The sequence below is a fragment of the Saccopteryx leptura genome, chromosome 3 (genome assembly GCF_036850995.1).
Source record: "Saccopteryx leptura isolate mSacLep1 chromosome 3, mSacLep1_pri_phased_curated, whole genome shotgun sequence".
NCBI lineage: Eukaryota > Metazoa > Chordata > Mammalia > Chiroptera > Emballonuridae > Saccopteryx > Saccopteryx leptura.
The window spans coordinates 362,065,086-362,137,174 of NC_089505.1; the positions used below are offsets into that span (position 1 = coordinate 362,065,086).

Here is a 72,089-nt window from a genome sequence, read left to right on the forward strand (position 1 = left end):
CGAGCCACATGCGGCTCCTTGGCCCCGTGAGTGTGGCTCTTCCCCAAAATACCACGTGCGGGCGCTACCTCGATAGGGAATGTACCTACCTATATAGTTTAAGTTTAAAAAATTTGGCTCTCCAAAGAAATTTCAATCATTGTACTGTTGATATTTGGCTCTGTTGACTAATGAGTTTGCCGGCCACTGTGAGTTTAGTGGACTGTCTTAAGGCTCTGCTCAGTCTCAGCCTTGAGCACTGAAGTTTTCTTTATTTGAGGAACTTATTTTTTTCTTCTTATTTTCTTTATTTAGAGATTACATTTAATGGGGTGACAAGAGCCCCCGGTAAGTCCCTCTGGGGACAACAGCACTGAGTTGTTCTTGCTGCTGGTCCCTCCAGACCTCTGTCTTCAGTCCCGGGGACCAGCCCCTGCCTGGCCTGAGATCACGTCTCATTTATATCCTACCCAGGTTTTAGGTACGCAGCTCTCTTCTTTTCCCTGCGTATGAATTCCTGTGTCTTTGAAGACTAGGTCCTGGAAGACTCCAGGTCGAGGCTACCTGTGGATATTTCTTCCAGTTAACAACAATGTATTGAACATTTAATATTGATATATGCTAAGGTGCTAAAAACACAATGACGAGCAAGCTAGGGACAGTTCCTGCTGTCCTGGAGCTTAGGATGTAGAGGAAGGAGACCGAAATAAACGTAAATTGCATTAGCAAGATAAACATGAAGGCTGAGTTGGACCTTTTGGAGGACGTGGCAGATGAGCAGACACTCAGTGAGCTCAGGAACCCATTGTGCAAGCCAGTGGGAGAAAGTACCCAAGGAGACGGGCCGTTAAAATGAATGAGGAAGCCTGTGTTTAGAGTGTTTGAGGAAACCTCTTGAGTTCGGTGTGGCATAAAAAGGGTCCGAGTGGGAACGAATGAGGCTGGGGACATAGCCCGGGGCTTTGACTTGATGCAGTACGTCTTAGGTGGATCCCAGCATTGGCTCCCCGTGGGGACTGGAAGACAACTGACGGAGAAGCTTGTAGCCTGCAGCACAGATGTTTGATGAACTCCATCAGTGGCAAAAAGCCGCTTGTGGGTTTGAGCAGAAAAGATCGCCCTGGTCTGAATGGCACGTTCAATGGCTCGCTCTCCCTGTCGTGTGTCCTGCCTCAGTCTCCTGAAATGCTGTCATAATCTCCAGCGTGCCTTTGTGTGTGTTCTTCCTCTACCTGGGTTTTTTTTTTCCCCCCACCTCACCTGGCTGCGCCGACTCAGGCTGCAGATCTTGGATTAAGTAGAGTGATCTCCATGCGCCTCCCTGACTTTGCCCAGACTGCTAGCTCCCCCATTTTTTCTTTCCCATTGCCTCCTGTCTCTCTCATTTGTACATACCATCAGGTGCTATTTTATATAATTCTGCATTTCCCCCTGCATGGTGATTTCCACATCTGTTTTACTCACACCAGTACCCCTTGTACTTGTGCTTGGTTCATGGTCTCGGCCATGATGGGTACTTAACAAGAGCTAACATTTTTTGAGCTCTTACGAGGTGCCCACATACCATGCTGTGAATGTTAACTCACTGCTCCTAGATCTGTGCCTTGCCCAACCCATTCTGCTATGCATCATAGAGAAGTAGCGGTAGCCAATGGGAACCCTAGTGGGGGAAGTCACTGTGTCTGCCCACCCTCGGGTGACACTGGCTGCCGCTGGTACTGCTCTACAGCTCTCCCCTCCACACGTCAGCCCCTTCCTCTAAGCTCCCATTCATTACTGTCCAGCCCCGGTCATCCTGCTGAGTTTCAGAGTCCCTCCACTCAGAGCAGGGGTCAGAGCAGGTGCTCACTCCCTGCTGCTGTGCTTTGCTGAGTTGCCTCACTGCCCCATATTTCACATAGTTTTTTCATCATCCAAGTAGCTAATCCCAAGTGTTAAATTCTCTTTATTGAGAGATCTAAGGCAGTGTGCCTGTGTTTAGAGGTCCGTGGGCCATTTGGTACCGGTCCGCAGAGAAAGAATAAATAACTTACATTATTCCCGTTTTATTTACATTTAAGTCTGAACGATGTTTTATTTTTTAAAAATGACCAGATTCCCTCTGTTACATCCGTCTAAGACTCACTCTTGACACCTGTCTCGGTCACGTGAGACATTTATCCGTCCCACCCTTAAAGGCCGGTCCGTGAAAATATTTTCTGACATTAAACCGGTCCATGGCCCAAAAAAGGTTGGGGACCACTGACCTAAGGGATTCCTGTTTCTTGGCTAGACACTGCTAGATTCATGTGTAAAGCACCTTCCATAAATTACCCTGTTCAATGCTCAACCTCAAATGAGATGGTTGGGTAAGACCTAGCATCATTACTACTGCCTTCCAGCTGAGAAAATGTGACATTACATAACTTAGTAGGTTAATGGAGTCCCGATTGGGATCCATCAGTTTGACTCCCGAACCACGCCACCCGACTTTTGTGTCGTCCTCTCTCATTTGAATAAATGGCTAGATTTTCGGTCCTCCAATGGTTTGATCTATAGTTTGCCTTTCTGGAGTTAACTCCCCTTACTTTTTTCCTACCTTCTAAAAATTACCTTGATGGTAAGAGTTGCTCTCTCTGGGTCTGGCATCTAATGGATGTTTTTCCTCCTCCTGCCTCCCGTAGTCTGCTCTCAACATCGCGTCCGTTTTATTCAAGGCCGAGTTGATCAGACTCCCCGAGTCCTGTGCAAGGTCACACAATGGGGAAACAGAAAAGGCCGCTTTCCAACGCAGGTTCATCGGAGTTTCAGTTCCAGCGGCGGCATTTTCAAATAGCATTTCCTCGAGTAACTTCTTTGCCTATTTAAGTATGAAACGGAGCTACATCAATAAGTAAGTCAACATGCGCCGATTTTAATAGTTCCTTACACAAGGGGTACTTGGCTGTTAGCTGCAATGAATAATAATAGACCAGATTTACCCGTTTGTTCCGCTGCTTTTTCACATTTTCATTGGATCACGTATTTTAAACTCTCTTCTCGCTCCTGCCATACCTGTTCTTTATTCAATATCTTCTGCTTCAATATGTGCCCCGCCATCCATTCAATTATCCAGAGTGACTCAATCCTCTTCCTGAATTCCTATGCATAGTCAGTCATGAAGCTCGTATGTGCCAATATAGGGTGAACGATTCATCCTGATTTGTCGGGAACGTCCCAGTTGTAACGCCGACAGGTCCCTATTCAGGGAAGACTGGGAATGTTGATCATTCTACCTCTTGAACATTTCTCAAATAATTTTACCTCTTATTCCTAGTCTTGTCTATTGTTTTACAGTGACTACCCAGGGCAGTACCAAAGGGAATAAATAAGATTTCACCAGGTAGCGGGTGGCTAGAGGGTGTTTGTAGGAGGAGGCAGGTCTGGGGCATTTCTATGGAAGTTAAGGCATGGCACATCTGGTCAAAAGGTTTCTGGATTTGATATCATTTGAACAAGGACCCAATATTTAACTCCACGGACTGACTATGGGGTCTCAGTTGCTTAATATCGCTGAGTCCACTTTCACATCTGTACAAAAGGGGTTACACCTGTCTTCTTTCACGGGCTTATTGGGAAGTCCTGTGAGTGGAAGCGTTTTCCATAAAATGTAGACTCTTGGCGATAGTAAGTTGAATACACACGGAAGTACTACGTAAGCTCTAACTCGCTATATAAAAATATAATATGGCATTATTATTACAATAACTATCTGGGAAGATTCAACGGTAGCAGAGTGGATGGGAGGAGCACAGTGATCCCCTTCTGTGCATTCACCGGAGTGTCGCTCCAGTTTGTATTCCTGGAAGGGGCAGCGGTGAAGGCCTCCATGCTGAGACACATGGACTCACCTCCACATTTGCATATTATAGATTGCCGCAAGCATGATCTGAATGAAAATCTTTATTAGAAAAATGGTGCTGTTGCAACAGGCTGAGCTAGACCACTTTTATTCTCCCTTTCCTGAGTATTTTAGCCTTTCAGCCTTGAGTTAGGGTGGAAAAAAAAGTAAATATTTCAAGTCAACTGCCTAAAATTGCCATATTGAAACAGACAAGCACATGCAGTGTGTGATTGTGCTTTGTCCCGATGCACATAAACCAACTGCATCAAGACATCTTTCTAGATAATTAGAGACATTTGACTGTAGACCATGCATAGGATGAAGGGAGTGCTGATGGTTTACTAGGTGCACGGCTGTCGTGGTGTTAGGGAAACCACACAAACAAAACATGACCTGATTGTTCAGAAATTCATACCGAAGCATTTACACATGAAATGATGTAGCATCTGGGAGTTGCTTTAAGCCAATCCAGCAGGCAGAGAAATAAACAAGCACATCGAGGGAGGGCACAGATGGGCGAGAGGGGATATTGGCAAAATGCTGATGATTGTTGAAGCTGCGTGATCTAAAGGGGGTTCACTCAAGGATTCTTTTTATGTTAAAAAATTTCTATAATAAAAAAAGATCAAGAATTTTTATGTAAGTGGATGAAGTCATTCCTGGGGCAGTGGAGGAGCTTCTAGAAAGCTCTGGTGAACAAGGAGTACTTTTGGAAACAGGGTAAGCAGCTTGTGCCAAGAGGGAATGTCTGTACCTCACTCTGGAGCCCCGTCCTTTTCTGAGTGTGACTGAGAGATGCATCCAAACGTGTGATTACAACCGAAGTGTGATGGATTAGGAAAATATAATCGCTTCTAATTCATGGAAGGGGAAGTGGGAGAAAGTGATGAGAAACGGACAGCTGGCCCTCAATCACTAAAACTAATTTGATGTCAAGCCTTTCTCTGATCAACCCTCTCTCTCCTATGCTAGCCCCTCCCCCCATGACTCTTGAATGCTCTGATCTTGTATGCCTATTTATTTAAATATATGCAAGTACATTCACGTGTACGCTTAACCCACAAATATCCTTTGTCAGGGGCATGCAGGCAAATGGTTTATCCAAAGCTGGTGAAAATCTAAAGGTTCTAAAAATGGCAAAGAGAGTTGAAAGGATATTAGTGATAATTAATGACAATGACTCATGCATTTATTGATTCAACCAAATCTGAGTGCCTATATGTGCTTATGTGCTGGGCATGGGAACTCACATGGTGAATCACTCATGGAATTTACAAGTTCTTGACACTGGGACCCCACATCTTGTTATAAATAAAGAAATGGAGGACCAAAGAAAGAAAGTGATGACCTTGGTGTGTGTGCTTGTGTATCTGAAATCACACACTGGGGTAAAACTGATATTCACAACTACCACAAAACAAACAAAAGAGCCCAGTCCTGATCCACACATGTGGACAACGTAACACGCAGACTCAGCTGTTTCTCCTGTGAGTCAGCCAGTGTGATGTCTCTGCATCCACCTGCTTGCCTCCGTTGGCTTCTCTTCTCCCTTCACAAAAAGGCCAACTCCTCTTCATTCTCCAAAGCCTAGAGTCTGTGTCACCACCTGTCAGTTCTGCTGTGACTTTCCCTTTCCTGTTGCCCAGAGGAATTGTGTTCTTCCTCACCTGTATTCTCATAGCACTCTGTCCAGACATGCACTGTAGCACTGAAGACCTATGTGGACGTTTTTTATGTTTATACGTCTGGCTTTTTTGCTGAATTCTGAAACTCTCAAAGGCAGACTCTATATCTCATGCATCACTAAAACATCAATGCCTAAGAAAATGCCTGACTCAAAGTAGGTGATCAATAGGTGTACATTGAATAAATGAATAGATTAATGAATGAATCATATCAAATAAGCCTCTTGGGTAAGGTTTATTCCCCTGAGAGCAGTATAAACATTTTTTTTTTTTACCAAAATCATGGGATTCCAAAGTTGGAAGAGATCTCAGAGATCATCTCTTCCAAACCCATAATTGAGCTTTGGAATACATCTTGTGATGGACTGGGCTTTCCTGGTTGGCAAAGGATACATTGCCTTGTTATGTTTAGATTATTTCAATGATTCTGTGTAAATAGCTTCAGGGAAAAATAGGAGAACCAGGATATATGAGAGGGAGTGACAGGGGGAAGTCAAGGCAAACTAAACAGATAAGTGGCCTATCTGCCCAGGGAAAAGGGTCACACACTCTCCTAATGACCTCTGTGTAATCCTGTAGGCCCCTCCCCAACTGTGGGTAACTTACTTTGCTCTACTCTTTAAATTTTTTCCATGGCACTTAGCAACTCTGAACATGCAATATCCCTTAATTATTGCTCATGCCCATTGTTTATCATATTCTGGCTCCTGATTTGCTGTTCCCTTCTCTACATACATTTATATATCATGAGTGTATTATAGTCATAGCAAGCACTGAGTTTTTAGAGCATTCCTTATCACCCCATGTATGGTGAAGAACTAGTGTTTTAACTTCCAGTCGCCGGTGGATCGACATGTGGCCCTACTGTGTGTAACTGTCACGTACCCCATACCATGTGAACTTTGCTGTGTGGGTTCAACAAAAAACAAAACTGCTCATACTCTTGGATGCCAAGCGATCAGCAAATTGCTAGAAAATTTCCTAGTGCTTATCCTCATTTTCTATACTTATCAACAACTGGTAATAGGTCATGCCTTGGAGCCAGTCTCTAGATCACACTTTGAGGAGCAGTGGACACAAGAGTTCGTTGGCCTGGGTTTAAATTCTAGCTCTAGTCTTTTCCAGTGAGATTGTCTGAGTCTCAGTTTGCTCCTCTGTGAAATGGTGATATTTATAGCAGTCCCAAAGAAGGGCTGTTGTCATAATGACACGAGTTGATGCATGTGACTGGCTGAGGACAGTGCCTGGCACTGAATCAGCACTCAGTAAATGTCAGCTCTTGTGGTTACCACTTGACCTTTTCTCCTGGTCACTGAGTCTCACAACCAAGAGCTGGACTGGGAGGTCAAGAGAAGGAGGCTGTCAGGATGGGCTGGGGGAAGGGAGCAGGGCTGGTCAAGGGACGAGTGGGTCTCTCTCTCCCCTTCCTCTTTCCCTCTAAGCAGGGGGAGTCATTTTGCATGCCCAGCAGGGGAAGGAAAAAGGACCCATTGTCTTAGGTTTGAGTGGCTAGAGTTGGAAAGTGATATTTTTTTCTTGGCTTAGAGAGTCCTGGTGATGCTCTCTATTTTGCAACGAAGTTTTCACATCTGGGTGAAACTCAGCATACCCCAGAAGAGGTAAGAATGCCAGTAAGATGAGAGCTTGTGTCGTTTTCTGGACAGTTCCAACCCCGGCCTTCACCCTCACTTCACGGCCATTGCCTGTTTTGCATCAGAAAATTTGTGACAGAAAAGAAAAATCTCTTTGGAGAGGCATTTGTTCAGGCCGTTAGTAGTGTCCTGACAGGTGTTTATGCAAAAGTATCCGAGGTGGTTCTTCTCCAGCCCTGATAAGCATCTATTTTTAGTGGATTTGCATATAAATCCCAACCCATTTCCTAAAAACATTTAATAGACATATGACTTTGTCACATTGAACATTATTGAACATTTAGAAGAAATAAAAGAGAACAGGCAAGTAATAAATGAAGAAAAAATGCATTCTCTCTACTAATCTGGTTTGCTTAACTTAACTAATATTTATGAGATGTCTAGACTAAACTCTATACACATCATGTTCATGTTATAAACTCTTACAGAGCACATACTGTATTCTAAGGCACTGCCCTACGGTTCTTAAAAATTTTAACTAATTTAACCCCCTTTAAAATCAGATAGGTACCAAAGTTATCTCTGTTTAGAGATGAAGAAACTGAGATGCAAATCGTTTCAGTGATTTCCTCAAAGTCGTGCAGGTCATAATTGGCCGAGCTATATATAGCTATGTAGAGTTTAACATCTACGATCTCATATATTTGCTGTGATCTCCCTTAATCATGCTTACTTCCTAGTTTTTTTTTTTTGTTTGTTTGTTTTGTATTTTTCTGAAGCTGAAAACGGGGAGAGACAGTCAGACAGACTCCCACATGCACCCAACCGGGATCCACTCGGCACGCCCACCAGGGGTGACGCTCTGCCCACCAGGGGGCGATGCTCTGCCCCTCCGGGGCATTGCTCTGCCGCGACCAGAGCCACTCTAGCACCTGGGGCAGAGGCCAAGGAGCCATCCCCAGCGCCCGGGCCATCTTTGCTCCAATGGAGCCTTGGCTGCGGGAGGGGAAGAGAGAGACAGAGAGGAAGGGGGGGGGTGGAGAAGCAAATGGGCGCTTCTCCTATGTGCCCTGGCCAGGAATCAAACCCGGGTCCCCCGCACGCCAGGCCGACGCTCTACTGCTGAGCCAACCGGCCAGGGCCTACTTCCTAGTTTTTAAGAGGACTTCTTTCGGCAAATGTGAGAACCTTCTCCCCCAACCCTTCCTCTCCCTCCCTCCTGAGGCAGGTCGAGGATTCGATTTAGCTAACTTCTTTCTGAGTGCCTAGTGGCTACCAGGCACTCCAGCTGGACACTAAAAAGCAAAGGAGAACCGAAAAGCCAATGACTTCCGCCGGCAGCAGCGACTCGGAGGGCAGGGAAAGGAAGAGACCGCGCGATTTCCTCCTTTTCCTTAGTTAGCACAGCACTCGGGGCGTTTGCAGCAACAGATGGGACTCACGTGGGACTGGCCACCCAGCTGAGTCCCAAGGTGGCCTGCCTTGGTATTAGCGGTAGGAGAGAAGGAACTCTGGACACTTCCTATGGCCTGGGTCAGAAATAAACAGTGTGGTTTCTTTAGGAAACTATTAGGCTTGTCCTTCTTTCTGCTAACAATGGCGGACAGTGGAAATGACAAATGTTGAACGTGAGTACAGAGATGTCTTTTTAATTATTTTATGTAATTAGCTTTGCTTTAGAGTGAGTTGCCTGCCCTTTCATATTTGAAGCTCTGGTTTATTAGAAACGTGAGTTTAATAATCTCTAATAATCGGAGACTCCTTCCTTAAGCCAGAGATTTGGATTGGCGACTGTGGTAGGCATCTTTGGGCCTAATTCAGTCTGTGCCCTCTTGGAAAATGGAGAGTGGATATCATGGTATTTTGTGGTGCAGTAACTCATATAGACACTCACTCATGCTAGATTAAATCCCTAAAAAGACAGAAGGTTAGGATGAGAGTTATTTTCTTTTTTTTTTAAAGAATCATCCTAGTGTTCCATGGCTTGCTCAACTTGACTGAGGATATACATTTATTTCTCCAAGTAAATTGTTCTGCTGTATGGACATTCAACTATGAGAAAGTAATCTATGGTCCTCTGAGTTCAGTCTTACAAGGGATATTCTCTTGGAGGGGGGGTGTTGATAAAGAAAAGAAGAACAAGCATTTTCTCATGCCTACAATGAGTCAGAAGCTGTATGGATATAAGCTCAATGCTTAAAATTCTTTTGCAAACGATGAAACAGATGTTCCAAGAGATTGTGTAGCTTACCCCAGGTTCAAGCAGCTAACGCTCTGTGTCATGGGATCGAGTCAGCATTTCAACCCCTGGATTATAGCCAGTTTCATTATACTACACTGCACCCCAGGACCTTCATGTGACCAAGCTGTCATCTCAATTCATCTTATCAGGATACTCAGCCAAGTAAAGGTGTCAGATACTAGGGAGAGCAGAGCTGAAATAGGGAAGCAGAAGATCTTCCATTCCTCTGCCTTCCCACCCAGCAAAGCACCAGCTTTGGAACCAAGTTACAATCTCTCTTCTTAGCGCCTAAACCCAGGAAATGAGCCCCACCAGCCCCACCCCTTTCCCTCCACACACCTTGTCAACCTTTCCCAGCACAAAGCCTTACCGCCGGGACCATAGAAATGAAAACCTGCAGTGCTCTTCCATGAAGAACTATTCAGCGACCCTCAACCTTTCCATTCCTTGTTTCTTTTCTCCCATCTCAGAATGGGAGGTGTTCCTCCACGTGATCGGATGAGTTCTTCCCTAAGTGCCCTTGCTCCTACCCCTTCGACTTGCAGCTCTGGCACCGGCTTGGTCCATCATTCTTTCTTCTCAGGTTCCCAACTTTTCTTTCCCATGGCTTCCTCCCTCCCCACCTGCTGCCTTTCTCAATTCTCCCTCTTCAAAGAGCGGATACTACTGACCTGTGCTCTCCTGGGAGGGGTGTGGTGGGCGGGGCTACCTCTCAGAAAGTAAACTGCTGCTCCCCCCCCCCCCGCCCCCGTGGCCAATATAAAACCGCCTTCCTCATAATTTTCCTTGTCCTTGACACTGCCTAGATCTTAAATTGCCCTCAAGTTCAGGGGAGATAGCAAATCTCAGGGTACGATTAAGAACCTTTTAAAGAAGCAAAGTTCAGAGTGAACACAAATGCTCTGCACAGACTCCATAAACAGTTATGGTCCTTTCGGCCTTTTTTTTATTATTATTATTATTATTATTATTATTATTATTCAGGGTTGTTAATCAGCTTCCTACCCAGAGATGGGAGGTGTGATGTTTGTGCACATGCTAATCAAACTGTGCCAAAAGTTAAGCTCACACGAGACTTATCCTTCTGCAAACTCAACCCAGGCCATTACTGGTTATCACCTCAACTACAAAGAGTTCTAAGCCGGGTACTATCGATCTCGGCAGAGGAGATAAAAGCTGACGGACTTAGTGTTCATGTTCCTTGGCTTGGGACAACTTCCGGGTCTCCGGCTTCACATTTCACAGCATCAGAAAATGCACCTTGCAACGACCCACGTGAACAGGGCTGCCCCTGCCGTTGCCAGTAATTACAGCGTCTGCAAGGCCGAGGAGCAGGCACAGGATTGGCACTGTGAGCGGACCCCAGGCTGCAGTGACAGACAGATCCATTTCTGCAGATCCTGTGACCGTGTGACCGCCTCTTCCCCCAACCTGGCGCCTGTCCACTGTCATGCTCTTTGTGTATTTTGAAACTATCTTGTGAAGTGTATTTGAATTTGGGATTGTTAGGTCTTGTTCAACTGGATTTTTATTATTAAAAAAAAAAACTCTATTATTCTTTTGAATCTCTAAAGCCACGTCTGGCCTTAAAGTCAGTTCTGTCTCTGTCTGAAACAGATGTGGCCGCTAGGCTTTCTTTTGGTGTTCTTGTGCTATAGGCTGTCCTATCGTTTCACTTCCAGCTTCTGACTTCCTTTTAATTTTAAGTATGTTCCACAAACAACTTGTCAGTGCATCTTCTTTTAAATCTTGGCTGACAGATTTTGTCATTGAATTGGAATGAGTCTTCCTTTTACATGTAATGTGATAATAGTACTGTTGGGCTTATACGGACATTCCGATATTTGTTCGCTACTTGTCCTATCTCTTTGCTCTTGGCTTCTCTTTTTCTGTCTGCTCCTAGATTAATCATGTATTTTTAAAAACTATTCCATTGTATCCCTACCACCTTTTGGAGGAATTGCCTTTGTCCCTCAGATATTTATCTCCCGTAGCCCCCAACCCGGACAGCATAGAAGTACAGCAGAGGTCTTGAGTGGAAACCTGCCGGATGGTTGCTGTCGGCTTCTTTTCCGGTGGGGACTCTGTGCCCTCACTATCTCAGAGCTACAGGAAACTTCACTCTGCCTTGTCCAGCCAGCCCTCGGCCTCCATACCTCCCCACCTTTCAGCTCGGGTTCCCAAGGCTCCTCTAGTGACCAGCACCTTCCACCGGCCCCTGTGGCTGACACACCTCTTCTGGTTTCTCTTTTTCCTCGTTGGAGACCATTGATTCATGGCAAACCAATCCTTAGTCTGGGTCCAGAACTGGCAAACCATCTCGAGTGAGAAAAGGGCATTCTCAGCTAACCTAAGAAGGACTCTTTTCCCTGGTCAGAACAATGGTCTACCACTACCTTAGGTAACGGAAGGCCCGGTATCATTGACATAACACATCTCAAGTGCAGAGAAACATCTCAGAGGTTAAGCAGGAAAAGTTGGGGTTAGATTGCTCAGTTTGAATTCGTGTTCTGCCACGTAATTGTTGCTGGGTCCTGGGCAAGTCATTTCAACACTGGGCCTCTATATCTTCTCTTGTAAAGTGGGAGTAATGATGGGACTCACCTCACAGGGTTATTGTGAGACTTGATATTATAATATACATCAGATATTTCACACGATGCCTTGTACCTAATAAATGATCAAAATGTCATCTATTATTAGGTAGTATTGATTATGTTAGTTAGGAGCCCAGGAATCATTGGTTTTGAATCAGAAACCACATAGGAACACTGTGACTTTGAATGACTTATTTAATCTCTTATGGCTCCATTGCCTCATTGTGAGTTAGTAATAATATCTTAGAAGGGTTTAATTTCTAATTTGGTAGAGGCTCAGGTCTGATTCATTGGGGTTGTGAGCCAGGAAGATTAAATCACTGAGATCACAGTGGTTCTCAAATGCTGGTCCATACGGCAGTGTTTGCTGTTCATGAGCAAGACCTAGGCCTTGGGTCTGGCACCAAACTGAGGTCTCATAAATTTCTAACTTAATTGAATGGATAGCACGCAGGTACTGTTCTCATTCTCATTATGTGAAAGTAGATTTCTAAGAACGGTGTTCCAGATCGAGGTGCATACTTCAGCTCAACTTTATGTGTGAGTGTTGCAGATCGATGCCCAACTTCAAACAAGTGTAAGAAAAGTGCATCCTCTCTAATACTCTTGTCTCTCCATGCATGCGTATGGGGACTTTTCTGTATGTTCATATGTTTGTGTCAGGGACCAGCTGCATTTCTTTGGGAAAGACAGCCTTTTATATTATAATCTTCCAACTTTCCTAAAAAAATTAAAAGTGTTATTGCTTTTATGAAATGATGCTAGATAGTAGTTGTGTTTTCTTTTAAATGAGTTTATTTAGCTAAAATAAAAACATGAGAAACTTACAACCGTCTCCTAGTTAAAGAAACAAACCAACAGACACAACTTTGTACCCAGCCATAAAGCCTGAAAGTCTGAGAACCATTCCTTTGGGGAGGTCGTGATTCAGACCCTGCCCAAGCTCTGGTCGTCCCTTGCCAAGTATCTACAAGTCATAAATTTCAATTTTGCATTTGTTATTTTATAGAAAGTATACCTTCCTTATTGCATTTTTTATAACAGACATGATATGAGCGGCATCAAAGTTTTAGGAATCCTCGAAGATCGTCCAAGTATTCAACTTGAGTACCAAGTACTCCCTTGTGTATGTCTATCAGACACCATATTGTTGACATTTTAAATCCCTTGGTTACAAATGAGACAAACTGAGGCACTGAGAGTTTGAATGGCTTACTTGAAATCTCATGATTGATGTTGGAATACGGAAAAAAAAACACACACCCAATTCCATAAATTCCTAATGCTTTCCAGGCAAATATATGGTCACATTTCTGGTCTGAAGGCAGGGCAGATGTGAAAGAGAGTCATAAATCTCTTCCCCTCCCCAGCACATTTCTTTCCTGTCCAGAAGCCATGTCACAGAATTGCCCTGTTCCTCTTTGACTCCTGACCCCAAATCCTGCCCCTGCTCCGTCTGTTGGCCTGGAGGGGACCAGCCGTCCATTCTTTCTCCTCTCCGGAGGCCACCAATCAGAGGTCCAGATTCGAGCACCTAGCTCTTACCAATGTTTCCAGTAGGTACACAGAAGACATTCTGTCAAGCTTGCCCTCCACCTCAATGGCCTTCTATTTTTCCTGTCATCAGCCCAGACTGTTCATCGGGTTCGTGCATAGTTTGTGGTTTTTCCCCTGCAGGACTTGGAGCCGTGGTATTACAGTCCGTTTTCAAGGAAGCGGTGGATTGAATGTGACTCTTTCAATGAAGCTCAGAATCACAGCACTTACTTGTGTCTTGATGTTGACAGCTGCATTTTTCTGGAAGGACTTTCTGGCTGGCGAGCGTTTTATTTATGTGGGCCTCCCACGATGACAAAGTTCTGATCATGGAAAGTCAACTACCACACACCGGGTCCTCGAAGGTCCTCTTCCCAGCACTGTATGAACTCAGAGTGCTTGATATTCAAACAGGAATGTCAGTATATATTTGGGTCAATTCCTTGTCTGGGAGGCAGGAAGCTCTCATTCACCTTATTGGTCGGTGAGCCAACTGACCTAAATCAAGATCAAGTTTCCCCTAAAGATCCAAAAAAAGTAGAGGGGGAGGGGGAAGGAAGTAAGATTCCCTTGTTTTTAAAATAGTGTTAGCAATTAACCCTTTTCTCAAAGGTAATCCCACATGGGAACCCAATTTTTAAACCCATAGAAGCAACTGGCATACCATTATTTGAGAAGTTCTCATTAATCACTTTTCATTTTCTACCATTAAATGGAGAAAATCCTGAGTCTGTTTTCATGAACTAAATACATGGCTTTGCAAAGCTGAGATGATAATTATGTCATCCTGGTATCCGCGCCCAATCTTCTTTTGCTTTTGTTTTGATTTTGCCTGTACCAAGAAGCCTCGGCTCACATGGGAATGCAAATGTAAAAGTTAAAGCAAGGCAGGGACTTGTCTGGCAGACGCTGTTATGTTCTTTAGGAACATTGGCTAGGAAGCTTCAGAGAGCATCGGGTCTTTTCTGCTCCACGTTGAATCACCAACAGGCTTTCACTGCTGCTCACGTTTCTCATTATAAACACAACAGTTAGGGGATCCAAAACCTATGAATAAAAACAAAATAAAAATGCTAAGGGGAGAACGCGATGCTCTGCTGTTTGATGCGTGCCCTTTTCATTGGTCCACTTACACTACATTGTGTTAAAAAGTGCTCTGGGGACATAGGTTCTTGTCCAACATTGAGGTGGATGTAACATATGTGTGTTCATTTGTGCCATTTTAGGCAAGCAGATATGTACAGACCTGAATTCCAAGAGAAGGCATTTCAAGTAAAAAAAACAAAAAAACAACAACAACAAAAACATTGTAAATAATGATGTAATCCCACGAAGTTTAGCCATATGCACAGAAATGGGGAGAGAATCTTGATTCTGTGTTCTGCACCGAAGCTAGTTAACTTTGCCCAAGATAACATTCTAGCGCGTCTCTAAGATTTTAACATTTAAGTACCGTGTTTGAGCGTCTGATGGTTATAGTTTTAAAAAATACCGTGAGTGCTATGGATGTTTGAGTTGAGTCTCGTGAAGGTGATTCTTTCCTGCGGTCTGTACCTCTGTGCAAGTCCTGGCTCTTGGCTGCAGCCCCATCTACACCTTCTGCGTTTTCAGCATAGGAAGCCCTTTCCCATCTGAGTGCCTTTGCATTAGTTATTGTTTTTTCTATTTGAAATTCTCTTTGACGTCTGTGAGTGCTTCTTTCTTCATCTTTGGTTCCCCACTCTAATATCACTTCCTCAGGAGAAGAAGCCTGCCCACTAAGGTAGCCCTCCTTCCGAAGTAGCCCTTTCTCCATCAGCCAGTCCCATCCCATCACCCTGTTATATTCTGAGACTCACTCCATATCTTGACTATTTTCTTAGCTTGAACCCTCTTTGAGGACAAGGGCGCAACATACCTCAGTGTATCGGGATGGTCCTGTGCCGGGCCTGGTGTTCTGAGTGATTCTCATTGTCACACACACCTTTCATTCTCTAAAGTGAGTTATTTCAGACACTAAGTGACATGATCACTTTGACCATGCCTGTCTTCTGTGAAGCCTCATCCTCTCATTCTGACATAGTACCTGATACATAATAATGCTCAGTAAGCTTTTGCTGAAATGAGTGTGTCCTGGATTGGAAATCACGATTCCTGGGTTCTGGTCCCAGGTTCAAAATATATTGGGTCTGACACCCCTATATGTTCAGCAAAGCAGGTGCAAGCTCTAGCAGGCAATGTCCCAAGTAATTTCCATGAGGACATTAGGCAACATGGTCTGTCTCTAGAGATTTTCAGAGAAGTTCAAAGTTAATTAATGATCCGAAGCTTTCATTGACGGAGGGGCAGAGCCTGACTTCTAATAAGGAAGAATCATCGGAGTCAGGCGATCTGAAAGAGGCGGCGAGGGAGGCAGCGATGGCCTGTCGCAGGAATGCTCAGCCGACTCCCCAGGGCGGTGGGTTCCCGTGGAAAGAATGCTGGGTTGGATAGTCTAATCCTGGCCTGTCAATTAATAGCTGTGCCACTAAATCTCTCTGAGCCCCAGACTTCTCATATGTAACATGTAGAATACAATTTGATCTTCCCTATCAGCCCTTCAGATGTTTTCTCTCTCCTGTGTGCTGGTAAGTATGCAAGAGCTAATATTATTTTATTGTTAAGTGTTAGTGACAGAAATGTCTGCTGCTACATCGATAGGAAGGCAGCCCAACATAATATAATTCATCCTGATGGCTGGCCGGATTTCAGGTCCAGGGATTGTGGGGGTAATTGAACCATACGATGAACCCTTCAAGAGCCCCTTAGGCAGGGACGTGTCTGTGTCTGTCTCAGTTTGGGGCTTTGTGAATAGCAGTTGTTTTGCTTCCATCCCCAGATCAAAAGAGGATTCCAGATGAGAATGTTGCCTGTGGGTGAGGGAGTGTATAAATACGAGAGCTTGAGGTGTTGCACGAAACTAGGCGGGGCCCGTATGTGTCTGGGTGGGAGCCCTGCAACAGACACTCAGAGGTCAATGAATTTCTCTTTCTTCAGTGTGACAAGGTTGGAGGCATGATTCCAACTGTATCTGGCACTGGGATCTGTCAGTGTCCTGCGTTTCGGGCGCCCCCACCACCGTAAGCAGCGCGGTTCTTGGGGTCTGAGTGGGGTACGCGTGTACCTGCCACTTTTACCAGTTGGGTGGCTGAACATTGTAACACTGTCAGGAGTCCTGGTTCCAGTGATCCACCTGTGTTACTGTGGCCTAGCCGGTCACCCTGTCTGTGCCTCAGTTCCCTCCTCTATAAAACTAATGGCTCCGTTTTAGTAACCTCTAAGTTCCTTACGAGGCTTGCCCGCTCTATGTCACAAGTCCCCCGTATTTTCTCTCCTACCCAACGAGAGTGCCAGGCCTACAAAGCCCATCTTTTCCCACTGCTCACTTGTCAGTTGTCTCTGGCCATCAAAGAGGTGACTTTTGTGTTTGAGTGAACCCGGAACCAACCAAGCTATACTGGTTAACGGGAATTCCTTTTCTCCATGGTCCTGGGTTTGGGCAGGTGTTTTGGAACTGTTTCCAGAGTCCCTGATCCCTCAACTCAGGACCTGAAGTAGGGACCAAGCCTTCTTGCAATGAGTAACCTCCGAGCGACCCGTCCCAGTGACATCAGCCCCATTCCTTTTGATACTATGATGTAGCTATCTTTAAATGGTTCACACCTGTTGTTACTATATGCGTGGCTGAGGCTCAGATGCTTTGACATCAAAACAAGAATGGTTGCTGGGAGACAGAACAAAGATATAGCATTCATGGACAGTTGTGTCAGCATTGCAGAATGTTCAGCATCATGTCAATTCAAATAGCCTGCAGGCGCATCAGGGAGACAATCTAATGAAATACAGATATCAAAATACTTCTGCGGAGAAAATCTTAGACTCTTAGAGTCAAAGGAATCTGCAATAGTGATCAGCCCCTTCAACTGGACTGCCATATGCAGAGCTTGAATCCCCTTCACCATATTCTAGCCAATGATGTGTCAGCCCCTGTTAAAATATATCCCCTGGGGTGGGAACCTCACTTTCTCATGAGAGTCTTCTAAAGTTAAGACAATTCTTTTAGCTAGAATGTGTCCCTATAATGACTGGAAGTCTTTATGACCTTTGTATGACAATTCTAGATGTATCTCCACTAACCCAGAGCCCAGATCCGATCATCCTTCCCCGGGTAAACTCGCCATTCTCTCCCACAGCATCCTTGCTCTCTGACGCTTCCCCTGGACTTAAGCATATCCTGCCATCATTTCTCACGAGACGTGACTTCAAATCCCGTCCTACATACGACAGAGACCACAGTCAGCTAGGAAGGCTGAATCCCATTGCTTATGAGTTCAGCCAGCCATTCAACATTAGTATATTCTGAGCACAGGAAGGCAAGGTGTTCGCTGGGACACAGAGAGGAACCATGGCTCATCTCTGCAGGTTGTCTCAACTTTGTTCACTTTTATGATTTGAGGTATGACTTTGGGTGAGTTGCTTCACTTTTCTGAATTTCAGTTTTTTTCATTTCTAAAATGTGGTTTACTCAAGCAGCCTCACAAGTGTCATTGTCAGGATCAAATACAACAAAGTGTGGGGCGCTGTTCGAAAACTCTGGGACACCGTGTGAACAGCGAGCATCCCGGTTAGAGGGGAGAAGAAGGTTTCAGACTGCCATGTTATAAAGAGAGCAATGTGGTAAGAGGGTGCCCAACAATGTGCTGAGATTGCTGTACTGAGTGATCAGCGTGCACTTCAAGCCTAGGAGGACTTCCTAAGCCACATCCAGATTCGGGCTGTGTTAGGTGAACTTCCAAGCAGACAGAATTAATGCACAGCAGGAGGAGTGATGACTCTAGGAAGGAAAGCCAGAAACTTTTCTCATATAAGATTCCAACTGGAGCCTGACCGGTTAGTGGCTCAGTAGAGAGAGCATAGGACTGGGATGCAGAAGACTCAGGTTCGAGACCCTGAGGTCACCGGCTTGAGCACCGGGTTGTTAGCTTGAACATGGGATCAGAGACATGACCCTGTAGTCACTGGTTTGAGCCCATAGGTTGTGACTTGAAGCCCAAGGTTACTGGCTTGAGCCCAAAGTCACTGGCTTGAACAAGGGGTCACTCACTCTGCTGTAGCCCCCTGGTCAAGGCACATATGAGAGAGCAATCAATGAACAACTATCGCAATGAAGAATTGATGCTTCTCATCTCCCTCCCTTCCTGTCTGTCTGTCCCTCTCTCTGACTCTGTCACAAAAAAAAAAAGAAAAGATTCCAACTGCAGAAAGGACTGCATTCAAAATTCTTTCCATAAGACAAATGGAAGCAAATACTTTGGAAAGTGGCTTAAAAATAAATGCATATGTGTGTGCCTGTCCTGTGTGTGCCTATCTCCGTCCACATGCACCTGTGCACAGCCTTTTTGATGGCATTCATGCTCCAGGCTCCCCTCCCACACCAGGCACCACACAGAAGCCAGTGTTCTGACAAAGCTCCGCTGACTATTTCGGGCAGTTAGTGGTCCCCTCCCTGGAATGCCCCCGCGTGTGAGGTCAAATCCCAAACACGGCCTCTGATTGGATTTGTGTCCACAGCAGGAGCCAGAGCTATCCCCAGGGAGACAGAGGGTGGTGGACAGATGATTAGATAATACTCTTTCTAAAATGGGTCACTTTGGAGAGAACACATGATGATTTTAATTGTGGTACCAGGACAACAGGCAGACAGTGCGGCTGTCCAGGCACATCGAGATGGGTAGTTTAGAGAAGGAGCTTTCGAATCAGTCCAGACCAGGCTTCCCCTTCACCTCCGTGTCGCTTTGGGCAAGACGTAGAACCTCTCTGCGACTCATTTGCAAAATGGAGTTAGTGATATCCACTTTCAAGTGGTGTCCTAAGCATTGGGTGACGTACTGCATATAGAATTGCCTTGTTCCGTCGGGATGTTCTGTGGGCTTGTGAAATACGTTGTTATTCTCCTGTCCTCAGCCCTCTCTTTTCTCTTCCTCCTTCCTGCTAGCTTGCCCTTCCCAAGCTTTTTAGCTGTGGAAGCTAAGGCCAAGAGTGAGCAGAGACCCACTGGGCCCATCTGGGGCCATCATTACAGTCACTCGGAGCTGAAGTCTCAGGTGTGACGGAGGGCAGGAGAGGGGGTGTGTGCCGCGGGAGAGAGGTCAGCTGTAGGTCAGGACACTTAATGTATCGGAATGTGGACATTTGGGGAAGTACAACATTGATCATGAAAAAGGAGAAGGGGAATGTGAACATGGAATGTTCAGATTTAGTTAATCACCAATGTATTCATTGGAATGGATTGTGTGCTTACTGGGTCTCTGACCTTGTGCGAGGCATGGGAAACGGGGTGGCAGGTGCGCAGGACAGATGAAGATCCTACCCTCGTGAAATTAACAACCTAGGTTTCCAAGGCTCCTGAAGCCCTAAAGTACTCCATGAATCTGAACGAGGAAGAAAACAAGAATTATCCAGCAGGTGTGCTTAAAAGCATTTTCCTGTCGCTGCTGTTTTTGCTTTTATTGACAAAATCATGGAGATGTCAATGGCCACATTTCACTCTATTCTGTGGGAGGGGGATTTCATGGCAAAAAGTTATCATCACATGCTATCAGCTAAAGTCACATTTGCTCATCCAAGGGGTTGGCAGAGAGAGTATAGCGTTTTTTTTGTAAATAAACCTTTACTGAAACAGAGCCACCTGATCTCTATGTGTGGTCCGTGGCTGCTTTTGGGCAGCAGAATTGAATAGTTGGGAAAGAAACTCTCAGACCCCCCAACCAAAAAAATATTGACCCTCTGGCTCTCTAAGACAAAGTTTCCTGACCCCTGCTCAGAGATCCTTTAGGAGAGGCTCAGAACATGCCTGTGTACTGAAAGCTCTGAGAAATGTGGGACTGGAGAAATCTGATTTCATTTAACCGTGCTCGTCTCTGCTGGCTGTCTTTACAGTGGGCGTAGGAGACCCACCTCCTGCTAGTCATGCCTGTGTGGAGTCCTCTCCCTTTGAACGTAAGCTGGATTTTGATTTGTTTTTAACAAATAGAATGTGGCAGAGTGATGAGAGGTCACTTTTGAGATTAGGTTACAAAAGGCCATGGTTGCTGTTTGGGGCACTCTGATTCTCTCTTGCTCTGTGACCACCAGCTGCCGTGTCGCAAGTGCGCTCAGGAAGCCTCCGGTGAAACCCACGTGGTAAGGACCCGAGACCTACAAACAGCCACACGAGGACGCTTGGAAATGGACCTCCGGAGGCTGCCGACAGCCGTGTGAATGAGCTTGGAAATAGATTGTTCCAGCCCCAGCTGAGCCTTGAAATTACTGTAACCATGGCTAATGGCCTCACTGCCACATCATGGGAAACCCAGCGCCAAAGGTGTCCTGCTCATCAGAGACTGGATTCCTGGCTGCCCAGAAACTGGGAGGCAAGAAGTGTGTGTGATGTTAGGTTGTTAATCATTGAAGCAGTTCACCGTACATTAACATATTATTGACACAGCTTCCTAAAATACTTGGCCGTTGACCATATTCTATACTCTTTCCTTTCCACTCCTTTCCATAGATCACCCAATTGGCCTGCCTCAGCTTGCCACCCGTCCAGAGAATACACTTCGAGAAATGACAGTGTAAGGTCATAAATCCTTGAATCTTCCAAACATCCTAAACTGAATAAGAAGAATAAAAGTAAGTTTTGTCTCCATCCTATACTTGGATTAAACCCTCAAAGAGTTGGTGGTTTATCGTCTTTTTGTTTGTTTGTTTGTTTGTTTGATATGGGAATAATAGGTCATCTTCAGACTAAAAATGTATTCAGCTCAATGTTCCCACATCGCTATTAAAAAGAAATCCAGCTCTGGAATATCATCAGAAATAACCACTGCTTTGTCTCCTGCCCTCCGAGCTCTGTGTTCTCCAGGTTCTAAAAGCAACAGAGACGCTGGGTTCCGACCACTCGCATCTTCTCTGAGTCCTCAGCCCGAGACGTACAGCAGCGTGTTGCTGTTGCCTGCGGGCTCTGGGATAGGTCGCGGTTGTCCTGAAACTCGCTTTAGCTTCCGATTTGGCCCACAGCTGACTCAAAGTTTTGTGATGTTGGTTTGATGGACTCATGAGTCACAGGGTCAGCGACATGTTTTTTTCCTCATAAAGACCAGAAAGCCTTTCTAACTGAGCTGGTCAACAACAGAAGGGGCAGGGACTCAGCATAAATGATTCCGGAGACTCTCTTTTGTTGCCAGTAGATGTGGAATGCCATGGTCGCCAATTTCCATGACATCTCTCTATAAACTTGTCTGTGGTATCTATTCTGTGCTCAGAGCTGGGGGTGCACATGCGCCCACATTCCAGCCAGTAAGGGACGCTGCTAGCTCACCCTAAGTAGGCACCGTGGCAGCTCAGAAAGGCGGGCACTTTGGAGTTGGACGTGAGTGAGTTTAAATTCTAATTTCACTGCCAGTCGTTTGAACTTGGTCAAGATATTCAGAGACCCAAGGCTCTGTGTTGCCATCTATAAAAGGGATAAAGTCAAGGTTTTGAGAATTGTGTTATATGTATGAAAACATCCTGGCTTGCTCATCATAGGCATCTAAAATGATCATTTCTTTCCTTGTGTTACGCCCTGGCATCCTAGACGTAGCCATCACGGGAAAGCACATCTGACGTCCTTTTTCTACGAGGCGCCCTGGACGAGCCGAGCCTCTGTTCCGCTGGCGTGGTGGTAACTGCTTATCTTGTCATCACCGGACCCTTATTGCGTAACTTTGTTTGCTCTCTAATTAACGTGCTTTCTGTGACCTGAAGGGTAGACGATTCCAGCATTGTCCATACAGGACTAGGACACTCAACGGTTAATAAAAATCCTAACGTGGAGGATTTTTACTAGTGAAACGGTGACTGGAAAACAGCGCGGTGCTAAAACGCTGGTCAGCAGACCACGACCCTGGGACTGAATCCAGCCCCTGGCCAGTTCCGTTTAAGTCAAGTCTTATTGGAACACCGCCTTGCTTTTGTTTGCATGTTGTCTATTGCTGCTTTCCCGAAGCAGGGGCAGGGTTGAGGGGTTGTGACGGAGACCATATGGCCACCAAGCCTAACATATTTTCTATCTGGCCTCCTACAGAAAGCATTGGATGACCCCTGACCTAGAGAGTTGATCACGGGAGGCAACATTAGGGGCTAGATTTCTGAAGGTCTGCACGGGAGTTTCTGTGGAAGTGAATTAGGCTTGAGAAAACAGTGACCATCAGAATGTGGGAAAGAGTGGTTCAAAGGCTCTAGAGCTCTGATGTAATTGTGGAGAACTGAGCTCAGGTGGAGGGGAGGGAGGACAGAGGCATGAATTCAGGGACTTGGGATCAAAAGACATGAATTCCTCTCCCAGCTCCATCACTTTCAAGCCCTGGGACCCTGAACAAATGACCTTGTTCCTGAAGAATGGGCTCCTTTACCTGCAAAATAACAATTGTAGTAATTTCTCCTTTAGAGAACTTTCTGTAAGAGTCAAGTGAGATAAAGCACTCTATAAACATTAAAGCTTTATACAAAAAATATTTTGCTATATAGTATGACTCATAATAGGAACTTGAAATATGTTTGCCAAATGAATTCATACCAGAATTACGTCTCTAAGGTTTGCTCACAAATTTCTAGGACTGTACCTCCCGGTCTCTGTTGTTTTAACAGTCAAGTATGAGTTAAGTTCATCCTTGTCCAAAGACTCAATTATATTTTGATTTAACTGGAATGGTATTTTAGGCTTTTAAATTTCAGGCGAACTTCCAACGTAGACACTTTCTAATCCCTGTAGACGGTGATCCGTGTATAAAATGTTGAAAGTCATGAAGGGCCATTGTACTCACTCCCTACTGATGAGTTGCAGCTTTACTCACCTGCAAGGGCTCTTCCATCACTGGGCTTGGAAAAGCCAACCACCAGGGCCATATTGAATGGAACCTTCTCCATGCTTTCTTAGGCCTCGGGACCTGGTGACACCCTGGCAGCCCAGGAAAAGCTGTTCCTACACCCATGGCTCTTCTGGTCTTGAAGCGGGTGCACAGGGCTCATCATGTTGATTCGTAGGTGTCCACAAATAAGATCTCTGGGAAGGTCCAAGAAGAATCCAGTTGCGTCTACCACAGGGGATGGGAGGAGAGGAAGAGTGTGGCCATTAAGAGGATGACAGAGAAGGAGGTCTGCCTTAAGGGGTGGGGGTGGGGGAAATGGGGCAAATTTAAATGAAAAATTATTCTGGGAAGATGCTGGCAGGATTCCCAGATTCCCCTTCGTGTGAAAGGCATTCGGTTCAATTAGGTTTCCAGCCTGTGACGGGCTCCAGCTGTGATTAGTGCCTGCCATGTCATTGATGACCCTCTGCCACTTTTAATCCACGCCCTCTCAGGGCTGGTGACAGCTCACACTGGCACCCAGTCTGCAGTGACTGCTGCCACTCCAACATCAAACATCCTGGAAAGGGCCCGTGGGGAAAATGTCCTGTGAGCGTGGGACAGGGAGGAGTCAGGGTCCCTGGGAGGACACCACAGGAAGACCCCTGCCAGACCCCAGGGGTGCCCGGGAGGACACCACAGGAAGACCCCTGCCAGACCCCAGGGGTGCCCGGGAGGACACCACAGGAAGACCCCTGCCAGACCCCAGGGGTGCCCGGGAGGACACCACAGGAAGACCCCTGCCAGACCCCAGGGGTGCCCGGGAGGACACCACAGGAAGACCCCTGCCAGACCCCAGGGGTGCCCGGGAGGACACCACAGGAAGACCCCTGCCAGACCCCAGGGGTGCCCGGGAGGACACCACAGGAAGACCTCTGCCTCCCCAGGGGTGCCCGGGAGGACACCACAGGAAGACCCCTGCCAGACCCCAGGGGTACCCGGGAGGACACCACAGGAAGACCCCTGCCAGACCCCAGGGGTGCCCGGGAGGACACCATAGGAAGACCTCTGCCTCCCCAGGGGTGCCCGGGAGGACACCACAGGAAGACCCCTGCCAGACCCCAGGGGTGCCCGGGAGGACACCACAGGAAGACCCCTGCCAGACCCCAGGGGTGCCCGGGACGACACCACAGGAAGACCTCTGCCAGACCCCAGGGGTGCCTGGGAGGACACCACAGGAAGACCCCTGCCAGACCCCAGGGGTGCCTGGGAGGACACCACAGGAAGACCTCTGCCAGACCCCAGGGGTGCCCGGGAGGACACCACAGGAAGACCTCTGCCAGACCCCAGGGGTGCCTGGGAGGACACCACAGGAAGACCCCTGCCAGACCCCAGGGGTGCCCGGGAGGACACCATAGGAAGACCCCTGCCAGACCCCAGGGGTGCCCGGGAGGACACCACAGGAAGACCCCTGCCAGACCCCAGGGGTGCCCGGGAGGACACCACAGGAAGACCCCTGCCTCCCCAGGGTAGGCACATTGTCCCCCTTTGCCTCATGTACCTTCATGTAAAGCACTGTACGTGGGTAAATATTCTAACCAGGGAGGAAGCTGAGTCTCAGGTCAGTGACATGCTCGTGATCACGCAGGTTGGGAAGAGAACCCAACCTGTCCTTCTTTTCACTGTGAAGGTCTATTCCCATGAGCCCTGGGTTGATCTGTTAGTGTCAGGAGGATCCATTGCTCCATTCTCCTCCCATTTTCTCTTTCTTTCCTTTCTCCCTTCTCCCCTTCCTTCTCCCCTCCCTCCTTCCCTCCCTCCTTCCCTCCCTCCCTCCCTTCTTTCCCTTTCAGACTTTGTCTAAGTTCCACCAGACGAAGAGCCCATGCTAACAAAGCCGTTTTTCTCTTGGTGGGTCCGAATGGACCACCATGTCCAGAGAGCATTGCTCCACCTACTCTACATCTGGGTTAATTTACAAGGCAAGGTTTGGTTAACTTGTTCTGTGAAGGGAAAGATAGTAAATATGCTAGACCTTGGGGCCGTTCGGTCTCTTTCACAACTACTCAGCTCTGCAGGCACAGTTCAAAGGCAGCCATGGCTGATCTGTAAATGGGCGAGCATGGCTGTGTTCCAGAAAATCGTTATTTATAAATTCAGGCAGCCGACCAGCTTCGGCCTGTGGGCCGCAGTTTGCTGACCTGTACTAGAGTGCCTTCCGCTTCAAGTTAGCCGGACTAGTGTTTCCCTGCTGTCTGTGGCTGAGAGAGAGGACAGAAGCGAGGACACAGCCTGGGGAAGCCTCTGAGTGGCATCAGTGCCTCCAGAAGGTTCCAGCTCCTCTGGACTCTGTGTTCTGAGATGACAGCTAGTCATGGTGACCACAACAACCAGAACAAAGAGCCACTGCCCTTGTGGGGGCTGGGTATGGGGGGTCAGCGAGGGACCTCGGTGGCCAGGCCAGAACTGGGGTTGCACTTGAATACGTGAATGGACATGAAAGAGAAGATAAACAAATGGCTGCCCCTGGTGGTGGTGGTGGTGGCGGCGGCGGCTTAGGGATCACTGTAGGGGAAGAAGTCAAGCTAGTACATTCATCTACTCTGATACCAAAGTCAACCTTACTTTGAAAAGCAGCATGTACTTCTTTGCCCCGTGTTCTAAGCAGCCAGGAAGTGTCCGATCACCGCCTACTCACTCATGGACCCATTCATTCGTGCATTCTCACTCGTCGTATTAATTCTGGAGGATGTATTAAAGACTTGCTTTACCGGTCTCTGCCTCTGAGAGACTGAGGGTCTGACGGCATGGGCTGACACAGAACTAACAAAGGCAGTAGATTCGTGTTGGTACCATGATGGGGTTTTATATAAAGGTGCACAGAGCGGGGTGAGAGTGTATCTGCCTGAGGTCAGAATGCAGGGCTCGTCCACATGCCACGTCCCAGGAGGGTGACAATGACTCAGATGCAGCTTAGGTTGCTACTGAAATGTACCCTTGAACCAGTGAATTAGCAAGGTAACTGTTTCCTTGGTTCCCATGGAGACGGCGGGAAGTTCAGGGGTCAATACCATCTGCAGAGAGTGGATGTCCTGCCAGGTTGGAAAAGCAAAGGGACGGAGAGCTTGCTGCCTTTTACACCCTCGGACTGCGGAAGGTGACCAGCCGTTCAGACTTAGCATGTTACGTTTCTATGGTAACATGGGGCCATCGTCACACATGGTCACACACTCTTCTACTGTTCCGTGTGGAATAAATTAAGAAAATACCCCTTGTGGGTTTATCCTTTTCTGAATGCAGCTCAGTAAGTGTTAACGCTTTTTATCATCCATGTTAATGTTAGTTATCTACACAGCTAATGTTCATACAGGGCTTTAGCATTTGAAAAATAACTGTACCCCCATCGTCTCTCTTTTCTGATCCTTGCAGCAAGCTTATGAAGCTGGACGGAGGCGCTGAGCCTCCAACACAAGGGGCTTAGCCAAGTTCTCACGGCTCCTTAGTGGCCGGAGCTGAAACGTAAAACCTGGTCTCCCAATTCCAACTTCTGAATTCTTGAATTCTGGTTCTAGACTCTTGAGAACCGGTCATGCCAACTTCAGCTCTCCTATCCCCCTCCCTTACAGCTGTTAAATGAGCATAAGGAAGTATTCTTGAAGATAACACAGAAGGGTGGGGGAGATAGAGCTCCCTGAACTTGACATTGGCGGGAAATCAATGGCGGGGGACTTGTCCCTCAGCCCCTGCCCTCCAAGCAGGCAAGGTCAGTGAGTGGTCACAAATGGGGGCTGATCCTCCCTCAGACCCTGGGAGGCTGTAAAAGGGCAGCGTGAGGTGGTCAGGAGATTTTGAAATCTCTAAGGAGAGATGCAGCAACTTCACTGTCTTGGGCTGAAGATGAGTGTTAGAATCATGAAGAAAGAATGTCATGTTGTAAAGCCAGTATCTAAGGCCAGGGCCACTATCACAGCAGCCTTCTGGCCCATGCAGGTTCGCATTGGATTCGGACAGTCGGTAAAGAAACAACGGAGCCACAAACTGGTGGGCCATAGTCTTTAATCCTAGCTTGCACCCGGGAGGCAAGTAAAAACACACACTGGGCTCCAAAAGCCACTCACATTCAGTGCTCACAAAGCCACTGACTTATCCGAGTTTCCTAGAATCAAAGGTTTCTAGCTCACCAGCCTTATTCTCCTCAGTTCCCCATCTCTTTCCTTATCCCAGATACAAACTCTGCACAAACTGGCATCTCACTCAGCACTCCACCATCTTGGCTGCTTCTCCTGGCCACATGGCCTCTTTCTGCTCTCTGCTCTGCTCCCTCTGCTCTCTCATGCTAATCATCCCAGGAACCAAGAGCGCAAGCTCCCGCTCCGTCCCCATTTTATAGTGTAGAAATCCCAACCCTTAATCCAATATACAAAATAGGGAAGTCTCTAATACAAAGTCACCCTCTGAGGCATGATAGGATTGTACCACCCCACATCAAAAAGGGTGGGAAAGGCTTAATCCCAAAACCAAGCCCCAGGCTACAAGGATTCTCAACACACATTAATATCACCTGGGCAACGGCCTCTTTAACAAAGTGAGCATAATACATTTTATCTGCCCAACACATGTGAAGAGTTTCTAAGAACCCTGGGTCGATGTCCCAATCTATGCTGAGGAAGGGAGAGGAAGGCGCAGATGGAAACAGAAATGCTCTCTGGCAGCCCGACAGGAATATTCTCACCCATCACCTCCCTGAGTCCTCCCAAACCCTTCGGAAGTGTTACCATTATTTGTAAGTCGCATCATCGCCACCTTAATGGAGGAGATGGGAGAACAGGGAAACATTTCATTAGTGAAATGAAAAACACTAATATTCACTGAGTAGGAGACGGAGCTGAGACTTGCCCCACTCCCAGTTCTAGGCCACGCCCATTCCTTTCTTGTATGACTTATTATTTTCCCCCTGGAAAGGCTGGTTTTTATTTTTTCCAGAGAGAAGAAGGTCTCTATTCTTTTTGGCCTGGCCATTTTCACTGCTATAGGATCGGGCAGCATGCTAGATTACTGATGTCTGCACTTAGTCTGTCTCTCTAAGCAGCCTGGGTGTTCCCTGGTGCCTGACACCCACGCAGAGGACAGGCTCAGTACTGTCTGCCACGGCAGTGTGAGAGTGAGGAACTGACTCATTAACGAACGGAGGAGACTGTAAAGCCAGAAGTCAGGGCCATGGTCACCATCACAGCCGCCCGGCCCATGCAGGTTCGCATTGGATTCGGACAGTCGGTAAAGAAACAACGGAGCCAAAAACTGATAGGCCATTTGTTGGGCAGATAAAATGTATTATGCTCACTTTGTTAAAGATTACGCTGCCCACGTGGAGGCCGTCACCCAGGTGATATTAATGTGTGTTGAGAATCCTTGTAGCCTGGGGCTTGGTTTTGGGATTAAGCCTTTCCCACCCTTTTTGATGTGGGGCGGTACAATCCTTTCATGCCTCAGAGAAGTGACTTTGTATTAGAGACTTCCCTATTTTGTATATTGGATTAGAGGTTGTGAAGCTACACTATAAAATAGGGGCAGAACGGGGGCTTGCCCGCTCTTGGTTCCTGAGATTATCATTAGAAGAGAGAGAGAGGAGAGCAGAGAAAGGCCACGTGGAGGAGGCCAGGAGAAGCAGCCAAGATGGTGGAGTGCTGAGTGAGATGCCATTTTGTGTAGAGTTTGTATCTGGGATAAGGAAGGAGATGGGGAACAGAGGTGAATAAGTCTGGTGAGCTAGAAACCTTTGATTCTAGGAAACTCGGATAAGTCAGTGGCTTTGTGAGCACTGAATGTGACTGGGTTTTGGAGCCCAGTGTGTATTTTTACTTGCCTGCCGGGTGCAAGCTAGAATTAAAGACTATGGCCCATCAGTTTTTGGCTCCGCTGTTTCTTTGCCGACTGTCCGAATCCAATGCGAACCTGCATGGGCTGGGCGGCTGCTGTGATAGTGGCCCTGGCCCTGCCTGCTGCTTACACCATTTTCTTTAATTCTAGCTTGCACCCGGTGGGCAAGTAAAAATACACACTGGGCTCCAAAACCCACTCACATTCAGTGCTCACAAAGCCACTGACTTATCCGAGTTTCCTAGAATCAAAGGTTTCTAGCTCACCAGCCTTATTCTCCTCAGTTCCCCATCTCCTTCCTTATCCCAGATACAAACTCTACACAAACTGGCATCTCACTCAGCACTCCGCCATCTTGGCTGCTTTTCCTGGCCTCCTCCATGTGGCCTCCTTCTGCTCTCCTCTCTGCTCTCTCCTCTAATGATAATCTCAGGAACCAAGAGAGCAAACTCTCGTTCTGTTCTGCCCCCATTTTATATTGTAGCTTCACAACCTCTAATCCAATATACAAAACAGGGAAGTCTCTAATACAAAGTCACTTCTCTGAGTCATGATGGGATTGTACCACCCCACATCAAAAAGGGTGGGAAAGGCTTAATCCCAAAACCAAGCCCCAGGCTACAAGGATTCTCAACACACATTAATATCACCTGGGCAACGCCATCTTTAACAAAGTGAGCATAATATATTTTATCTGCCCAACAGAGACCCAGGCCACAGGACCTACTGGGCTACGAACATGGCTTTTTTGTTTCCTCTGGGGACCATTTTTAAAACCCATAAATGTCAGAGCTGGAAGAAGTCTGAGGTCCCCTAGACCAACCTCCTGATAGGGCAGACCAGCAAAATGAAGGCACCTTGGAGAACCGCCTTGCCTTAGGACACAAGACTTTGCTCAGGTCTGGAGCCATTATCCATCTCCCTGTAGATGTGTATGAAGGGGCGAGTATTCACGAGGTTGGCTGGTTTCCGGGGAAAGCCATGCCCGGTGCCTGAGACATGAACTAGGGTTAGTTATGCATGGGGTGATTGAAGGAATGAGTGAATCCACGCCTGTTCCTGGCAAATGACCCCTAAGTGCATCTCTTATTGAGAAGGACTCGCTCAACCTGTCATTGTGGCCAGAAAGGCAAGATGTGTCTGGGTGTCCATTCTAGAAAAGCGTAGCCTTACAGCCCATTTATTTCTAACTTGTAAGGATTCGTTGACTTCTGAGTCTCAGGTGTTAAAATCTTCCCAGAGCCGCTTCATTTGGCAAGGTGTTCAGGAACCTCTTGTCTCTTTATTCGTGGGGATCGAGGTTGGCTGTGCTGTCCTCTTCTGCTTTTTGGTCCCTACAGAATTTCTGAGGACCCAGCTGTCCCTTCAGAAAATTATCTGCTTTCTCCTACGTCAACACATCACAGTGAGCATTCCCATCTCCAAGGGGCTTATCTGGAACAAAGCTATCTCTGTGTAAGCTAAGTAAATAAGGAAGATAAAACCTGTTTTGCTCATTTCCCCCCCTGGGCATTGTAGTACTGCAAGGATACAATTTAGTTCTCATGACCTTGAAATTGCAACAAGAACAATGAACAGAAATATGGTCAAGGACAAGCCCGAGACTCCCTTCCAGGAGGACTTTTGGAAAAACCTACCTGCACAAATGAGATCAATCTATATACCCTTTCAAGATCGAGGACGTGCCTGTATTGGAAATCAGACAATAACTCTTATAAATAATGTCTCATTTGTGTCCATATAATATAGCTGAACAGGGCACGGGCTTGGGGGCTGGTAGGGAAGGTTTTCTCTGCCACCCTCATCTCTGCCACCATCACTGTGACCTTGGCAAGGCAGGTCCCTGACAATCTTGCTAAGACTCAGTTTCCTTATCTGTCAAATGGAGATGATGATATCCTCAGAGGTTACCTGTGGACAGAACTGGCGAAGTCTGAGGCACCTCGTTGGGCCATGGTCTGATTTCAGCCTGGGTATAAAATTTCTGGAAACTAGGTTTCAGCTGACCGGACCGTGGGCATGTATGCCGCCGGGCAAGCGGTGCTCTGCGGACTTCAGTTCCTGCACCCGTATTCTGAGCAGTGCAGATGAGGGTCTTTCAAACAGTAGCAATTGCATACAAATTATATTCTATGAAAAGCACTTTGTGTGTGTGTGGGTGGGGGGGGGGGAGAGAGATTATTTACTAGTCCCCATGCCATGGACGTTAGAAAACTCTCACTTTACAGAGGGTGGAAGCGAGGTTGGGAGAGAACTAACAGATGTTCAAGGTCACACCACTGGAAAGGGAATGACTGGGATATGATCCAGACCTGGGACCCTGTCCAGGCCCCACTGGGACCCGCCGTGTGATACTGTCTCCTCCAAGACAGCACCACAGTGGAGGATAAAGAAATGCCAGGGCTCTCCGAGGGCACCTAGGTCCTCTGCCAGCCCCTCCTCGATTCCAACCCTGTCTCCTTAGGCCAAGTCTTCTGAAACCAAGACAGAGTTAGACAAAAACTAAATAATCTATCGTTCTTTTCTTCCTGTTGGTCAAATAAGTTTGTAAATATGATATATAGGTTTGCTCACTTATAGTTTGCATTGGGTGTGGGGGACAGACTGTAAGCAGGCAGGGTTGTTATACCCTAAGGCTTAGTTTTAAGACTAAGCTTTTCCCACCCTAAGTGACTTTGTATCAGAGACTTCTTTGTTTGTGTATTGGATTAAGGGTTTTGATTTCTACACTATAAAATGGGGCAGCCCGGGAGCTTGCTCTCTCTCGGTTCCTGAGATTAGCATTAGAGAGGAGAGCAGAGAAAGGCCATGTGGAGGAGAGGAGAAGCATCCAAGATGGCGGAGTGCTGAAGGAGAAGCCAGTTTGTGTAGAGTTTGTGCAGAGAGAAGGAGATGGGGAACAGAGGTGAATAAGGCTGGTGAGATACAAACCTTTGATTCTAGGAAACTCAGATAAGTCAGTGGTTTGGGGAGCCCTGAAGGGAAGGGGAAGTGTTTTCCCACTGTGTGTATTTCTCGCCCGCTGGGTGCAAGCTAGGATTAAAGCTAATGGCCCACCAGTTCTTGGCTCTGTTATTTCATTACCATCTGTTCGAATCCAATGTGAACCTGCGGCTGTGATGGTGGCCGTGGCTACTGGCCATACACTTCCATTAAACGAGTAGTTAATGAGTTGGCTACGAGCTCCTCCGGGCAGCTGATGTCACTGGCTGGGTACTCCCAGCACCCACTGGCCGCACGGCAGGGGCTCCATGCGGGCTACCTGGATCGAGCTCACCTGTACTTGGTCTGTCTCTGTTTGTTACTCTTCTCTTTGCAGCTGCTTTACTGATTATGGGCCTGTTTTTTTGGAATTTATCAGAATCTTAATGTGGAATAGCTAAAGGAGCATTTGTTTTAATGCTTTCTTGTTAGAGGAAAGAGTCTGAATTTACTAGGTGAGCTGACGGAACAGGAAGTTCTTGCTTTTTTAGAGTGTAGGGTTCTATCTAGCCCCGCCCCTGACCTCAGGGAGACTGCCCATTCCTCACTCCCACCACCAGGAACCCACTGCGACCCCTCTGCCCTATGACTGGCGGGAAGCAAGAGGCAAAAGCGAGTTGGCCTCACAATGTTAGAGTTGATTGGGCTGTTTTTGCATTATATAGGGTGGGCTAGTAAGATGCTGGGTTGGGGGCTCTTGGCTATTACATATTCTGACTTTACTTTGAGACCTAGTGTGATATTGTAATTTATAATAAAAATACATATACAGTGTGTCTGTAAAGTCATGGTGCATTTTTGACCGGTCACAGGAAAGCAACAAAAGACGATAGAAATGTGAAATCTGCACCAAATAAAAGGAAAACTCTCCCAGTTTCATACCTATTCGATGCAGTTCGATGTGGGCTCATGCACAGATTTTTTAGGTCTCCTTAGGTAGCTATCCCGTACAGCCTCTACAGACTCCTCACTGACTGATGGCCTACCAGAACGGGGTTTCTCCACCAAACTGCCGGTTTTCTTCAACTGCTTATCCCACCGAGCATTGTTATTCCTATGGGGTGGCGCTTCGTTATAAACATGCCGATATTCATGTTGCTCTTTGGTCACGGATTCGAATTTAGCGAGCCACAGAACACACTGAACTTTCTTCTGTACCATCCACATCTCGACTGGCATGGCCGTGGGCTGCTCCGCTGTATACATGGTGTTATGTCATCATCTGCGCATGTGCACATGTGCCACATCATCCTACAGAAACTGGGAGGGTTTTCCTTTTATTTGGTGCAGATTTCACATTTCTATCGTCTTGTGTTGCTTTCCTGTGACCGGTCACAAGTGCACCATGACTTTACAGACACACTGTATTTGATCTTCCCTGTGTCAGCTGCAGGGAACCTAATGCTCTTGGAAATTTATAAGTGATAAGTCTGATCAGAGTGTCTTCTGTTATGTGAATGGAGTGACTTTGGAGTGTACCTAGGTGACCTAAGTATGGGTGCTGGTTGCCAGGAGGGGAGAGGGGCTAGTGGTTGAATCAATCGCCAGTGACCGGAGATTTAATCAATCATGTCTATATAATGAAGTCTCTGTAAGCATGCAAAGGGCGGGGTTTGGAGCTTCTAGGGTGGTGAGCATGTGGAGAGGGGAGGAGCGTGGCATCTGAGGGGACATGCGGGTGGCGTTCGAGGGGGCATGCGCGCTCTAGGCCCCTCCCCCACACATCTCTTCCATCGGCTGTTTCCGAGTTACAGCCTTTTATTATAAATTGATGATCTTCCTTTTTGATATTGGCATTCTCTTTATTTAAAAAATTTTATTGAGTTTATTGGTATGACATTGGTTAATAAAATGATATAGGCTTCAGGTGCACAGTTCTACAGTACGTCATCGCTATATTGCATCGTGTGTTCACAACCCCAAGTCATGTCTCCCTCCATCGACATCTGTCCCTCTCTGCCCCCCTCCGCCTCCCCCGCCCTCTTTCCCTCAGCCGTGTGTGACACCCCCCCACACTGCTGTCTGTGTCTACAGGTGTTTTTCTTTACTTAGCCCCTTCATCGTTTTCACCCGGACTCCCAACGCCCTCCCCTCTGACAGCTGTCAGTTCTTCATATCTGTGGTCTGTTTCTATTTTGTTTCTTAGTTATAAAACACCAAAACCCTCCCCCCCAAAAAACAACAAACAAACCCCACAAGCAAGCCAATTAAGAAATGGGCAAAGGATCTGAATAGACAATTCTTCAAAAAGGACATACAGATGGCCAATCGACATATAAAAAAAATACTCAACATCACTAATCATCAGAGAAATGCAAATTAAACCCACAATGAGATATCACCTCACACCTGTCACAATGGCTATTATCAATAAATCAACAAACAAGTGCTGGCGAGGGTGAGGAGGAAAGGGCACCCTGGTGCAATGCTGGTGGGAATGCAGACTGGTGCAGCCACTGTGCAAAGGTACCTCAAAAAATAAAAAATGGAACTGCCTTTTGACCCAGTGATTCTACTTCTGGGAATATATCTGAAGAAGCCCAAACTGAATTTGAAAGAATGTCTGCACCCCTATATTCACTGCAGTGCTATTTACAATTGCCAGGGTTGGGAAGCAGCCCAGATGCCCAATGGGTGAGTGGATAGAAATGTTGTGGCACATTTACCCAATGGAATACTGCCTGGCAATGGAAAAAAGGGAATCTTACCTTCTGGGACAGCATGGATGGACCTGGATATTATTATGCTAAGTGAAACAAGCCAGTCCGAGAAAGACAAGTATTAAATTGGTGATTTTGTAAGCGAAATGCTTCTCTAAGTTCTGTGGGCCATTCTAGCAAATTAACTGAGCCAAAGGAGGGCACTGTCAGACCCTCCAATCTGTATTTGGTTGGTTAGAGTCACAGGTGGCAACCTGGACTTGCTATTGGTGTCTGGAAGTGGAGGGGTGCAGTCTTATAGGACTGGACCCTTCACCCATGGGATGCGATGTGATCTCCACCTACACAGTGCCAGAATTGAGTTGAATTGCAGGACACTGAGTTGGAGAACTACTGGGATGTAGTAAAGAAATTGGGTGTAGAACTCTTACCTCCCAAGCCACGTGCAGCAAGAACAAAAATCAGTCAAGTGAGAGCTGCTATCCACAGTATAGGGGGGCCCTGGGGGACAGGAAGGGGAAGAAGGGGAAATGTTGGTCTAATATCTTCTTCATTTATCCCCGGGGAAAACCCTCAGTGGGTTCTGCCATGTTCAAGACAAGTTTGGCCTACAGAGATCAGTCACTGGGTGGTGGTGGTGGTGGGGGGAGATGTCTTCAATCTTGTCAAGATTAGGCTTGGACCAATGAAGGCTGTTTATCTGGAGTCTCTGAGACACATGTGGGGACAACATGTAATTATAGATGTCTGAGCCAAAGGCACTGGAGATGAGACGAAACAGGGAGGAGAAGAGGAAGAGCGTATTGAGTCACTACGATGCTTCCGGTCAGGGCGGCCCAGATGCTCACCCCACACACCTGCCAGCTCAGGTCCTCCCTGTCCAGTTATATAACCTGGCGATGCATTTTCTCTGCCAGGGCGTCATAAAGTTTTTATGAGGAGTAAATGAGATGAATCAAATCAAGTTCTTGGAACATGTATCAGCATGTAGTAACACTTGATACGTTTTATCTCATTGTGGCGGGGCTTTTGCAATGTGTGTGTGTGTGTGTGTGTGTGTGTGTGTGTGCGCGCGCGCATGTGGAGGAGGGGTGCGTTTTCAGCTGCCCAGCGACCGGGGGTGGAGGCGCTCCTGGCATTTAGAGTTCAGCTTCCGCAGATGTTGACTCCCTTCCAATGTATCCGATGGACTTGCTCACAAGGGAGTTTTCCCCACCCCACATGTCAATATTCCTTCGGTTGGGAAACGCAGAGCTGTGTCCTATTATGTCGGTTGTGTAATTTTTAATCATTACCAAACACTGTAAGGTCAGTTATTACCCCTAATTCACAGATTCGGTGACTGAGATTTTCAACAACTTGCCCAAGGTTAAGAAGTCATTAATTAGCGTTGTCCAGTTTTGCATTTGATTTCTGCCTCTGAAATTATTATTATTACTTAGCTGCCCTCTGCCTTCTTGATTACAGGCAACCAGATACCAATGTTAGGGTCCGTCTAAAAAATGGAGAATTGGGGTGAATCAGTTCATTCGTACCCTAATTTAGATAGGACTACCCTAACCAAGTGTGTGTGGGGGGGTGGGGGGGTGGGGAGTTAATTTATGCGGCAATTTTGTTGAAGTTTAGCAGCTTCAGCTATGTGTTAAACTACAATTTTTGACACCCACGGCTGAAAGTCCTTTGGTAAACAAGGTTTTATTGAGTCCCAAATGCTAGCCAACAGGCCGGTCTTGGGGTCTGGAGCCCAAAGCAGCAGCAGCGTGGTCAGGTAGAGATAGCACGGGTGTCATCGCAGTCTCTGGGAGAGGAGAGAAAAGAGCAAGCCTGAAAGAACTGGCATGTTTGACAGGCGGGGGGGCGGGGTAGAGGGGGAAGGGCACAGCTCTGGGACAGCCGAGTCCCCAGGAAGACATGTCTGATCCTGGAGGGGTCCTCTGGGAAGCCCTCACATCAACAAGCGGAGGCCCCTGGCGTTGGGTGGCAGCTGGCTAAAATAATCTGCGGAAACAGCCACCTGGAAACGAATCCGAAATCCCCCCAGGCAACACGGGGATGTGAGAAATCTTTTGTTCACTGGTCAGTGGTCATGAACAGCTTAGTGGTCTGTCTCTGTTGCCTTCCCTGGCCTCTGTAATTTAATTTGGAACATCTCAGAATCTTCTCCCTGTCACACGGGAGGAGGTGCTCACTAGCCGGGCAGGGGCCTGCCTTACCGACGACCAGCCTCGCCTCTGCCCGTTCCATGAGAGCGAGTGCGAACAGACAGTGGCCGCCAGAGAACACGGGGAGCTCCTGATATCAGTATTCTCGAGGCTGAGCTCATGTGGGCAGGTGTCTGGTAATAAATCAAGGGTCAGACACATCACAGAGGAGGACACATCTGAGAAATCTATGTGTTTCTCAGAATTGAAAAAAAGGGAATCGGAAATAGAGGATCCAAATTAGTCCTACGCCATCTTCCCTGTGTCGGAAGGACCCCCTCCCCCCAGATGGGTGGGACGCATTACCCAGCTTCTGATGTAGTCTACATTCACTTATTCATTTAACAAGTACTTCTTGACTGCGTTCAGGACCAGACATTGTGCTAAGAACTGCAGATCCAAGGGTGAATCTAGCTTACTCTGATTGTCTTCAAGTGTCTGATGTAATGAGGGGGCACACAGTCAGGAGGAGTCTGGTCTACTGTGAGAAGAATGCTGACAGGAGGATTTACAAGATGCAGAGGCAGCAGGAAAGCAGGAGAGAACGAGTCTCGGCAGGGAGGCCAACCGGACTTCCGTCTCCCAGCGTGGGCTTGGGCACGCGCCAGGTGTCCACGGGGGAAGCACTTCCCAGGAAGGGCGAGCAGGCACAAAGACGAGAAGCTCAGCTCCAAGTGGCCTCGCAAGGTGTGAATAAGGATGTGATGGGGAAATGGAGAACTCTAAGTCTGGAGGGAAGGGTGTTCGCTGAGGAGTTTGCCTTCATTTGCCATTAACAGGGAGCCAATGGCAGTGTAGGACTACGATCAAATACAACAAAATGTCAATGCTTCTTAGTATTGGGTAGAGAGAGAAAAAACCCAGATCTGCTTTTCACCCCATGAAGTAAGTGCCTGGCAGTATCAAACGAGTCCCTGACTCTGTGCAATTGTCTCTCAGGGCTGGGTCTCACAGTTCTTTCCTGGCATCCCCTCCTGGGTCCCCTCATCCAAACTCCCGTTCCTGTCCGTTTACAGCACCACAGTGGCCTCCCAATGGGTGTCCCTTCCTTTAGTCCATCCTGCCCTGCTAGAGTTTTTCTCAAATCAGAAACACTGGAGAGTACGTGCTAAGTAGAAGCTCGGTACATGTTTCTTGAGGGAATGCTAATAAGTGACAATTAAAACTCTTCTAAGGATTTACAAGTTACAAAGCATTTCCTCACACCTGTGGTGTTTTAGAACTATCCTATGTTGTGCTGTGTTCATTCAAGGACTGAAGATTGTGAGAAAGACAAGGAACAGATAGGGAACAAAGTAACGAGTTAAAGATTGCAGACGGCAGGATCAGGAGGTGAGAAGTTGACCTGGGCATGGATGTGGGTTGCTCAACTGAGGTTTCATAAAGCTTGTGAAATGAAAGAATATTGTTGTCGGTTGAAATGTGTTTCATCAAAATTCTTATGTTGAAGTCCGAAACCCTAGTAACTCAGTCTATAATCTTATTTGGAAACAGGGTCATGGCAGATATGATTAGTTAAGACGACATCATATTAGAGTAGGGGCGGGATCTCTAATTTAATATCACTGGTGTCCTTATAAAAAGAGGAAATTTGGGCACAGAGACGTAAGTCGAGGGAAGACAGTATGAGGAGACGCAGGGAGAGACCACCATCCAGAAAGGAGAGAACCCTGGAACAGACCCTCTCCTCATAGCCCTCAGAACACGCCAATACTGCTAACACAATGATTCTGAACTTCTGGCCTCCGGAATTGTGAGACAATACATTTCCTTTGTTACAGCCACCTGGTTTGTGGTACTTTGTTATAGCATTCCTAGCAAATCAGTGCAAATATCAAGGAGTCATGGGGGTAGGCTTCGGATGGTTGATTCACGTGGCTGCCCCTAGTGGATACTGGTGGTACTTCACTCTTATTCCCTCTGCTTTCCCCCGTCTTCAAGCCCTACCTCATTCCAGTGGGCTTTCTCTTCTCTTGTGGTGGGTGGTCTTCAGGCTATTGCAACAGCTTTGCCCTCACTGAAGACTGTCCCTGGGAGTTTATAGCCTCCCTCTCTCCGCCCAGTAGCCCTTGACCAATGACCAAAGGGTGAGGGACATAGTGACCGCTTCCTGGGCTCTCAGATGGAATCTATACTCCTGAGCTCCCCTGTACAATAGGGAGGAAGCTCCTTGCCAGGGATTTCATCAGAAACGTCCCTCTTGCATCGCTTTCCTCAGTCTCTTGCCAGCTTCTTCTCTAAGTACCATCTTCATAAGTCATATGCACCTGAATCCTCGTCTCAGAATCTGCTCTGGGGGCCTCAGCCTGAGACAAGCCAGGCTGATAGTTGAAAGGCAGTTTGGAGAGTATGGACAAGTATTTATTATATGCATGTGCCTTAACAGTGTTTTTCAATCTCCCGGTCTGCAGACTGGTCCACCAGAAATGTTGTGCCAGTTTGTGAAAGAGTTAACCACCCTGATGTTATATGAAGATTATAGACCCAATGATCTTAGTCAAACTCACTTATGCTCAGGGCGATTTCCACCTCAGCGGTCCCTGAAATAATTCTCCTGTTTTCACTGGTCCCCAAGTGTAAAGAGGTTGAAAAGCACTGCCTTAGTAAACAGGACTTCTTTCACACGAGGATGAAAAAATAACACTTGGAGGTAGCAAAGGAGACCTACAAGAATGTCAACACCACCTCTGTATCCTTGGTACAGGGGAGTCATATATTATTAAGAATAGCCTGAGCAGCATGATAAGCAAGATGCCGCAGAAGTCACAGCAGATAGGTTTTGTAGCGCACCTACCCTGCTTCTTGGTGTGTTGCTTTGACATCTTCCCATTGTGCTCCAAAAGGCAGTGTGTCTCTTTGTAGCAAGGAAGTGACTTTTTCACCTGCAGAATTTGGTTCAGTGTTCGTTCAATGCTTCGGAATTTAAAGTGATTCCACCACCCCCCTCCCTTTAAAAGGTCTAAATGCCGTGTTGATAAATGTCACAGAGAATAACGAATGTGATGGAATGCACTGAGGATAATGGGAGTTACTTTCTAGTTCACCTGAACCATGACTTGTCTGCATTTAGGAAGAATAATGAATGTAATTTAATACAGCACCTTTGCAGGGAAGTGACTCAAAACACTTTTCAGAGCGAATATTACAATGCTGAATTATGCAATAAAGACAGATTTAAGTAGATAATAATAGATCACACACACTTCCCAAAGCACACAATGCAGCAGAGGGTACGTTTGCTGAAATATGCATTACATTGTTGCAGGGATGCAGATAGAAAAAGGAGCCACCGTGCGATAAGGGAAAGGAAGGTCATATAGAGATGAAGTAGTTTTTTCAATGAACGATGCACGGGGTAGGGCAAAGGGCGTGATAGCCAGTGTCAGAGAGAACACAGTTTGATTCACCATGGCTAATCTGGGTGGGTGGCTTTGTACAAGCCAGTTAACCTATTTGGGCTTTAATCTCCCTACCTATGTAATGAGTTGATAGTACCTGTGCCATAGGGTATTCCTGGGGAAGTAATGAGATAAGATATATTTTAGCAGGTGCTTAATATAAAATAGCTTTTAAAAATATTATCCTTGTTATCAACCAAAGCCACCTTCTACTCACTGCTACCTACCTTGACAGGTCAGTGACACTCCACCCTATAAATCCTTAACAATCCCATCTCTATTCCATGGAATACAGTCATAAATCAAGTACTGTATCGAGCTTGAAGGAAAAAAAAAATAGAATATATGTTGTCCAAGCACCTTACTTTCTACATAAAGAAACTGAGGCCCAATGAGGGGTAATAATTTGCTCACAATCACACATACGCAGCTACTGTTTTGTTCCAAGGACTCTCCCATACATTTTCAGTACATTAGTGGGTTTTTGATATATCATACGATATTTCGAATATTCTGATAATGAACTTATGAGGGAGCCATTCTTATTTATCCCTGAAGAGTGAGGTACAGAGAGAGGAAATCATTGGCTTAACATCACAGGGCTACCAGATGGCCCAGCTGGGTTTCCAACCCGAGGCCAGCTGACTCCTTGGCGGGTGTCTTGTCTCCTTCCCTCCCTCCCTCCCCTCTTGCCTTTCCACCTCTAGAATCCTGATGAATTTCCATGGGGCCAGGAAGCAGCTCAGCTTTACTTTATTAGCACTTACGCAAGCAGGTGTCTGGTTACTATGTCCTTTCTCCTTTCCTAGAGATTTTTTTGTGTGGCCTGTGGGGGTGAGAAACTCGGAAGGATGTTGTCAACAAGACCGCCCCTTGTTTTGACCTACATAGGATTTTATGTGAAGGTTTCCTTTCTCATCTCCTTTCTCTCCTTCAGCGCTGAGCCAAGGAGTTGAACCAGACATTCCAGGCTTTAACCTATGTGTGTTTAGGTTTGTTGTAAAGGCATTCTAAGACTCGGCTTCCACATATGAAAAATGGGTTTGTTAGAATATCTGTAACAATACTAGTTCATGCAACTTTTATGAAGATCAAATAATATGTGAAATCATTTGAAAACCAGAAAGTGCTCTATGCCATTTATTTTTTCTAAATGTCAAACGCAAGGTGAAACATAGTGAGTTTTCAGATAATTCATATTTTATGAGTCAGCTGTGTTAGCTAGTCCACCACTCATAGGACAAAAATTTACCAAAAAATGATTACTCTGTTGAATTCTTAAAAGGCATAATGATTATGTAGTTTTTAATTGATTGATTGGATTTAGAAAGAGAGGAAGGGGGAAGAGAGAGAGAGATTGAAACATTGGTTTGTTGTTCTACTTATTCATACATCCATTGTTTGACTCTTGTATGTGCCCTGACTGGGGATTGGACCTACTACTTTGGGGTATAGAGCTGACACTCTAACCAGATGAGCTACCTGGCCAGGATGGCTATGTAATTTTTTACATACAGGACAAAGGTAAAGTATCAGTTGTTTTGAGAATGGTGGCTGAGGGCACAGAACTTTCACATCAGGTCACCAACATGACTTTCTAAGACGGCAAAACTTTGGCATAAGCAACCTCTACCACTAAGTCAACCTGTCGGCAGAATCAATGACCTTCCTGTGGAACAGGAACAAAACCACCCAATTCTTCAAAGTGGACTTGGAACAGAAGTCTCTAAAACTACCTTAATATGGCTCATTCGTTTCCCATTCATTGAGTGCAAGTACAAGAGAAGAAGGAATTCGTTCAACCTGGTCAAGAGGCTCACCAATCCAGAATGACCCTCAGAGACCCAGATAAGAGAGTGAAGTCATTGTCCATTGTAAGCATCAGAAGTCCTTGGCCAGAGCTCTCACCATTATTCTCTGATGTGAGTAGTACGAAGAATTGTTGTTTGAACTGGAACCCGGGAAGCAAATAAAAGCCATAATAGATCATTCCAGCTTCCCAACAACTATCAATTTGCTACTGGGAACCCATAGGAAGTCAGATCAACTGTGGAATATTTTCAATTTTATAGATTTCAGAGATGAAAGACAATTTATATCATCTTGTCCAAACCTCTTGCTTTACCTGAGAGAAAACAAGGCCCTTAGAGGCAAAGCAGTTTGCCCAAGGACACCCAACTAGTTCTAGGCAGAAGTAGGTCTAGTTTCTGTCTCCTTACTCCTTTTTTTTCCCCCCCAAACACAACATGGCCTCTCTAATTATTAACTATGACCTAGCACTCCATAACACATCATGTATTTATTGAGTGCTTACTATATCCTTAACTATGTTTCCAGGATCAGCTCTAGAAAACAAAATACATTAAGAAAACAATAAAAAGCCATTCATTAATGAATATTATCTCATTTAACCCTCACAACAGGACTGTGAGTCTGAGAAAATTATCCCCATCTTATGAATGAGGAAATGAAAAGTCACACAGCTAATTGATAGCAAATCTGCGATTTAAACTGAGGCTGCCTGGCCCTGTATTGTAGGTTTGGGGCCCTCTACCATGCTGCCTTTTTCTGTCCAGATCTTTCCCTCTTCCACTCTTGGACCCCCGTCCATACGTATTTCCGCGGGGCCTCCTCCTAACTGGTTGTCAGATTCTTACCAAGACGCTGATCTCAAGGAGCTGACATTCTGGGGCCACAGGCTAAAGACCAGAAACAAATACAGACGTGATATTATCAGGTTGGTATAATATAAAAGCTAATCAGAAAATGAAGCAGTGGAAAGGAGAACCAGACTGACCCTACTTTCGATGGGGCAGTCAGTCAAGACCCCAATGAGGAGGGGACATTGGAGCAGAGGTTGAATATGGCAAAGTCCAGGGTGGTGGAGGGAAATCGGGGGAAGGACCTCCTGGTCACAAAGGGAGATTAGGGGGAGGAGTCAGCATAGTGTGGTGATTAAGAGCCCACCCTCTAACATCACTGCTCCTGGGATAAGATACCTACTGGACCACTTATTGATCTTCTGACTTGATCGAGTTTACTACTGAAATTCTCGACCTCAGTGTGCTCCTCACTAAAGTGGGGCCAATAACAGTATTCACTTCTTGGGTCATGTGAGAACTGATTGCAAAAATGGTATACAGTAAACAATATACATCAGCTGTCTTCCCTCCCTCCCTCCTTGTCTCCCTCCCTGTCTCCCTCCTTCCTTCCTTCCTTCCTTCCTTCCTTCCTTCCTTCCTTCCTTCCTTCCTTCCTTCCTTCCTCCCTCCCTCCCTCCCTCCCTCCCTCCCTCCCTTCCCCCTCCCTTCCTCCTTCCCTCCTTCCTTCCTTCCTCTCTCTCTTTCTTCTCTCTTTCTTTCTTTTCTTTCTGCTCTCTCTTTAGATCTGAAAACATGCCCATCATTCCCTTAATATCATTACCCTAGATTCTGTCTCCATACATTTAAACAAATGCAGGACTTTTAAACATTTTTGTTTTCTCAGTAAAATCTTATAAAGTCCAGAAAATAAAATAGATGAGAAGGAAGCTCCCTGGGTGGACCCCAGTGAGTGCAGGTGAGCAGTCTACCCAGCACCCCCTTCCCCTGTGGTGCCCCCGGAGGCCCAGGCCTTCCGAGAACACAGCTGCTAACCTTCACCCTGGACAGATCTCCTAACACGGTGACCGGCATGACCTAGAGGCTGCACATGTGATTGTTAAGAGTGTTGAAAACTGAAAATTATAGCCTCTTGGAACATTCTTTTGATCTTTCTTTCTTTTTTTTTTTTTTAGAAGGGAGATAGCAGGCCACGCCACACTCACTGTCCTCCGCGAGGCAAGGTTGTTGATTCAGCTCGGGCTTAGTCACAGGCTCAGAACATTCTGTGGGTTTTACTGGAACTAGACACCACGGCTCACCCCACTCAGATCACGCTGGCCACGGCTGCCAGTGGCCTCCCTTGGGGCCATGGCTGGGACTCCCAGGACCCGCCAGACGCAGTGGGGCTCCTGCTGCTTCCTCGGTCTCAGGGACAGCCCCTGGGGCCGGCTCATCCCGCAGATCCTAGGGCTGCAAGGCTGCAGGGACCTGGCAGGCGTATGGCGTACCCCACGAGTGAGACCGTCCCGTGGCGAGGTGGCTAGAAAGACTGTTCTCCAGGATTCTAGAAGCATCTCCCTCCCCTGGAGGGCAGGTTCTATTTCGGTTCCTTTGGGTGTCTTCCTCGCGTGTTCCTCTGAACTCGGGTGTGGTTAGCCCGAGAATGGTCCTCTGTTGAGGGTTTGTTGGTATCTTGCTTGTTTACTTCATTTCACTCACCGCAGCTCTTACCAAACCCCCGGGGCCTCACTCTCTTCAGAGAAAGACACTCATATTTCCTGAACACCCTACTGTGTGCCAGCCAGACAATAGCAACTTCTAGAAACTCAGCTAATCCTCTCGACAGTCCTGTGAGGAAGGGAGAATCCTCCTCCTTTGCAAGAGGGAAGTGAGGCCCAGAGACGGAGCACAAGCCACTCAAGATCACATAGCGCATGAGTAAGAAAGTCATTTCAAACCACTCAGGTCCACTTAGAAGTTTCTTTCTATGGTGTTGTGCTCTAATGAGAAAATCCATCCAATTTAAAAAACAGGAGAAAAGTTAAAAGTCTGGTTTAATCCTCCATGAAATAGTCAGATTTTTAAGACCAGAGGTTGGTTATCCAAATGAATTTTTGATGGAATAATTTAGGCAACTGTGTGTTTGTGTGTGTGTGTGTGTGTGTTTGTGTGTGTGTGTGTGTGTGTGTGTGTGTGTGTGTGTGAGAGAGAGAGAGAGAGAGAGAGAGAGAGAGAGAGAGAGAGAGAGAGAGAGAAGAAGACAAGCAAGGTAAGTAGCATATTAAAGGTGAGCTCTCTCTCGTCCTCAGTTTCCACAGCTATAAAAAGTTTAGACAGTACAGCCCAGTACCCCTTCTGGCTCTTCACATCAACCCTTCCCTGGGCGAAGGGGGCATCTGTTTTCTTTTTTGTGTCATTCACTTCCATTTAAAGACCTGTCTCTTCTGAAGCCAGACCGGGTCTGGCAGAACTCTCCGGCAGGCTACCTGGATCTGAGCCTCACGCCAGCGTCTCGGCGCGCTCACGGGGAAGGAGGCCGGGCCCTGAGAGCAAGTTCTCTCCTGCTGAGGAGGTTTTCCGGGCTGTATTTCCTGAGTGGAGGTGGGGGTCGGGATAACTGCATGTTTGGTGCGCAGTCTCTCCGTCCCTAGTGACATACGTGCAGCTGAGGGACAGGAGGCTGTCTGGCTGGGTACGGGATGACAACGTGCACAACGAGACCAGGTTCACTGGACCTCAGGGATGTGGTGTCGGAAGATGCAGTGTGGCTGGGCCAGTGAGAAGGAATCGGGCATCAAGTGTGGAACCTGGTGGAAGTTTCCAGAAGGTGATGTTAAAAGTGTGGGTAGAGATTAGTGGGGTGTGTGTGCGTAAATGAAACGGGAGGGGATCCAAACAAATCCGTAGAAGTCTAAGGAATAAGGTCTGATACTGGACCAGATGGACCTCCTTATGAAGGCGGAGCAGGAGTAGGTGTCCACCGTGGACAGTGCCAGGACTTGTGGTTATGACTCGCTGAAGCCAAGTGTGGGCAACGCGTGCTTATTCTTACCTGGTTGTTTGGGAGCCTGTCTCACAGCAACAAGGTTCAGAGCAGAAGGGACTTTAGAGACCCCAACCCTTGTCATTCAGGAACCACTTCAAGATCAACATCCTTCCAAACCTCTAGACATAGCAAGTACTAACCACTATTTGGCAGGCGTTCCTAGTCCTTTCAACCCAGAGTTAAGAACACAGGCGGCACACAGGTGGGCTCTGGCCAGGTGGTTCAGTCGGTTAAAGCGTCATACCGCAGCTAAAGCGGGTTCAATCCCCAGTCAGGGCACATACAAGAATTGACCAACGAATACATAAATAAGTGGAATAACAAATCAGGGTTGTTGTTGTTTACTATTACTCTCTAAAATCAATAGTAATATTAAAAATTTAAGAACACAGAGGTAGAATGAGACAGCTGGACTTGGAATGGCAATAAGGACACTGAGTAGTTGCGTGGCCTTGGGCAAAAAACTAATCTTTATGAGCCTTGGCGTCTTTAAAAGAAATTGAAATTCTTTGTACTTTAGATGGATGTAGTGAAGGTCACATAAAATGTTGCAAATAGCTCAGCACATGTCTGACACACACAAAAAAGTGTTCAATAAATGTTAATTGCTAATATGTTTTGTGTAAATACATATCATTTTATTCCTACGAGTAACCTATTAGGTATTTTGTATTAGCCCATTTTATGTGTGAGCAGATTGAATCTAAGAGAATTTGAGTTAAGTGGATCATAGTAGCAGAGTTAACACGTGGCAGAGATGAGAAATAAACCTATGTTTATGTACCTACAAAGTCTTTTTGTTGTCAGTTAAATCACAGAGCTTTCCACGTTGAGCAAAATTCTGCTTCTCAGCAACTGGGAAGCACTGTAATGTAGGTCTCGAGGACAGGCGAGAATAGAGTCTTGCAGTCCTGCAAACACTGAGGTTATGACAGTAAAACCCCTTGTAGCCTGGGCGTATGATATCCACTTGTACTGAATGTCCCCTGGCATTAGTTCACTGGCACAGAGTCTGGTCGAGAGCCGGTGTTCGATAAGCGGTGTCTCAATATCAGTGGCACCCGGTTTGAGCCTTCGGAGCACCCCAGTAAAGTCCACTTCTACTCGGGCACCATACGGATATGAGAGGGCACCTGTCACACCTTTTACCAATCTCTTCTCAAGGCTATGTGGTGCCCGCTTCCTCTGTCCCCTTCCTTCCTGCCATCTCTCCTGTCTTTGAACAGAGGTCACATGGAATGGCTGCCCGGGTCACTGTGGGAGAAACCAAAAGGAGAAAGTCTCAGGTTTATTCTGGGCCCTGACTCCCCCGCCCCCTGGTCACCCAGCCTCATTTCCGCTTCCTGAACAAGACACATTATGAGACACTTCCATTTTCCCCTCGACTCTTGAGAAGGGACCACTTTGAAGCCCAGTGAACAACTGAACTTGGGTGAGGCCCACAGAGCGGAATATCTGATGAACCAGTAACACTCAGAGTGCATCCTGAGCACCGCACATTTGTGATGGGAAGTGGTTTTTCAGATCTCCTAGAAGAGCTTCCTCGTTCAACTCTGTAGTCTTTATATGGTAGTAACCTGCTTTCACCCTTCAGCTGAGGTTCTCTACCCTGGGACCTGTTAACCCACATCGCTCTTTCTCTCCCAATATTAGAAGTTATGACATTGTGATATGTGCAGGTAGAATGGCACATTCCATGGCAGTGACAACATTCCCAAAGGTGGGTGGGGCATTATTGTCTCTATAATTCTAGCACACCTGACCAGTAAGTGTGGAGGGAAGCTAGAAAATGCTACCTAAATCCCAAGGTCAGGCAACTTGACTTGGATTTTCTGTAGGGCCTGGGTATGAGAGGAGGCCCACACGCCTTTGGTTATGGAAAAAAACCCCATTGTTTCCATATTGAGAGAACTCTGCTTTGCAGAATCAGAAATGCATAGCCTTAATATGTGAGTTGCTATGATTTTTTCGTTTATTCATAAACTCATTTAGCAAATCTCCTGAAAAGACTAGTAACATTTACTGAGGATAATTTCCCTTCGCTTTTGTTTGATGTTTTGTTGTTAAACATCATATATGGTGCTGGGTTTTTATTTTAATTCCATAAATTATTTTATTTCATCTGCATACCACTTTTAAGAGGACAGTCTTGGTATTGCCATTTTTAGGTGAGAAAAATGGAGCTCAGAATATTTATTACTTACTAGTACTCCTAGTCATAAGATTGTTAGAACTCACCAATATTTGTGTTCATCATTAAATAAATAAGAGAATCTGAAATCTAAGATCATAAGGAACTCAGCCAGGTGACAGCTGTCTAGCTGGCTAGCTACGTAAATAAGAGAGATGTCTTTGAGACTTAACTTTTAATAATATAATCAAAGGAAAAAGCTCAATTAAATTCCCAAATTAAGAAGAAACTCAAATTTGTAGTTATGGGAAATATCTGAGCTGACATTGTACCAACTTAAAAATGGATACTAGATGTAGAATAGGCTTTTATGGTTCATGGCTGAGGTTTGAATGCCTCCTGTGTGATTAGAAAGATCAAAGTTGGAGTTTCAGTACAGTGCAGAGATGAAATATATCTGCAGATACAGGATCCTGTGGGGGGTTCCATTTAAATTTACAGGGCACTGGGTGGAGAAGAAATGTCTTCCAGAGGAAATAAAAACTTAAGACTATCCCACTTGAGGATATGGGGTTTGAGTTTACAGTTCCTAGGTGGCATAGGAATTCCAAACAGAGCTATTGATATAAAAATTAGTTATAGGTCCATGAAAAAAATAGATGTTACTATGAAAGAAAATATAAAATGTTTACAACTTGGCCTGTGTGATTCTAACAATGAAAGAAACAACCTCTGCTGAAGATGAGCTCACAATCACCAACTATAAACCATTTGAGCAAAGATACACCATGAGGGCAATTCAGGAAATGTAATCACTGGGAAGAAAGCATACCAAGAATTCAATATAATGAAATAATCTGAGAGGAGGTATAAAGTAAAAGAACCCTGACTATATTAAAAAGGAGTAAAAATAAAATATAATCCAAATGAATGAAAGAATGGTGTACTATGAACAAAGGTATGGGTGCGTTTTTTTTTTTTTAGCATACAAAAGAGAGAGAGAGAGAGAGAGAGAGAGAGAGAGAGAGAAAGGATAGCTACATTTTATAAAACACAACACACACACATGCAAAAAAATTTCTCAAGATGGAAAATATATAGTTATAGGGAAAAAACTCAATGGCAGGATTAAATAGCAAATCAGACACAGAAGAAGAATGATTAATGGATATAGATCTAAAGAAATTACACAAAATGTGGCTCAGCAAAAGTAATGACACTGAAAATATGAAAGAAAGGTTAAGAGATATGAAGGATAGAATAATTTTGTCCAACATATCTAGTAGAGTGTCCAGAAAAATAGAGAATACAGAGGAGGGGAGAAAGTACTATTTAAAAAGATCATGGCTTAGAAGTAGCCCAACTAAAGAAAAAAAAATATGAGTCTTTTGAATAAAGAAGCACACTGAATTCTGAGGATCATGAAAGATGCAAACCATAATTAGACACATAATGGAGAAATATAGAACATCAAACATGGAGAGATGGTTTTGAAAGCAAGCAGAGAGAAAAGACAGATATCTATGAACATACCACAGTTAGACTGGCTATAGCAATGGATGCCAAAAACCAGTGATCTAATATTTGTCAAGTGCTATAAGGATGAAGAAGAAGAATGCAAAGGGCAATGATATACGAATACATTGAAAACTGTGTAGCCTGACCAGGCGAGGGCACACAGTGGATAGAGCTTGGGACTGGGATGTGGAGAACTCAGGTTCAAAACACCAAGTCGTCAGCTTGAATGCAGACTCATCGGCTTGAGCATGGCTCACTGGCTTGAGCATGGGATCATAGACATGATCCCATGGTCGCTGGCTTGAGCCCAAAGGTTGCTGGCTTGAAGCCCAAGGTCGCTGGCTTGAACCCAAGGTCGCTGGCTTGAAGCCAAGGTTGCTGGCTTGAGCAGGGGTCACTTGCTCTGCTGCAGCCCCCAGGTCAAGGCACATATGAGAAAGCAATCACTGAACAACTAAGGAGCTAAAATGAAGAATTGATGCTTCTCATCTCTCTTCTTTCCTGTCTTTCTGTCCCTATCTGTTCTTCTCTCTGACTCTCTCTCTGTCTCATTCAAAAGACAACAACAACAAAAAACAAGTAGATAAATCGAAAAACGACTTGACTATGGAAAACAAGATGATTACTCATAGAGGTGTTGCAAGCAGGATGGAGTTAAAATACTAGTTATCAATACCATCGAAGGTCACGAGGGGTGATAAGGAGTTTACCTGCGCTAAAATGCTTATGTTTGAGGAGAGGTAGACAAATGTATTATAAACTTTGACATTGCTAAATCAAAGTTGAATGCGATGATGTCAAGGATACTCGTTAAAGAACAGCATAGGAGGAAGAACTTTTAAATCAGGGGGGCATGAAGACAGTAGGCAGAATCAAGACAACCTTGTCAATCTGACAGAAGGCGGAGAAGGGGCAAATAGAAGAAAAGAGAAGAAAGAGGAAGTTAGAAGCACAATAATACAAATGTATGGAATACAGAGGCCTGAATTAGACTTATTTATAATGGCAGACTAGAAGATGAAAAATTCTCAAAAACAAATGGGCCAGCCAAAAAACCTACCTGAAAAATTGACCACCCAAATTGCAATAGATAAATAAGGCCTGTACCTCACACTATCCAAAGACAAATTACAGGTGAATTAAGAACCTATAAGGGAACAACAAAATTTCAGACTTAGAACAAAATACAAGAGATTATTTTTACTGTCTTTGGCTAGAAAAGGAGTTTTACAATGAGGCAAAAAAAAAGACTAAACTATAAAGGAAAAGATTAACTTTGGACACCTTTCAATTCAAAGAATCATCAGAACAAATGGACCAACATCAAAATGAAAAGACAGACTGGTACAAATAATTAGCGAAATATGTCATTGAGAAAAAGTTGATACAAAAAAATAATATGGAGAAGAAAAACGATCTAGTAATATAACAGGCAACTGACCCAGTGTTGCTGAGGGTGTCTAGAAATGGCAGCTCTTACTTTTAGATTGGCATAGCAATTTGTACCATAAATCCAAAGAGGACACTCAGTACCTGTCACGTGACTCCTCTCTCAGGTCACATATTTTAGAAAAGTTGACCTCAACCCTGGGCCTCGGGTTGGAGCATATGGCTCCATACTATGTATATATTAGAAATACATGGGTAGAAATTCTATTTGCCCATAGAAGAACCACACGACATTACAGGATCTTATTAGACAAGAATCAAGACTTGTATTAGATGCACTCCTTCTTGCTTCTGTGTGTGTGTGTGTGTGTGTGTAAACTAAGAAACACAAATACCACCCTGCATGTCCCAGTCTTATCCTTTTCACACTTCATTGTTTCTTCTTTCCTACCTACATTGTCTGTTGTGCTCACCATGGTGCTCCTAGAGCCCAGTTCAATGTGCAGCGCAGGGTAGATACTTAATAAATACTGCTTGAATCCACGTGGTATGCAATTCACACTGCAGCACTGGCAGAATCCACATAGCGCAGAACTGACTGGGCATCATATTTAGCCTGGGGGCCAAGAGGCAGGTCCTGGGAAGAGCCAGACACAGCGTAACAATGCCACAGGGAAAAGGAGTGTGCAAGTCCTTACACATTCACGTTTTCAAGAGCAAATGGGGATTGGAACATTTATGTATGGCTGTCTTACCCTGTGCCAGGAGCTGTGCTAAAAATGTGACTTTTACCTCATTTAATTGCCATAACATCCTTCCGTGTAGGTAATATGATAGAACCTAACACACAGTAGATGTTCAATTTATTGAGTAACAAGAGTTGGATGAATGAATAAATCTAAGCACTGGTTTGTGTGTGTGTGTGTGTGTGTGCTGTTTGTTTATATTTTACCTCTAATGTTACTTCTCATGAAGATGGATTGGGTGCCTCTCCTGAGCCAGCAAAACAGAATTTTTGTTGTTGTTGTTGCTAAAGCAATGAGATTAATCCTGGCTGATGGCAGCCCATTGATCTGAAATACCTTTTTCAGAGCTTGATGTGTGGGATGCTTTAAAAGTCCCACCTGATACTCCCCACAAAGTTTAAATCATGGAGAGAATGATCAATCCAACCCACGTGGACACAGGGAGACTTCTGCCTTAATTCAGGCAAAGAGGAAAGGTTTGGAAGATGGTGGTACAGACCAAGTGAGAAATGACAACAGAGCCCTTTAAAATATGAAATATTTTGTTAGTAGTAAATAAAATTAATATAAAAGGGATAGATTACTTATAAGCTAGGAATGAGGCTGTTTTCTTATCAGATGCTTGAGAACCAGTTCTGAACATTGTCAACAGGGATGACGAAGGAACAACGACAGCCCTCAGGACTGTGGAAAGAATGTACAAGAGTTAGTGGCGTTGCCACAGGCAACAGAGTTAATGGGCAAGAATGTGGTTGATAAAGTTAAGACTTGTAGGTTATTACTCAATTTACTCCACTTAATCTTTAACTTTAAGTTTTCAATCTGTAAAATGGGGATATGAATCAGACTTAACTTTTAGGCCTGGAGTACAGAGATCATTGTCTGGAATTTGATAAATGCTCGATAAATATTACCTGAGGTGGTGGTTTAAGGGTCTAAGATTAAGGACATGTCAACAAGGATGGCCCACTTTGAATAAGAATTGTCCATGTATAGAAAGAGTTGGGGAGATAGAAGGATTTTTGGCCAAAGAGGGTCTGTTTGCTTTTGGATGCGTGAACTTAAGTTCAGCACATGTTTACAATGACTGAGTTTAGCTCTGTCACCGACCCCGGGATGCCTAAAGGGACTTAAACTCAGGGCTTCGGAGTCGGTAGCTCTCAGAGGCTAGTGCACAGGCGGGCTAACAGTGTTGGCTTTGGAGTCAGACTGTCTCAGTGTGAACTTCTGTCCCGTCACTTAATAGCATTTCATTTTTCTTCTTCCCTTCGCTTACTTAACCTGCAAAAAGGGGGTGAAACCAGCCCTTCGGGTTCTTTAGAGGCTTAAAACTCATTTAACAAAGCACTTACCAAAATGCCTGGCATGTACTAAGACATGCATAGGGGTGAGGATAACGGTAGTCTACATATAAATAAGTAATCATAGTATGATAATAATGTTAGCACCTGAATTTCTGCCTGGTGGCCAGAGGAGAAGCTCAGAGCAGCAGTGGGAATGAACTGGGCAGAAGGTAACTCGGAGGTCAGAATGGAGCCATTGTGGCGCATGGTCTCTCCAATGGGGAGCACCATCAGGATAAGAGGCCGCGGGCCACCACCTACACATTCAGACCTACTGGGCCTGACAGGTCAGCTGGGCCCCCTGCTCCCTGACCTTGGGAGAGGGCCCCCTTTCTTTCTCAGCACACTGTCATCCTTCCAGCCTGTCTTGCAGTTAGGTGTGGCCAGGTGGCCAATACAGTCAATGGAATGTGATGTGAGTGATAAGCACACTATCAGGGTTGGCCCGTAATTTTCCACGGACAATTCTGTCTTTATTCCAAGCTAAATGAGAAGACTTCACGGTGTAAACGAAGGTGATTCACCAACAGAGGGTTCCTCATTCCTTGAATGATGGAATTGTCCCAACTCTTCCCCACAGCTGTCACTGAACTAGGACATGAGTGAGAAAGAAAGTATTACTATATTTGGTCACTAATGTTTTAATGTCCTTTGTCACAGTGGCTAAGCTATCCTGACTAACACGGGTAGTAACTATTCTGAACTTCCTAAGATAGGGCTAGTTATAGCTACTTACCTGCCAGTTAGTCTTACCCTTTTTTTCTTGCTAATAGGACCCTAACTGTGATAGGTTAATTGGCACTTTTTTGCCTTAAGGGAGTCTGGCTTCATCCTCAGCTGTAGCCATGGAATGAGGTACAAGTGTGTGTGTGTGTGTGTGTGTGTGTGTGTGTGTGTGTGTGTGTGTGTGCATGCGTGCGCACATTGGCCAATTTGAACCCCTGTGGTAATTCCCCCTACCCCCCTGCCTGTGAATGACTAAGTAATGGGCATAAATCAGTGAAACATGGAGGGTAGTCCCCTGGGGAGCTTCTGGGAAATTTTCCTCATTCTCAAAAGGGGCTCAAAAAGCAGATGTGATGCCTGGCACTACAGCAGCCACCTTGTGCTCCTTAACTGAAAAATCTGAAAGCCAAAACCGGCAGATTAGAGATGGCAGAATCCTCAAGATGTGGGGTCAATCCTGGCAACATCCTACTATCAGAAGTGTTCTGGGTTAGATAATTATATATTTTTTTATTTATACCATTCTTGGTTGCTTCTTTTTACAGCCTATATCAAAACAGTCCCAACCAGTATTTTGTTTAGGGTTAAGTCAGTGAAGACATGAGCATCGCAAGACATGTAGTAGGCCATCAAGGATGTTATTATCATCATCACCACCATGATCATCACCATGGGAGCCTGGATCTCCTGACCCCTGCCCAACCCTTGTCTCCCTGATGGCAACAGAAAAATAAAATCTCCTTTCGACTGGGACGCCATGTGTTTCAAGGGGTGCGACAATACCTGAGAAAAAACAACCAAGGTCTTACCTCTTTTGGAAACTGAGTCTGTGGAGGATATTGGCTTATTGATGGCATGGGGATGTGTCTTTTAGATAATGAGATGTTTGTGGGGTAAAGTGAAACCGTTGGATAACAGGTGTCCTATACAAATAAGGGTATTACCGGCTGGATAATATTTAACAAACACTCCCTTCTTATCACAGGTAATTCAAGGCGATGCACTAGAACATTACAGTTCATGGCAAGCAGCAGGTATGGAAAGCGTTATTCTTAGTAATTGATAAATCAGGATAGATGTAGGCCTCTCGCTCTCCTGCTTCCTGCCATCACTCAGGTTGTTCAGGAAGATGAATGCAGCCTTAAGAAAGGTAATGTCAGTGGAAGGACTGTCTTCATCCCCCTAGAATCCAATAAAGGGAATCGGGTATGTATGATGAAGAACCAGTTGAAATGAGAGGCTATTTTCTTTGCCATCGAATGACAATGAGGATGATAAGAAGAATGATCAGCCTGGCAAAGGAGAAGACAAAATAAAAGGAGATCAGGGCCCTGGCCGGTTGGCTCAGCAGTAGAGCATCGGCCTGGCGTGCGGGGGACCCGGGTTTGATTCCCAGCCAGGGCACATAGGAGAGGCACCCATTTGCTTCTCCACCCCCCCCTTCCTCTCTGTCTCTCTCTTCCCCTCCCGCAGCCAAGGCTCCATTGGAGCAAAGATGGCCCAGGCGCTGGGATGGCTCCTTGGCCTCTGCCCCAGGCGCTAGAGTGGCTCTGGTCGCGGCAGAGCGACGTCCCGGAGGGACAGAGCATCGTCCCCTGGTGGGCAGAGCATTGCCTCTGGAGGGCGTGCCGGGTGGATCCCGGTCGGGCGCATGTGGGAGTCTATCTGACTGTCTCTCCCCATTTCCAGCTTCAGAAAAATACAAAAAATAAATAAATAAATAAATAAATAAATAAATAAATAAAAGGAGAACAGGAACATATATATATGTTGCAGTTTTTCTCTTTATCTGTGTCTTTCCCACATAATCTTCTTTTTAAACTTGATGTTCCAAGCAACCAGTGAAGTAGCCACCATTATCTACTTTTCACAGACGAGGAAATTGATGTTCAGTGACGTCGACTTACCTACTTACCCGAGATCACAACCAAAAAGTTCAGATGAAGAACTTAAACTCAGGTCCCTGGGTCCAGACACCATGTTGCTTTTGGTTTACAACATTGCCTTTTATTTCTTTCTCTTGGTGGGGGAGACTTTTGGGTGGCCAGGACTGAATACTCAGGCACGGCAGTCCTCCGCCCTCCGAGGTGCTGACTGAGACCTAGAAGGTGCCCCCAGGGGAGCCGTGGTATGTAGGGTCAGAGGAGACCTGCTCAGGGCTCAGACCGACCACTAGAAACACTTTGTGATTGGAGGAAAGTGACTCCCTCTCTCAGTTCTGTTTAGTTTTGGAAGCGAAGAGCCTATATTAGACGAACCTTCAATTTATATTTCAGTGTAATACTTTTTTCTTTTCTATGTTGTTTCAGTGGACCCTGGTTGAAAAGAAAAAAAAAAAAAGAAATTAACATGGAGACACACTGGTCACTTAGGTTATTTATGTTTGTCCGATATAAGTGTTGTCCTAATGTGCGTAAACCAATCGGGGTGCTTGTGAATGTCACTTTCCATATAGATGCACAGACCTGATAGTTTTATTTTTTTCAGAGACAGAGAGAGACTCAGAGAGAGGGATAGATGGGGACAGACAGACAGGAACAGAGATATGAGAACCATCAATCATTAGTTTTTCGTTGCTCGTTGCAACACCTTAGTTGTTCATTGATTGCTTTCTCATATGTGCTTTGACCGCAGGCCTTCAGCAGACCGAGTAACCCCTTGCTCAAGCCAGTGACCTTGGGTCCAAGCTAGTAAGCCTTGCTCAAACCAGATGAGCCCGCGCTCAAGCCTGGCGACTCAGGGTCTCAAACATGGGTCTTCCACATCCCAGTCCGACGCTCTATCAACTGCGCCACTGCCCAGTCAGGCCAGAACTGATAGTTTTAGGCATGAGGACTTCCCTGCAACACAAAGCTAGCATCACACAAAAGTAGGCTTACACACGCTCTCACAAAGCAAACTCATTCCAGAACCAGGCCACTGGGCGGTCGGGTCGCACATCCCATCCCGTCCCTAATTTTCCCGGCTGTCTCGTTCTTACGGACAATGGACATGCTGGGATCCTTCCCTACGCCTTGGACAGCAAACCCAACCTGACTTCTGAAGTTTTTCCTTAAGATGAGCTGAAATTCCTTCTGGCTGTGCGGTCACAACTTCCCTTCCAGAAACACTTAGCTGTAAACACTCTAGGCTAATGCAGAGCTTCTGTCTCCTCCTAAGTGGTCCCTGTGCTGGGATCCGGATGGCATCTGCTCAGGTTACAAACCATGTCTGCTTCGCAGGCACGTACGTCCCTCCTTTATGTTCTGCTGAACAATCACATCAGGCAGGGGCTGAGCATCCCCCTGCATGGCCAGGGACAGGGTCTCAGAGAGAGATTCAACGCCACCTCACAGCTGATGGTGCCGCGGAGAGGTTCACCTTAGCTTCCTGCTCTGTCGCCTCTCTGCAAATGTTCCCAGAGCTCTGGTGTCCTTGATGACGATCTGATTTTTAAAAAGCTTTGGATCAACTTACTTTTTTGCATGATCTACTTATTTTCCCTGCTTCTGTGTCCCCAATCTATTACAATGAGAAGAAGTAGGAAGGCTGAGTTACCTATGCTGATGTAGCTTGAATTATTCTGAATCTGAGTGAATGCAAATGGCCTTATTTCACTAATTAATCTGCTTAGAAATGCAAATATTAGTGCACAATAAATGATAAGGCTCATAGTTGTGGATAACAGTAATTGCTTTTTTTTTTTTTTTTTTTTTGCCCTACCTTCATTCAAGTTTATCTTCCTGAGTTATAGCTATCTCTGTAGGGGTTAGGAAAACATATTTAACCATCTAAACAATAGGTTTCTTTCCCAAGGGTTTGGAAATTGATGAATCATCTTACTCAGTGCGGCATTCAAACTAACTGTGTTTGACACACAGGCGGGAAAGTGGGCTCTTTGAAATTTGAGCTGAGTACATACAGATCATGTCACCTGGTCAGCAAGTGACCTGTTCAACTCGCCACCTGACCCCCTGGGCCCAGTGTCACCTGGAGCCTGAAATCTGGAAGTGGAAAGTCCTTGACCGGAATCAGCAGAGAGAAAATGCTCAGCTGCTTGGGCACAGACACGCCGGCGACTGCGTCACTGTTTGCGGAGCGGGGTCAGCTAATAGTTGCCCAGCGGGCCTTCAAAGTCCCCCCGTGGCGCTGAGGGAGTTTCTGTGAATGCTCCGTGTGCCCGCGAAGGCCTTGGACTTTGAATCTCAAGTGCAATGGGAGCATTCTGAGTTGCCCACAGACTCCTGGTGGACAGGGAGCATTCTGAGTTGCCCACAGACTCCTGGTGGACACTATCTGGTTCAACTGCAATGGAAAAGAACTGACTCTGTCTCCACCACCCTTCGCCTGGGTCTCTCTGCTCGGGGCACGCTCCTGCCTCAGGGCTTTTGCACATCCTGTTCCATGCGTCTGGATACCTGTCCACCCTGGATCGTTGCGTGGCTTGCTCTTACATTTCATAAAGTTCTCTCCTTACAAATCACCTTCCTGGAGACCTGAGGGGCTCTCTTTCTCCCTGCCTCTCTTTCCTTCAAGCCCCTGATTCTAGTCTCTAGACAAGGATGGGCAAAAGTAGGTTCATAGTCGTGGGTACCCGAAACACTGTTTATTTCTGTATTATTTATTAATTATTGTGCCATTTATTATTATTATTATTATTATTATTATTATTATTATTAACCTACTGGGGCCCACCCTGTATTTATTTGATCAGTCGTCTGAGATTTGTCTTCTCCACCAGATCGTAGGTTCCCTGAGGGCAGAAGCCCTCATCTCTTTTGTCCGCTGCTCTGTTTGCTGAGTGGGGTCCCCAGTGCCCACAATCGGACCTGACCCACAGGAGAGCCTCGAGCAATAGTTCTTGAATAAATGAGTAACAGAGTGAAGGAATGATTTTTCCTCATTTTACGCGTGAAAAACATGAAAATGAGAGAGGGGAAATAAACGAGTCAGATTCCACAGCCAGTTAGTGGCAGAGTGAGTATGAACACATTGACCTCCTCACTGAAAATCAAGGCTTTCTTCTTCTATAGAACCCAGTTCTTTAATTGCTCAGCAACTGAGACATCCCTTGACTCACTCTGTGTCCAGCAGTCTCGAACCATGTCATGTCTATAAAGACAACTGGATCTTTATGAGGGAGAAGTGCTTATGTCTAAGTTCTTACTGAATGTGCCTGTGTTATCACTCTTTCAAAGGTGAAAATGATTGAACAGCACCCAAACTGTCTATTTCATTTTTTAAAATAAATGGTTCTAAGCTTTATTTTATAAATGCAAATATACATAATGTACACATGAAAATGAGTATTGTAATTCCATATAAAAGTAGCCTTTGGTATATTTTCTCTATAGTAAATTATTAGAATTCTGCTCTATGCAAAGTTCCCTCATCTGTGTTATTACTTGTTATATGTTCTAGACATGTTCTGATGTCACTACAACTAACAGTGTTTTAGGGACTGTGTATATTCCAATAGCTGGGTGTCCCATAATTTCACTTAATGCTTTTCTTATTATTGATCATTATGCTTGTTTCTAGTTTTTATTTATTGGATTTCTAGGTTTTAGTCCTTTTATATTTCTAGGTTCAGTAATTGTATTCATATTTCCATACATGTCAAAACTCTGCAGAGAATGAACTGTCTAAGTTTTTACTAAAAAAAGCTACACATAACCTGAAACCCCCTGGGCAGCCAGCTCAGAGCTTCTCCTTGAACGGGTAAACATTGGAGATTGCACTCACTGGCGTTTCCAGTCTCCGAGGCCCCGTGTGGAAGGTGGGAGTGGGGGCGGCAAGGCTGGACACACTGGCTGATTTGAGAGCAAACAGAGGCCTGGGCAGTTTGTTGACATTCCTGTCCTATGTGTGCAATTCCGGCCTTTGTAGCAAGGGGAGTAAAAAGCCAGACTCACTTTTGTGGCGCCTGCAGACCTGTGCACCTCCAGTCACTGGCACAAGTCAAACTGGTTTGAGTCAGTGTGACTCAGCCCCGGAGTGAAACTCAGCGTCTCTGGGAGGCCGCAGCTTGGTCCCATCTCCTGTGACAGTGGTGAAGGGAAGGGCCCCAAAGGGACTCGGTCTGAGAAAGAGCCCTGTGTTCACACGGGGTGTGGCTGGGCCTGGTGGGCCATGCCTCTGGTTTGAGATGGTCCTGTTGCTGGCCGACCTGCCGTGCCCAGAAAGCTTGAAGCGATGCCCCCTCTCCCGTAGCCGTGCGTCTTCCTAACCGCTGCCACTGACTGCCTTGGCATGCAGTGCCAGGTGCTTTCAAAAGGCCTTCTTCTTTAACACTGAAAAACCAGGCCTGAAGGCGAGTGGTATGGGCTGCCTTTTTCAGGTAGAGAAACACAGAGAGGTTAAGGGAGCTGCCCAAAGGCACACAGAGCTGGGATTTAAAACTGGATGAGTTGACCCCAAAGCCCAGACCTCACTGCACACCTCTGGTTCTGCGGAGCAAGCTCTTGCCTTCTGCTCATCCCTGTGTACCCGGGACAGGCGGCGTGCTGTGCCCCGTGTTCGGTTCCCAACCAACCAAGATGCCGTTCGCTGGCCACCGAGTGAACAGCTGTCTTATGCCAGGCTCCCTACTAGTTTCCACAGAGAGAGTGGAATAAACGACGTGCCCTGCCCTAAAAGAGAAGGCGGGAAGGAGAGGACTGGGGGCCGTTTCAGCCTCCACCCGTTGGACCTAGAACACTAAATTCACCACAGGAACCAGCCCATCGGGCAAAGTCAGTCTGTGTGAGAGAAAAGACGGAACGGGCACGTGATAGACTGCGAAGCGCCTCCGACCTGGTCTGAAGGAGGGTGTGGAAGCTACTCTCAGCCTCACTTTGAGCTTGCTGTGCAACCTTCGGGAGCAAGTTTGGGCTCTCTGAGCCCGCCTTCTTATCTGTAAGAGCGGGATGGTTATCTTCGTCTGATTCTCCTCGTAGGGCGACTGTGGAGCCGGTGCCTCACCGATGGGTGTCTGAGCTGCTAAAATTTCATCTTTCAAGGTGTCAGGAACTATACTATTTGTTCAACCAATCGATATTGATTGTGTACCACATGCCAGGTGTTGAACTCAGGGCTTGACAAACGCTATACATTTGTCCTTTCAACAATGACACTGGATTAATGGAAACATGCCTGAGACGACACAGCCAGTGAGGACGGAAGCAGAACCCAGATCCCCCTGTCCCTGACGCCGGTGCCCCAGCCACCGTGGCCGATCAATCATTGACCCCAGTCGCTTCCTATGAAAGTCTTTCCACCAGAAACACGTCTCTAAGAACCGAGTTCAAGCGCGAGTTCTGACAGCCACCTGCTGCGTTAGAATCCGCCCCAGGAAGTCAAGTCATTGGCTCGGAGCCAACCCGGCTGCACAGCTTTGCAAATCCAGAAGTCTCTGTCCTCACCTTCCAGACCCCTTCAGTTCTGAATCCAAAGCCATCTTGTCTCAGCTCTGTCCATGTCTCTGTGTTTGCCGGGAGGAGGGAAGGAGCTGGGCATATTGTGTGTGAAATTCCACCCACGTGCCTGGAGCACCCGGGGTGACCGGTGAATCCTGAGATTTTCGCATGCACACAGCTTCCTGTCGCCACTCCATGCGAGGCTCTATTCTGACTCACATCCTTTTTTCTTTCTTTTTTATAAATATATTGGGGTAATCTTGGTTAATAATATTATGCAATTTTCATGTTTACAAGATTATGATTCAGCATCTGTGTACACTATTGTGTGCTCCCCTCACCAAGTAGAATCGCCTTCTAGTTAATGTTCACTGCAGCATTATTTACAATAGTCAAGGCAGGGAAACAACCTTCGTGTCCACTGATGGATGACCGAATAAAGAAGATGTGGTATATTTACCCAATGGACTTCTACTCGGCTGTAAAATAGTTAAAATATTGCTATCTGAGACAATGTGAGTGAATCTTGAGTGTTATACTAAGCAAGCTAAGTCAGATGGAAAGGACAAGACCACTTACGATTTTACTCATGTAGGATATAAAACACAAAGTAAACAAAGACAGACAACAGGTGTAATCAGAGGGGAAGGAGGGTGAGGCGGGTGAAGGGGGCTACATCCTTTTTCTGTTAAACCTTTTCAATTCCTTCTTGACTGTTGTCTCTGCTCCAACTCATCCTCCACATCTGCTGCCAATATTTTATTGGTCTTTGTTGGACGCAGTTGAGCCTCCTCACCTTCCCTGTGAACTTTATACTGCCAAGGAGAGCCACGGCACCCACTAATTTCATCTCAAGTTCTCAAATCCCCAGCCAAGGGGATTCCTTCCCCCCAGCCAAGTCCAGCATGCCCAAGCCCCGTGCTGGTCCTTGAATTCTCCAGGGCCTCTTCCAGATGTCTCTGTGCATTCTATTATCTGGGTCTGGACTCCATTTCCCTTTTCCATGCTGCTTGGTAATCTTCTGTTCCTTCAAGGTCAAGCTCAGGTATCAGTGTTTTGTGTAGGACATTCCAGGTGACGCTGTCTTATTTTCTTCTGTGTTCCTGTGGTATGTGGTACCTAACCCTATTCTGACGCACCTCCAGTTTTACGAACAGGGATGGTGCCGCATTTGTTACTATACGCTTGTTACCTAGCACAGTGCCTGGTGCCTAGGAGATGATCCGTGCAGGCCAGCCAGGTTTAATCGCATCAGGAGCCTCAGAGACGAAGAGTAGCTGATGGTACATAATTGTGTAAAAGTTGGCAAATAACCTGAATTGTCTCCAGCGATGATTAGAGCAAAGGATGATAGTTTTATTTTGATAATGGTCTTCACGTTGGGTTTTAAAGGATAAATTGTCGGGGATTAGAACACCCAATACAACACAAACCCAAGAAGTGCAAATAAAATGTTTTATTCTAGTCTCTCCCTAGGACTTTCCAAGAAGTCAGATTCTAATTATGTTTTTAATTAACCTCTATCCCCCATGGTTTCTTTTGATGACTTTCTGTTTGCAAGGCTTCCAACACTGAAGAGTCCCGAACCTGCGACTGATGTGGAATTAGTGAGATTGATTTTCAGATTCTTGAGGATTACCATTAGGATTCTTTTATCGGGTTTCCTGACGTCTCTGCCCCAGTTCCTCCACCTCCACATTCTGCCACCTTCTTGGCACCTGGTCATGCCTCCAACAAGGGAAGGAGAGGAAATGGAAGAGGAAGTGGGAAAGGAAGCCAAAGAGTTGTGATCCTTCTGAATTACTTTTCATACTTCACAATGCACCAAATAGTATCATTGATATTAGTTGTTTTTCTAGTGTCCTATTACTTACTGCTGAATCATTTTCAAAAAGATGTTTTAAAAATTTACCCTTTGAGTCCAAAGAATGAGGATGGCTAGGTGCTCACACTCTTGCCAATATTACATATTTTCATTTTATTTAAAAAAATAAGTAAAAAATAGTATTTAATTGCTTTAACATACTTTTTATTTGATTACTTATGAGATTTAGTATTTTTCCATATCTTTCTTAGCCAATTGTATTTCCAATTTTATAAACTGTCAGGTCAAAGAATGAAATAGGGTGTAGCACTATTTTTAGACTAGTGTCTTCAGAGATTTGCAATGAAAGGATTTCTCAAAACACAGCAGAGTTTTGCCATAATATACTTGGATAACATTATTATCCTTAGCTTTAAAATAGGGTGAGTCTCTGTAGTAAGTATCTGCCCTCTCAGAATAGAGACCTGGCAGAATGGAACCCTAGCATACTTAAGTGCCAGAGCAGTGTATTAATGATCTAAAGATGTTCAAGACATGCCTCCTCAACTCCAGGGGCTCATAATTGCATAGGGAAAAACATGGGAATAATCCACCATAGTATATTATGATAGATACCAGACAGAACAGCCACACTGTGCTATGAAGTCTAAAACAAAGTCATCTAAATAAGAGATGGAGCATAAGGAAGGATAAGGCCCCAAATAAGGTAGCTCTGTAAGTAATGAAGGAAAGGAGGAAGTAAGGAATGAATAAAGTAGAACCTTCAGGACTTGGGAGTGGAGGTTTAAACTGTATGTTGACTTCCAGACGTGTGGACACTTCTTCCCTTTTAAGTCCCTTTATCTGTTCCTTCCCCACACATGTGGCAGGAAGGAATCTGTAGTTTTGGCAGGAATTGGGCAGGAATTTTTTGTTTGGAACAGGCTTTGGTCTTCTCTATTATAGAATATCTATTGAAGAAGCTGTTTCTTTTGGCATGAAAACACATCAAAAGTGTCTATGACAGGTTATTATTAGAAAACATGTTTTTAAAAGTTTATGGACCATGTCAAAGCTCTACTCGATCTGTGACCAGAAGAAAAGGTGTTTCAGATGGTGAAAAAGCAACGGGATGCTTCCACAATGACCTTAGTCTTTTTACCTGTAGTAATCAAGGAGGGAACTATTGTCCATATCTCTTATATGTTCCACTTAATCCTTGCAATAGGAGGAGACTCAGGGAAGTTATTTACACAAGCTACAGGGGCAGTCCATGTGAATCTGAGAATCGTTCCAGTGTAAAGCCCTTTAATGGGCACCATCTTGAATCTTGGGTGGTGGTGGTGGGCAGGGAGGAGGGGGCATATTGGAGCAGATGATCTGTCAAGTATTAATGTCTTTTCAAGAGACAATCTTCAGAGGTAGATCTAGGGACAGAAACTGAATCATTTCTTCCCTTTATTTGTATGACTCACTAACTCTCTGTTCCCCTTCTTCTTTCATTATGCTGATTTTTTCATCCAAGAAGTTTTAAGACACTCTTTTTCTTCTGCAAGCCCATTAAAGCCTACCGTGTAGCATACATGACCGAAATCAAGAACTTGGCCTACTTTTTGCAGTTTTAGGCTTCTAATCATCTTCTACTGTCTCTGACCTCTTACTTTAGTTAATTTCCAGAGCATATTACCAGAAATTGCTAACTCATTATCTGCTCACTACCATTTAGATTTTGAAAACTGACTCATTGGTTCATCCCACCCAATCAGCAAAGGGCTAGAATATTGCTGCTGCTTCAGCAAGTGAACTGGTGAAGAAAGATTATCCCCATTGCTGATCACCAGGTCCAAGCAGTGTCATGTGTCTAAATGAAAAGATGGCAAATTGACATTTCTTAAGCAATTTCTCTTTTTTTTCTGAGCCTGAGTATGGAGTGTAATTCAGTAATTATTTTTCAGAGAGTGATTAGAAGCAATGATTCACTCTAGAAAAGATGTTCCATTTTAATTATAGTTTTCTTTTTTGTTTTAATAACTAGTTCTGTATTGGATACGGGCAAAAATATCTTTCTGTTTTCTCAGAAACATTAATAATAAACTTTGCCAGTTTGTTTTGTAGCCATTTTCTATGATAAAACAAGTACATATATTTATTTGTATATTAATAATAGTTAAACCACAGCCTTAAGGTTGCATTGCCTTGGTTGAATTCCTTACTGTGACACTTCATGGATTCTTTTATATCAATCAATAATCAACCTCAGTTTTCTTATCTGTAAAATTCAGGTAATTATTGAACATATCCCATAGAGATTTTATAATACTTACAAAATAGTGTATATATTGTTTCCCTCATAGTGCTAGCTCTGGATACCATTAGTAGACATAGACAAGCCCACACACAAACAAGCACAAAGGAATACATACCTGGAGGACACTTGCTACGTCAATGCACCGTCCAGGTCACACCTAGGAAGGCAAGAGTCAGCCAAAATAAAGCCTCTGTGTTTCAGTCAGGGAAGATTTAATAAAGACCTACTGTGTGACAGCCTATAGTCTTATTTGATGAGTAACTCATAACTCTTGCCCTCAAAGAATTTAAATTCTAGCAGAAGAGACAAGACATACAATTTGACAAGATGTAGTGGTATGAAAATGAAATAAGGGGAGAGGGATGGGAAACAGAAGGGGAAGAAAGAAAGGGAGAAGGAGAAGGGCTTTGGGGCCATTTCCTCAGTCAGCCTGCAGTTCCAGATGCTCCTGTTCGGTGCTCGTGCCCTGAAATAAGTAGATGTTTTAGGTCCCGAACAGACAGAGCTGAATTTTCACCTGTCTTATTTGAGTATCTGTAGTTCTGCTAGTGCATCTTATGACTACATGATTGTTCTGTCAGCCATATTTCACTATTGACTCATTTCACATTTATAGTCAAACTAAAACCCCTGAGTTGTGTTTATATTAACTGTTCTAAAGCTATGTCTCTGTAACTTAGGCTAGTGCAGTTGGCTTTTGGGTTTCTGTGTAAGTCTTGTCAACATTTAATTTTGTATCCCTTGTGCCTTGGTTACCTTAGATCATGAAGACAAAGATGTTATATTTTGTTAGTTTGGTGTAAGAAGTTGGTTAGGAAAATGATTAATAAAAATAATCATCTAAAATTTTTTTTTATTGAAAAACTGTGGTTCAAAGGCTAAGGCTTCAATTAACTGGGTGATCAGAAAAGAAATGTCATTATTGGACAAATTCATTCTATAAGTACGTCCTAAATGTCTGCTATTTGCAAGGCACTGTGCTAGGGGCTGAACAGTTAGATTGTAAATAGTCCCATCTCTTCCCTCATGGGGTTTATTCTCAAGTGGGGAAGATGAGCAGGAAGGCAATAAATAGAAATATAAAATCAGTATAAGCGCTGTGCTGAAAAGTGCAGGTCCCCATGAGAAAGAATGCCAAGGGGGTCTCCATTAAATGGGTGAGTCAGGGCAGCTTTTCTGAGAAAGTGGCATTAAGCTAACCCTGGATGTGTGAGTGGCCCAGCACTGAGTGAAGAGAAAATGGATAGGCCCAGACTTCAGGAAGGAGTGGGGCACGTGCAAGATCCTGAAGCAAGAGAGTGAGTGTGTGTCTGCAGACCCACAAGAAGATTAGAGTTATCACAGGGCAGCAAGGAGCTGACCCCCAATGGGGCTGGTCACCGAAGGAGAAGTCAGGTCATCCTAGCCAAGTCCACCATGTTAAGGATTTTTTTTTTCGCCAAATGCAGTGGGAAGCTATAGAAGTGTTTTCAGCAAGAAAGTAAATTTTCTTTGAGAAAGAGGAGTCTGTGGGCAGAGTTAGAAGGTCACTGCCTAGGGTTGGGTGAGTGATGCTGATGGTTTGCATTGGGATGGTTGCAGTAGAGCTGTGAGTTGGGTGAGTGATGCAGGTGGTTTGCTTTGGGATGGTTGCAGTAGAGCTGTGGGTTGGGTGAGTGATGCTGGTGGTTTGCATTGGGATGGTTGCAGTAGAGCTGTGGGTTGGGTGAGTGATGCTGGTGGTTTGCATTGGGATGGTTGCAGTAGAGCTGTGGGTTGGGTGAGTGATGCTGGTGGTTTGCATTGGGATGGTTGCAGTAGAGCTGTGGGTTGGGTGAGTGATGCTGGTGGTTTGCATTGGGATGGTTGCAGTAGAGCTGTGGGTTGGGTGAGTGATGCTGGTGGTTTGCATTGGGATGGTTGCAGTAGAGCTGTGGGTTGGGTGAGTGATGCTGGTGGTTTGCATTGGGATGGTTGCAGTAGAGCTGTGGGTTGGGTGAGTGATGCAGGTGGTTTGCATTGGGATGGTTGCAGTAGAGCTGTGGGTTGGGTGAGTGATGCAGGTGGTTTGCACTGGGATGGTTGCAGTAGAGCTGTGGGTTGGGTGAGTGATGCAGGTGGTTTGCATTGGGATGGTTGCAGTAGAGCTGTGGGTTGGGTGAGTGATGCAGGTGGTTTGCATTGGGATGGTTGCAGTAGAGCTGTGGGTTGGGTGAGTGATGCAGGTGGTTTGCTTTGGGATGGTTGCAGTAGAGCTGTGGGTTGGGTGAGTGATGCAGGTGGTTTGCATTGGGATGGTTGCAGTAGAGCTGTGGGTTGGGTGAGTGATGCAGGTGGTTTGCATTGGGATGGTTGCAGTAGAGCTGTGGGTTGGGTGAGTGATGCAGGTGGTTTGCATTGGGATGGTTGCAGTAGAGCTGTGGGTTGGGTGAGTGATGCAGGTGGTTTGCATTGGGATGGTTGCAGTAGAGCTGTGGGTTGGGTGAGTGATGCAGGTGGTTTGCATTGGGATGGTTGCAGTAGAGCTGTGGGTTGGGTGAGTGATGCAGGTGGTTTGCATTGGGATGGTTGCAGTAGAGCTGTGGGTTGGGTGAGTGATGCTGGTGGTTTGCATTGGGATGGTTGCAGTAGAGCTGTGGGTTGGGTGAGTGATGCAGGTGGTTTGCATTGGGATGGTTGCAGTAGAGCTGTGGGTTGGGTGAGTGATGCAGGTGGTTTGCATTGGGATGGTTGCAGTAGAGCTGTGGGTTGGGTGAGTGATGCTGGTGGTTTGCATTGGGATGGTTGCAGTAGAGCTGTGGGTTGGGTGAGTGATGCAGGTGGTTTGCATTGGGATGGTTGCAGTAGAGCTGTGGGTTGGGTGAGTGATGCAGGTGGTTTGCATTGGGATGGTTGCAGTAGAGCTGTGGGTTGGGTGAGTGATGCTGGTGGTTTGCATTGGGATGGTTGCAGTAGAGCTGTGGGTTGGGTGAGTGATGCTGGTGGTTTGCATTGGGATGGTTGCAGTAGAGCTGTGGGTTGGGTGAGTGATGCAGGTGGTTTGCATTGGGATGGTTGCAGTAGAGCTGTGGGTTGGGTGAGTGATGCAGGTGGTTTGCACTGGGATGGTTGCAGTAGAGCTGTGGGTTGGGTGAGTGATGCTGGTGGTTTGCATTGGGATGGTTGCAGTAGAGCTGTGGGTTGGGTGAGTGATGCAGGTGGTTTGCATTGGGATGGTTGCAGTAGAGCTGTGGGTTGGGTGAGTGATGCAGGTGGTTTGCATTGGGATGGTTGCAGTAGAGCTGTGGGTTGGGTGAGTGATGCAGGTGGTTTGCATTGGGATGGTTGCAGTAGAGCTGTGGAGATTCATAAAAGGCTTTCAAAGGATGTGTGAAGAAGGTAACAATGGCCAGGATTTTATCCTATCTGCTGGGGGGGGGGGTATGGAGGTAACATTCACTAAGTTAAGAAAAACAAGGACATTAGCAGATTTATCAATGCAGGTCAAGATTTCCAACATAGACAGGTTTAGTTTGAAGGCCTGTTGGCTCTACTGCCAGTCTTAAGTGCAAGAAATCACCCTGTGGCTAGAGATGTAAACTTTAGAGGCCTTGACAAAGACATGAAATTTAAAGCCAGTAGATAAGGTTGTGTAGGAGAAAGTATAGATCAAGAATCGGCTTGAGATAGATGCCTTAGGAAGTCCCAACATCTAGACACAGTGTGAAAGGACTAGTTGGGCAAAGCAACTAAGAAGGAGAAAGGGCAGAAGAGGAGGAACTCCTGGACTTCAGGTTCTAGAAACACAACAGAATGGGTTTCAAGGAGGATGTGATCAAATCCTACTAAGAGGTCAAGTAAGCATTGTTGCATTAAGCACGTCTACATTAGATAAGAGGTCCTTGTGGATAGGCGTGGCTTTCTGGACATTTGGGCCTTGGACCTTGCCTAGTGTTCTTGCATAGTAGATTCATACTATATTTTCGCCAAATTAACTAGTTAAAAGGATAATGACATTTTATATCTTGTCACAATTTGCAGAACGCTTTTAATGCATAATTAAAATTTGTAACATCCCAGTGAGATATTATCAGCTCCGTTTTCCCAATGAAGAATTGACCCGGAGAAGTTTAAGTTTCTTGCCCCAAAGTCAGATGTGCAGGGGGAAGGTATGGCCAGGACAATTCCACTGTTCACACCAACTTCCCAGATTTACTCTAGCCGAGGGATAAATGAAGTCACATAACTAGCTATTAACGTGCATTAACATGGATTATATACACTAACATATGTTAAGATGTATATGTTGGGATATCATTGCAAATGGCTATGTATGTGTGTCTATGTGTCTTATATTTCCCAGGACTTCAACAAATAATCAAAGAGAAAAGTCTTGGGGTTGGCAGTCAGCTCACAGAGAAAGAGGGACGTGATTCTAAATAGGGTATTCTGGATGGCGAGGTCATTAATGGGAGAAAAGAGACTGACGGTGTGAACCGACAGCTGCAGAGGGTTGACAGCAAGTAGGGTTGGTGACCAACTGCCATCATGACCAAAGCACTGCCCATCACTCATGCAGGCTGCATCCAAAGGGCAGACTTACGCACCCTTGGCACTGAAGAGGCTGCAGTTGCACAAGAATTCTAGCCACATTCACACGGGGGAAGGAAGTGCAGTTGCAGTGAGTGGCATCTTCAGGGAGGGAATACAGTAACCTAGAGTAAAAGAATGAGTCATTCTTCACCTTCTTTGTCTCACATTGTTCGCTTGCTGTTAACAATGGTTAACCAGGGAAAAGATGGTCCCCCCCCCCCTCCATGATTTCCAAGTCCCATCCCATCTGCAAATCCACATTCGTCAGCCTAAAATTCAGGACCTGTAAGATTCAGGAAGTTTTGCTTTGTTTCAATGGATTTTATCAGCATTTCATATCTGAAATTTGCTTCCTCTGCAACCTCCCTTCTCTGGGTCCCTTCCCAGCAGGTTTGGGAGTGAATGAGCTCAGAGAGGATTCCTTCTCCAGACACGTATTTACAAAGAGATCCTTGTGATCTTTTGTCCCTGTAAGAACAGGACTTGGTTATTTCCCAGAATTTTGATTCCTATAAAGTTCTAGCTGAGAATCACAAAATGGAACATAAAGACTCCCTTTGTGGCTCTTGGAACCTGTGTTCTCAGAAGGGGTATTCAGTGGCTCACTACACAAGGGATTTACCAATGCGTGACTTCAGCTAAAGGATTCACCCCAGGGATCTTTGGGATCAGCTGAAGTGCTCCAGGTAAGCTCAGTAGGATTTGTGCTTTGTAGCTTCCTAATGGCTTTCTGGGTGTGGACCACGTGTTCCTAGTCACACCTTTAAAGACTTCAACAATGGAATTATGTTATTAACCATTCTTTGAGATATGATGAAAAGCTCAGAAAATAGCGTACAATGAGAGGCTTAGAATGCTGTTAGGCAAGATTCCCCCGTGGGTGTGGAGTCCTGGAAGAGGTCCCTTAAGGAAAGGATCCCACTGGTAAAATGTCTGGGACATGAACCACCCACCAGCTCTTCCTGGGTCATACAGAAGCTCATTTTTGGTTCGAAGGAAATCTTATGTTTAAGAAACCAGTTACTTTGACTTTATTCTGTGCTTTCCAAATTTCTTTAACCATAGGATTCTTGGGTTTTTGGTTTCTTCCTACACTATGAGGGTGGTTTTTTGAACATTGACTTGGCAAAATACAGTTGGTGCCTAGCTTGGGAAGACTTAGGTTTAAATCCTAGACCTGTCATTTTGTAGATTACTGCACTGGCCACTTAGAGTTGAGTACACTTGGACAAGTCATTTTAACCTCCGAAGCTCACGGAGCTGGTAATGCATGCCTCAGTGATCATTGCAAGCTTAAACCAGGTAACATCAGTGAAATATTAGTCACAGTGTTTGGCACAGAGTAAAAGCCCACAAACATTCACGAATCTGAATCTGAATCACTGCACTGAAGGGATCAAAATAAAAACAAACAAACAAAAGGCAGGTCCCATAATGAGGCCGACTCTCTCATCTGGCTTTGCGGAACATCAGACATGACACACACCGAGCTTGTGCACCGCTACTCACTGCCTGACGCTCTGCAGCAGGTGCCTGCAGAAGAAACGCTTCAGGAACTTGGCACCTGTCCTTGAACACTCTTAGTCTTATTGTAAAGCTAGATGAGTTAGGCAGATTGAAAGCCAGACCTTTTACATTGAACTTCCTTGAGGAAAAGCATCCCGGAACTCGAGTGCTACAAAAGCTATTCAAATACTTTCCTAGGAGATAGATGCAAATCATTTTCTAAATGCTGAATAGAACCATCCTGACACTCCATGACAACATTAATGTCAGGTCCGCTCAGACGCCGGGCATTTATTTTATGTTGTGTGCGATAAGGAAAAAAAAAAAAAAACCCAACAAAGGTATTTTGCTAAGAAAACACTTGTGGCCTGACAGGTTCAAGCTGAAAAGGAAGTTTGACTTCCAGCTGTCTTTCACTTTTAAAATAAGTGAATTAATTTTTCCACTGGCTTCTAAACAGAATCTCCTAACGCTAGGGAAGTCCAAGTCAACCCTGTATTTGAAAATTAGCATACGTTTACCAGACTTCCGGCCAGAATGGAAATCCCTAACTGCTCTTGCAACT

General features: G+C 45.6%; 1 long non-coding RNA gene across 1 annotated transcript; it reads right to left on the reverse strand.

The window, feature by feature from the left end:
• Positions 1 to 319: 319 nt before the first annotated feature.
• On the reverse strand, positions 320 to 9,983 carry LOC136398085 (uncharacterized). The gene is made up of 4 exons (XR_010749985.1): positions 9,700 to 9,983; positions 3,013 to 3,197; positions 2,572 to 2,818; positions 320 to 543 (listed from the first exon to the last, which is right to left on the reverse strand). It is a non-coding gene; the product is annotated as an uncharacterized lncRNA (long non-coding RNA).
• Positions 9,984 to 72,089: the final 62,106 nt, after the last annotated feature.